The 72,089-nt window shown below is 30.4% G+C and overlaps 6 protein-coding genes, 2 long non-coding RNA genes and 1 pseudogene across 13 annotated transcripts in view; 5 read left to right on the plus strand and 4 right to left on the minus strand.

Annotated features, from left to right (window-relative positions):
* Positions 1-19,776: 19,776 nt before the first annotated feature.
* On the minus strand, positions 19,777-20,256 carry LOC114393201. Its single transcript, XR_003662485.1, has 2 exons — positions 20,120-20,256; positions 19,777-20,043 (listed from the first exon to the last, which is right to left on the minus strand). It is a non-coding gene; the product is annotated as an uncharacterized LOC114393201 (long non-coding RNA).
* A 1,259-nt stretch (positions 20,257-21,515) lies between these two features.
* LOC114393202 lies at positions 21,516-22,751 on the minus strand. The gene is made up of 3 exons (XR_003662486.1): positions 22,438-22,751; positions 22,302-22,365; positions 21,516-21,627 (listed from the first exon to the last, which is right to left on the minus strand). It is a non-coding gene; the product is annotated as an uncharacterized LOC114393202 (long non-coding RNA).
* Positions 22,752-27,352: 4,601 nt separating this feature from the next.
* Positions 27,353-33,257, plus strand: LOC114391817 (MADS-box protein EJ2-like). The gene is made up of 8 exons (XM_028352794.1): positions 27,353-27,735; positions 30,901-30,979; positions 31,056-31,114; positions 31,250-31,349; positions 31,605-31,646; positions 31,732-31,773; positions 32,555-32,694; positions 32,829-33,257. The coding sequence occupies exons 1-8, from the start codon at positions 27,551-27,553 to the stop codon at positions 32,911-32,913; spliced, it is 732 nt and encodes a 243-aa protein (XP_028208595.1). The 5' UTR covers positions 27,353-27,550; the 3' UTR covers positions 32,914-33,257.
* A 1,706-nt stretch (positions 33,258-34,963) lies between these two features.
* On the plus strand, positions 34,964-39,140 carry LOC114393063 (protein GAMETE EXPRESSED 1-like). Of its 2 annotated transcripts, none has more exons than XR_003662462.1 (7): positions 34,964-35,244; positions 36,662-37,177; positions 37,290-37,872; positions 37,951-38,077; positions 38,200-38,339; positions 38,417-38,565; positions 38,646-39,140. XR_003662462.1 is itself a non-coding variant. In XM_028354323.1 (7 exons), the coding sequence occupies exons 3-6, from the start codon at positions 37,724-37,726 to the stop codon at positions 38,467-38,469; spliced, it is 516 nt and encodes a 171-aa protein (XP_028210124.1). In that variant the 5' UTR covers positions 34,970-35,244; positions 36,662-37,177; positions 37,290-37,723; the 3' UTR covers positions 38,470-38,565; positions 38,646-39,140. The 2 variants fall into 2 exon arrangements, 1 of the variants encoding a protein (XP_028210124.1); XM_028354323.1 differs by having other exon boundaries at positions 34,970-35,244; positions 38,153-38,339.
* Positions 39,141-40,277: 1,137 nt separating this feature from the next.
* LOC114391835 lies at positions 40,278-41,848 on the minus strand (annotated as a pseudogene).
* A 3,325-nt stretch (positions 41,849-45,173) lies between these two features.
* Positions 45,174-54,230, plus strand: LOC114392437 (truncated transcription factor CAULIFLOWER A-like). Of its 4 annotated transcripts, none has more exons than XM_028353577.1 (8): positions 45,174-45,532; positions 49,013-49,091; positions 49,834-49,898; positions 49,984-50,083; positions 52,485-52,526; positions 52,882-52,938; positions 53,038-53,147; positions 53,816-53,951. In XM_028353577.1, exons 1-8 carry the CDS (start codon positions 45,348-45,350, stop codon positions 53,859-53,861), a joined length of 684 nt encoding a protein of 227 aa, XP_028209378.1. In that variant the 5' UTR covers positions 45,174-45,347; the 3' UTR covers positions 53,862-53,951. The 4 variants fall into 4 exon arrangements, with proteins under 4 accessions (XP_028209378.1, XP_028209375.1, XP_028209379.1 ...); XM_028353574.1 differs by having other exon boundaries at positions 45,178-45,532; positions 53,909-54,230; XM_028353576.1 differs by having other exon boundaries at positions 45,180-45,532; positions 52,897-52,938; positions 53,909-54,230.
* A 3,516-nt stretch (positions 54,231-57,746) lies between these two features.
* Positions 57,747-59,420, plus strand: LOC114392326. Its single transcript, XM_028353406.1, has 3 exons — positions 57,747-58,216; positions 58,737-58,822; positions 58,922-59,420. The coding sequence occupies exons 1-3, from the start codon at positions 57,904-57,906 to the stop codon at positions 59,207-59,209; spliced, it is 687 nt and encodes a 228-aa protein (XP_028209207.1). The 5' UTR covers positions 57,747-57,903; the 3' UTR covers positions 59,210-59,420.
* Positions 59,421-60,633: 1,213 nt separating this feature from the next.
* On the plus strand, positions 60,634-64,238 carry LOC114392324 (probable galacturonosyltransferase 11). Its single transcript, XM_028353403.1, has 2 exons — positions 60,634-61,041; positions 62,407-64,238. The coding sequence occupies exons 1-2, from the start codon at positions 60,886-60,888 to the stop codon at positions 63,859-63,861; spliced, it is 1,611 nt and encodes a 536-aa protein (XP_028209204.1). The 5' UTR covers positions 60,634-60,885; the 3' UTR covers positions 63,862-64,238.
* A 5,603-nt stretch (positions 64,239-69,841) lies between these two features.
* Positions 69,842-72,089, minus strand: part of LOC114392325 (protein MICROTUBULE BINDING PROTEIN 2C-like) — a 4,287-nt gene continuing 2,039 nt past the window's right edge. Inside the window, exons 3-5 of one of the 2 annotated variants that reach the window (XM_028353404.1) lie at positions 71,635-71,985; positions 70,886-71,104; positions 69,842-70,526 (exon numbers count right to left, since the gene is read on the minus strand). In XM_028353404.1, coding sequence (XP_028209205.1) covers positions 70,356-70,526; positions 70,886-71,104; positions 71,635-71,985 — 741 coding nt within the window. In that variant the 3' untranslated portion in view covers positions 69,842-70,355. Of the gene's footprint in view, positions 70,546-70,885; positions 71,105-71,634; positions 71,986-72,089 lie in introns of both variants that reach the window. The other variant, XM_028353405.1, reaches the window with a different exon arrangement.

A 72,089-nucleotide genomic window follows, 5' to 3' on the forward strand; every position in this document is an offset into this window, starting at 1 on the left:
AAATACAAACAACTCAAAATTTAAACAATAACAATTAGTAACTGTTTTATAAATGTTTCTATTATTCAGACGTTAGTTAAAATATTTTTGGTAAATTAAAAACTTTTAAAATGTTCAAAAATAAGAAACAACAGTCTAAACCGCTTCTCCAGAAGTTTTCACCAGTTTTTTGAATTTGTTCAATAATCAACCTCCCATTTATTTCATACTGAATATAATGAATGCTTGAACAATTCACTGTTTTACAAATGAATGTATCTATCACAGTCAAAGATCACAATGGCAACTTAGCCATTCGGGCGTTGAAGTTTACCTAACTTCGGTGTAAAGTAAAACAGTGGAAAGAAACAACGATAAGTTGTTGCTCCTTTAAGAAAGATTACACCGCAAAATATCCTTAATAATAATAAATAACAGATTTATTTAATTTATCTAAAAAGTCAGTTTGAGCCTTCAAAAATATAGAATGTTTGGAGTTCGCAAAAAAATAAAATACAAATAATAAATGTCATGATGTAATTAACTTAATTATTTGTTTAGTTCAATTCGTTGAGGATAATGTGAGAATTATTTTAAATTTGTTAAATTTTTATTAATAAAAAAATTATTCACTAAACTTAGAGGTAACATGTAATTTTACTGTAATTTATTCATGTGACTCCTTAATCCTTACTCGAGGAGAGCATGAGAGTCTCCTTACCCTTTTAACGTAATATTTGTATATAAAGGAAACAAAACGTACCTAACAGTTCATTCGAACAGATGACTTATTCATAAATCATTTCAATTTAATTCACTAAATATTCAATTAAACTTGCTTATTTGATTTCTTCAAAAAATATTTAATTTAATAACTAAATTTAAATCTAAAGTTAGATTTAATTATTAAAACTTTATAAGTTCAACATTAATAATTTATAATAACTGATGTGTTTGTGTATTACTTAAAGTTATAAGTTTGTTTATTATATTCATACTTAAATATTTGTAATTTTATTCATGATTATTTCGTATTTTGTGGGCTTATTGGAGTGTAAATCCACTTATTTGCCTCCTACACGCGTGATTATAGGTTGTACAATCATTTGGAAAATATTAATTTTATCTATAAGTCGTTGGTTTGATATTGATTTTATAAATAAATATAAAATAATATGTAACTCAATTATTTACGTCCTAATCATAACAACGTCCTATATTAGTATTATGTTTGGTAAGAATTTTCGAAAGTTTATAAGCTTATTTGATTAAAGTAAGTTTGTTTGGTATAAAGACTTATGTTAGTAATTTATTTTCATAAATTATTTAAGTAATTTATTTTGATAATTTATTTAAAGTATCTCATAAAAAATAAGCTAATTTATAAGTTATTATTTTTTTTCTCACTATTATATTTTATCTTTTTATTTAATTTAAAAATTCTCTTATCTTTTTACTCATTGTCTAAAAAAATTAACAATAGTCAATTCGTCAATTATCATCCATATAAGTTGTTTGAATTATATAAACTTTTATCATTATTTTGTAATCATATAAGTGAGAAACGTACACATTTTATTATACAAATGAAAAATGAATGTTTAAGAAAAATTATAAAGAAAAAAAGATTTTTTATTTTAAAAAATAATATTATTAATAAAGTATTTAAATGTTAAAAATAATTTTAAACAATACAATTTTAATATATTTTATTTTTATTTTTCAAAAAATAAAAAAATACTTTTACCATTTTTTATAATATAATTTTTATAAAATTATTATCAGATGATGAGTTATTAAAAATAAAATTCAAATATTAAATATATCATTTTATGTCATTTAATATTTATTAATTAATTGATCAGTTAATCTTATTAAATGTTTTTAATTAAATTATAATTTATAACCTAGTTTATGAGTTAGTTTTATTAGTGATAATAATGTAGAGGATTGTTGAAGATGGAGGTGATGAGGTCCAATAGGTTTTGATGCACAGTCAATGCCAACTCACCATGGAATTAATATGTTGGGATCTAATAGACAGGACCCATATTTCTGTTTTACCCCTTTTCTAACACGTGTTGATTTCATTAATTATTTTTAGCGTCTTATGCGCGTGCTACCACGCTCTTCGGACAGAGAGTGACAGCTAATCAGGCTCCACCACGCAACCCCCCTTTCTTTACTTCCTCTTCCTTGTTAAAAGATAAAACGCACAACCACTCCCGTTGCTTCTCCTCAAATGGAAATTATATGTCTTATTCCAAATTTCAACTTTCTCTTATAAATAAATAATGCATCATGTAAAAAAGTTCATTACTACTATCATTTAGTAATACTATTTAACTATGATTTTTTATTAGTTGAGCTTTACCTCTATGTCCACAAGACTAGCCAATTGATAAATCTTTTCAAGATGAATATTTTAAAGTAATTTTATTTCTTGCGTCTAACGACAAGATAAATAGACTTGTGACAAACATATGGTAGTACTGTACAAGACAGGCTTACACTAACAAAAACATTTCTTGTGCACTAAAATTGAGTTAGTTATGCAGTTTTTTCCACTAGTTAATTAATATACAACTAGTTGTTCGATAACAATGTCAGTGGTGATCGAGGATGTGCGTAAGCTATGAATTACTGATTGCACTGTGTTCTGTTTTTATTTCATTTAACTTAAAAAAATCTATAATTGAGATAAGTTTCCATACGTAATGATTTCCTTTTTATTTTGCTAAAGATGTAATTTTAATTATTATATTGGATTATTGCGGTATAAATAGTAAATGATTTACTAATTGTGTGAATGTATAAAAAATTCAACCACAATATTAAGAAAAACAAAAGAACTTGTCTTGGCTTGTCCTGCTTATTAAAAAGCCCCCCAGTGGCTTCAAGTGTAAAAAAAAAAAAAATACTAACGTAGCTTGATAAGTTGGTTTTTAAGATGGGGTAAACTTTTAAATAAATTAGACCCAACATTAAAAATGAACTTTTACCTCACGTGTAAACATACTACAGTCAGACTTATAATTATGAACCAAGCCAAGCTCAAACTTCAAGGTGTTCACACTGTGATTTTGATTAATTTTGAGCAAAAAGTCATGTGAACTAAATATACAAAATAAGTAATTCGGTTTGTTTCGATTTGAATGTAATATTACATCTAAACCAAATTAAAATGATACTTTATAGTTTAGTTTGAATCAATTTTGTGATTTTTATATTTTTAATCTATTTTATATATTTTTAAAATTATTTTAAACAAAACAAATAAAAAATGGAACAATGTAAAGTCTAATAACTATGAGTTACAGTCAAGCCTTGGAATTGACGTTTACATAATGATGATTGATAAGTAACAGAACAACAACAAAAATATACTTTTACATCATTATATTTTTCTACAAGTCATGTTAGAACTTAATTAAAAATGTGTCAATATTATAGTATAGACTCTTTTATTCAAGTGAGTAGAAACATTAGACTCTAACTTTCTGTTTGTAACACGATAAATCATAACAGATGGCTTATACTACAAATACAAAGTTAGATACATTGGACTATAACTTTGTTTATGTAATATAAGTTTATTACTTCAATCAAGACATTTAACATAGATTAAAAGTGATATTTTACATCGTTGCAATTTGCGATGAAGTAGATCCTACGATTGTTAAATTTTTTTTTTCTACATCAATTCAAAATAGAATTAATGGAATATGCTACAAGTTTCCGGAAGTGCACGTTACTGCAAGTCGCCAAACACAAACCCTATCTTGAAACCCTCTCGGCATTGAACCATTACTCTCACCCAATCAAAACCACTAGCGAGTCGCATCGTTGTAGCTAAGCCTTTTGAATCTATGACATCGTTTACTCCCTACACCAACCAACGAGTCAATCTCAAACCTTCCCCCCTTGTATAATTGGTTGTTTACTCACATGCAACAATCACAAATTCTCAATCACCGTTGCAAAAAAAAAAAAACTCAAATTTAAAGCAAAAATAGAATTAAAAACAAATCAAGAGTAGATCTTGTGCTTGTAAATCGAAAATCTTGCTTTTGGTTTCGGCAGACGCAAAAGAGTTCGAACCAGGCGAAAAATTGACCAAGGATCGATTTTTCCAATGAGAAGGTTGTGAATGAGATTGAGGAGTGAAGATAACGGACAAGTGGAGACTGAGTTTGTAGAGTTGGAAAAGATTGAAGAGAGAAGGAATGGAAAAAAGATTGTATTTGCACAAATATTCTTGGTTGTTTGGATAATCAATGTAAAACAAACTATTTTGCTTCGGTTATTCAATCACCAACATAAAAATCGTTGAAAATTACAACTATGCCATCGGATTTTTTTTTCATGGATTATTAATGAACTCATGTAAAACAAGGATGCAAAAAGCCCTTTGTCCACCTGTGGCTGAGTATTCTAGTTTTTTTTTTTTTTTTTTACCTTATAATTTTATTTTTCAAACTTAATTATATGAGGAACGTACAAACTCACCGTACACCCCAAAGAAGTACAAACTTAATTACCTTATTTGTGGATATACTTTTTATCCAAGAGATTTAGGCATAATAAGAATTCAATTCATGGAGATGCTTTGATTAAAGATACACTTGGTAGAGCATTATTATGAATATGAATAAGCATCCCAAGTAGCTGAGTCGTTAGATGAACATGCATAAATGTTTCACACGACATCTCTATCAAGTAGCTAGTGGCCATGTTGGGGACACAGACACTGTCTAGGTAGCCTACAAATTGAAACCCAACGAGTCGAAGAAGTTGATTGTGGGGGTGAAATGGAGCCTAAATTTGGCACCCAAACACGACACTTTTTACTGACATGTGGAGCATTATCATATATCAATATGCCCGAGTTTTCTACGTGGTCTAATATCTAACAATACTATGGTGGGGGCATGGTGTGGGGGAAGCTACTGCACCAACTCTGGAATTAATCGATGTTGATGGTGATGAGAGCATGAAAGCTCTGTCATACCCAAATCATGGCCATCCCAATCCCATGGCTTTCTGCGTAGAAAGTTGTTCTCAATCCTACCACTCATTATGTGGTCCCAAAATTTTTCTTTTGTAGGTTTTGATGCATACATACAACTGTCATTTTATTTTCTTCCTTTGTATCCACAAGTCAATTACTGGTCTCCCAACATTTTTGTTCAATGCTTATTACTTAGTGTTTTCAAGGTATTATTTACTTGTTGCTTTTGTAAGTTAAATTGGTCAAAGATCCAGCGACCAGAATAATCCAATATTGTTATTAACAGAGTTAATAAACTGCTACTTTTGTCAAAAATTGCTTATGCTCTATTTCAAGGATATGATATTCATTCCATTTCTAGATTAATTGATTCACTAAAATAAAGTTTAACAATTAAGTGCATGTTTAATTTATAATTGACACACATTTTTATATAAATTCAACTGATAAAAATAAAATTAATGTAAAAATAAGGTCATAATTCATTGACATAATTATTTTCAAAAATAATTTTGCAACTAATAGATAACATGTTTCAATAATGCAAAAGTAAGTTTGTCTGCCAAAATTAAATTGTTCAACTTTATCTTCAATTCCTTGAGTTTTAAGTACTTGACTTTAAAATGTGGAATTCCATCCACAAAATCCACCACCTCCAGTGATCTTAATCCTCCATAAAGTTATAGCATCATTACTTGACTGTGTTAGAAAAGAAAGCAGAGCAAAGCCACCACAAATAAGGCATCTTCCTTTCCTCGCCTCCAACTCCAACTTGCTTTACCTTCCAATAAGTTTAAAACCCTGATTGCATGGTTGCTATTTTTTTATTTATTAGGAAAAATAATAGCATAAAAAATTGTCAAGTAAACTGCTGATTCAAGCTTAGTCAGTAAAGCCTTTGATTTTGGAATTTTTATTATTGTTGTTTTTACTTATAAGTTTTAAACTAAAAACTGTTCTTAAAAAAAACTAAAAACTGTTATTTTAAACGATAGAAGTATAGTTTGTATATGCATCAAATTATTTATAAATAAAACGTTAACATAATCAATAAGTCATATATTTTCTTACTTTTCTAATTTAATGCTTAATTGATTCTTTTATTATCTCATTTTGTCTGATAATATCACCAGCTTTTTTTTGGGTGAATAATAATATCACCAGCTAATAACACTAGTTACCTCACATTTCATGTTTTCATCTCTCATTATCTATCTCTAGATTTTCTCTTCCCCCACATTTAGTTTCTAAGAACATTTTTAATAAGATTTTTTTTACAACAAATTTATTATTATTCTTGTTTAAGAGTTTTTCATAATAGATATTAGGGTGTAGGGAAAGAACTCCCAAAAATTCATCTTTTTTCAAAAATTAATATTTTTTAAATGTTTTTCTTTAATTATTTTTATATGCAAGTAAAATTCAAAAACACGAGTTCTACCACTAAAGTAAAAATAATAAAAATTATTTTATCTTATATGATATCATGAGATCCAAAAAAATAATCCTAGAATCTAAATTGAATTTTTTTCACTAAAGATGTTATCATATTTTTCCAACGTTTCACCCACTTTTCATTTTGTTATTTGATTTACCTCCCCCTTTATCAACAACTCTCATCACTTACACAGAAATATATACTATGCAATCAACTAATTAAGTTCTACTGATTTTAAATATTGAATCTCAAAAAATTAAGAAAAAACTATATTTTCAATAAGTAAAAAAATGTAGGTATTATTCAACCGATTGCATGACACGTGAATTAGGCTTTAGTGTATTAGTTAAGTGATTCAAGATTATATAAGACATATACTAAAGGTTTAATTATTCATTTTGTTTTTTTGTTTTTTATTGTATAAACTTTACCTTTTAATCGCTATACGCATTATTTTTAATCTCTTTTAGTTTCTATGAGTTTAATCCGTAAAAATTAAAAATGATTAAAAATGTTATGTATATGTATAGGAACTAAAATGGATTAATAAAATGTTATATATAAGAATTAAAATGGATGATTTTCAAGTGTAGAAACTAATAATTAAAATTTGTGTAACTATAAAAATTTCATGAGTAATTAAACCTATACTAAAGACTTAAGAATTTAAGGATTTTTTTAGAATGATATTGGTATAAAGTTGTCTTCGCCCAAAGTAATAAAATCTTTTGTCGAGAACTATAAACACACACAAAATAAATATTCATGTTTCAGTAATAGATTTGGAACTCTTGTTTTCCTACTAGGCAACAACCAAAGTCTTTCTCCACAGCCTTCCCCAGGAAATTCATTAGAACTTCAAAACAATAAATTTAATTGTTGTAACTTCCCAACTAGTTTCAAATAAATTGTAATTAATTAATTAGTAACCCAACTCTGACCTGGAAAAGGAAACCCATACCCATAGCCCTTTCAAAGCAGAGAAATTGAATATTTGTCAGCAGCACCACAAATTTTCCAACGTAAAGGGAGGAGGGGGTAGTTGTTTGGCCCAAGCACCTGCACCACATATAAAACATGGCAAGGTTTTAATTAATGTTGAGCCCATCGGTTTGGTGGACTGGTTGGAACATTGTTACAAAGTTCAAAATTTTGAAGTTGAACTTGTGCAATGTAACTGTAGACGTCAATAGTCATCGACCCCTCCAAAAACTTTGGGCATATTATTTGTTGAACTTGAAAAAATATGGTTGTTGCAAGGATAATACTCTGTTGTACTGTCAGTGGTCCTATACCCTAAACACTGATGAATTCGTATATGGTTCAAATGTGGCTTACAGGGTCACAACCACAGGTGTGGTGTAAAAGATCAATTAAATTGTGCCATGCAATATAAAAAAAAAACTGCTTGAGAGTTTTGCTGACAAAGTATACGAATTGGCGTTGAGGCCAAGCAGAATTTATCATAGCAGAGGATTATATATCTCTCCAACATCAAGAGAATTTAACTCTGATTGATCGAGTAGACTACGCAAATTATATTTTAATTCTCACAGATTAAAAAAAATCTCTTTAACGAAGACAACTTCATTTATATTATCATATGCTAAATCATGAAAGTACCTGCAGCAGTTACTAGATTCGACATCCTATAGTCCTATATAGTATATACACTAAAAAGATGGGGCAAATGAGTTGAGGCACTGCAATTCATCAAAATATTAAATTAGTTTAAAACTATAGTCACCAATTATTTTAATTCGTTTGATTTTGCCACAAGGCTGGCCTGGAACCAATAATTAAAATAAGGACTCGCAATTAATTTTATTTTTGAAAAATCATAAAGAAGCACAATATCCTTTATATGCATACTTCAATAACATTAAAAATATTTGTATTATCTCCTTTCTGAAATAAAAATAAATGAAAAGAAATAAAAATTTGTAAAATTTTACTTTTGATTTGATAAGATAATTATTTCAAACAGTGGCCAATGCAAAAAAAAAAAAAACAAAAAATCTCAGCCCAAACAAGAAATAGTTTTAATTTGATCGATAATTTTTTCTTAATTTATTTACTAGGTTCAATTTAACCAATTTATTTTTAAATATTCTAATTAAGTCCTTTATTTTTTAAAATAGTTTTAACTTCGTCATATTTAAAATTAAACTTGGTGTCATTTTTCTTTCCTTATCTCCAATAAATGAGACAAAATTTAATTTTAGATTAGGCCAAATTAAACCAATTTTAAAAAAATAAAGGCCCTAACTGAATCTTTTAAGAAATAAAGAAATAAAATTGAACCCAATATATAAAAATTAAGGGATGAAATTGAACTTAAAAAAATAAATTAAATGAGTAAAATAGTAATTAAACCTAAAAATTAAAAGAATAAAGTAGTCAATTTAGTATAAATTTATTATCTTTTTAATTTTTTACATTCATTTTAAAATAAATTATTTTATGGAGGTAATACCTATTTTTTCATGGGATAATTTTATTTTTTTATTACATATATAAATAAAAACAAAAAAAATGTGGAGGAAATTGCCCTCACATCGGAACACGTGCATATGCCATTGATTTCATAAATTTTTAGTACAATAAAAAGCTCAAATAAAAAAATTATTTGAGGACAAATTAATTAAAAAGAAACTTACCAACAAAGTGTGACATGATTAATAAATAATTTATCACTTAAACATATGATTATGAGTTCGATTTTTTATCCGTGTGATTGAAAAAATATTACTTAAAAAAAATCAATCCCTTAAATAAATTTCATAAAAGATTAATACTTAACTTTGAAAAAATATTACTTAAAAAAAATCAATCTCTTAAATGAATTTCATACTCTAAAAGATTAATACTTAACTTTGAAAAAATATTACTTAAAAAAAATCAATCTCTTAAATGAATTTCATACTCTAAAAGATTAATACTTACTTTCGCGGAGGAATACCTAATTTACCCGAAATTAAAAAGAAACTTCAATGAAGCTGACCAAAGGAAAAACTAAAGCCTTGCATCTTAAGGTAGTGTAATTTCTCAACATCATACTAAACATATAAACGTTTATCTAAAATCATGTTAGATAGTGTAATTTTAGATGATTCAATATTCTACCAAGCTATAAATTGAGTCCGTAATTTTTAAGAGCAAACTTTAAGTAAACTAGAGGCCCAACCCAACAAGCAAACACAAAAGAATTTATTGATGAAACTTGGCCTAACAAAAATGTCTTAGACTAAGAGACAACAAAGATCGCTGGAGATCTTCCTCAGGAGATCACAACTCATATCATAAGTCATAAGTCATACCTTCTTCCAATAGGAGTTGCCTAGAGAGAAAAAAAAAAAACTTTTTGTTAGGCATGACACTTTGTGGTCGCAATTGCGGTTGCAAACTGTTTTTGACAACTATATATGTTTGTGAAGATCTATAGTTGCAGTTAAATAGTATTGCAGGAAAAGCAGAACTTAACATGATTTCTTGGATGCATAGGTTCAGAGAATCTTGTTGATAAAGGAAATTCAAGTTCATCTCAATGGTACTACACTACTACCATTAATGCATATTTAGTGTGTAAACTAAGGAGTATGTTCTGTAAAAGAATGAAAAAGAAAATAAAGCATTCACAGATGTATCAGTAAGCACCAAGCCAAAATCACGAATATGCTTTGAATCCACAGCCAACATATATTCTTTGTTTTTACGAATAAGTCAAATCTTAATTAACTGAGTTACATGCATCAAATCCTACATAGATGACTACAAAACCGAGAAACCACAGTGTCCTTACATTAGGGGAAATGAAGATAGCCTTGAAGAAATATCATCCCCATATATCTATATCAAAGCAGTGTAATTTTACAAGAACGCGTTGCAAAATCTGACTAGAGTACACTCCAAACGAGTAATATGGATTGTAACTTGGCCTTTATATTTAAAAACTCTAGTGGCTAGATTCACCTTCCACTGTCCTTCATGATGCATCTAATGTGTACACAATTTCAACATATCTTTCACCACCTGTTCATATTAGAAATTTATTTTCTCTTTTTTATATTAAGATGTTAGACATATATATAGAAGTTCTTCAGAAGAGAAAAATCAGTTATCTTAAAGAGATTATCATCTTAAGTGAAAGAGGATTAATTGGAGGGAATATTTGTTGGTTTATTCAACTTGTCCTAAAAATATATTTTGAATATATAGATGAGAGCTTGAATTATATTAAACAAATTCGAAGTCGTAAATGTAGGAATGAAAAATTGGACTACCTAATGTGGATATATGGATGAGGATGAATCACGCTAAAATAAATTTGTTATCATTCCTATTTTTCTTATGGTGTTGACCTTTTGTTTTGTGGTATATTTTTTTCATTAATATAAATAAAAAAGATAACAAATTTATTTAACTTGATTTGGACCATCATCCATGCATCCCTACCTTAAACCCAAATCTCAGTGGCCCCATTTGAAAAACACACATCTTTTATGCATGTGGTTTCTCATCTTTTAAAAAAAATATAAAAACACACATCCGGATCTTCTTCATGTTAACCAAATTGGTAAATGAGTTTTTTTAAATAACTTCTAACATTTTTTAGATCTTACTTGAAGAAATATTTTTTAAACCATTAGTTTTTAACTTTCTATATTTATTTTCTTTTTATCCTTAAACATTTATTATATTTTCTTTTTTAATCTTTTCTATTTAAGGTAAGAATTTATTATTTTTATCCTTTATGTAATTTTATATTTTTTAATTACTTTAACATATAATTTTATCAAATACTTATGATTCAACTAACTAAAAAAACTAACTAGTTTTCAACATTTAACTACCTTTCAGCTACTAGTTAGTTTTTCAATTTTACATTAACCTTTCAAGTAATTTTTCCAAACATAATTATTTACTACTTAAAAAAACTTGTTTGTGAAACCTTACTAATAAATCAAACAACTAGTTGAAAATGTTTGCTAAACATACTCTAAGACAATATAATTAAAGAATTGTATTTTGTGAATTTAATTCTTCGTTCTTTGCTTTCAATTAATTTTCTTTCAATCATCCCTTTTTAATTAATGCTTGCATAAAGTATAGTACTATAAAAGATTTTAAAGTATTCAGTAATCATTAATTAATCCCTTGATACTTAAAAACTTAACTTCCTTTATTACTTTTTTTACTAGATACCCTTACTCTTAAGTTTTAATTACATGCAACAAATTATCCTTCCTTTCTTTTCAATCCAGACAACCTTACAAGTTATAACCATACATTTTTCCCTTTCCTAAATACCAAAAGATGAAGCTGAAAAGAAAGCCCAAATAGTAGAGGAACCGTGGACTAATGTCGTAATCGCAGTAGCGGTAATGGTGTATATTGAACTTGGTAGAGACACACATGAAACAACACACTTGAAATAAAAGTGGTTTAATGTTCAATTGCGTTGTCATGTGATGAAGGTGACGTTACGAAAGTGTGGGTCTTCCACATCAGTTTCCATCACAGCCTAATAGGGAATGAATTATTCAAGAAAGTTTAGGATTGTAAATTTGAGTATACTAAAACAAGAATATATATATATATATATATATATATATATATATATATATATATATATATATATATATATATATATATATATATATATATATAAATGCTACATAGTTTTATTGGTCTCTTTCAAATTTGAGACCACTTATGAATGAAAATGCGGTTAAGCTATCACGAGTGTTACGTAAATACTTAAAACACGTCTCTTTAACACTAGCTTTGATATTCCATGGTTGCTGAACTGGTACGAAAGTTGTTATTGTGAATGCGATTTCTTTTATGTTGTCAGAATCGTGTTATTTTCTTGTCTATCGTCGAACATCCGATCCATCTTATGCGTCCACATCGAAATGATCATAGTCACTGTGTGACAATGTGGCCAAACCCCCCACAAACTATATATCATCTTCACACCACAAATTTGCTGACCAATTAAAGATTACAACCACGGTGCGTTTTAGCTTTTAAGATGGAGAAGTTGTTAATTAGACAATCAACTTATTCTTCGATGTAGATATTTGTGTTAAGTGTTAGAGACAGCTTATGAGAATAATTTATAATGTCATTAACATTGACATTTTTCAATTATCTCGAAAAATAATTTTCCACTAAATATTGATAAATAGTCTTTTAATAGACTATTTTAACTAAGTGTCAAAATATAATTTTTTAACTAATTATACAATGATAGAAGAAATAAAGATTTATAAAAATATCAAGACGTGGAAAACATCAAAACCCTGAAAAATATTAAAGGTATAAATTGAAGATATACATTATAAAGGGTCAAGATCAAAGAAAAAAATCATCGTGAAAATGAAGACTTGAAGTTATTTGAGAAGTTATGAATTATTGTTTATAAATATTAGTTTGTACCATTGTAATTAGTATTGAAACATGTAACACCCTCATATCCTCTTAGTCTAAACCACTCTCATAAGTTCACACGATGATGTTTATGGATTAACAGGTTAAGACAATGTTTTCAACCAATATTTTAATTTCAATTTTTATTTTTCTCTAAATCCTTTTACATTTTTTAATATTCATTTTTTCTTGAAACCTTAGTTTTTCAAATCTTCATTTTTTCTCAAAACTTTTACTAGTTTAGTCCCTATTTTTTATTATTATCGAAATTTTTATTAGAACTATTATCTAAATACTATTGGAATTATCATTGGAGTCAATATTATCAAAATTCATTATAAACCCACAATGAAGGACCTACCAAAATGATAAAAGGCTTTCAAAGAAAGAATTATCCATTTCCTTAAATATATGTGTAAGATTATTTCAACCAAAACAAACACAAATTTTATAATTAATAAATGTGTACCCACTTACATAAGTTATTTATGTTTATTTCAACCGATTATCTAACATATCTCATGAAAACATCTTATAATTTACACAGAATAAATTAATTCAATCTTATTTGCACCTTAATTTTAAAAATAACTTATATATCAAAGTACTTACACTTACGTGATAAGTAATTAAGTATTGAATAAGATCTTATTCAGAAAGATCTTAATTAAATTGTTGATCCAAACCAATCCCTTGACATGTAATCATGACAGTTTGTGTACATGCCGAGGTAATGACCAACTTTGAGTCTTTCCTTGAGCTAACTGTCTAGACGATGCCAGCCATATTGGTCAGAGTCTTGGTATTGCTAAGTCGAGATGAGGCAAGTTGAGAAATCAATCTAAAATTGTTGTATAGTTTATTTTATTAGTCAATATTAGTTATTAATGTTTTTAGAATAAATAATATTTGTATAGTGATTGTTTAGACAATTCTTTTTATAACGCTTATAATAGGAAGATAAAATAATTTGAATTTTTTCAATAAGCTAAAATCAACTTATATATTTCACTTCTATAGAATTTTTCTTAACTACTCCAAAAACTAAAATGAATAAGTTGATTTTAACTTATACAAATAAACTTATACAGGATAAAATCAATTCATTTTACTTTCTTATTTTCTTAAAAATATTTATGGAGTAATTTATCCCAACATAGTCCAAAAAATAAATAATTAACGTTGGGTCCTTGCCAAAATTTTAAAGGTTGTTGTTATGTATTGTATCTTATTTTTAATTCGATATAATATAAAAAAGTTACTTTAGTCATTGCGCTGTAATTAAATTAATATGGAGTTTTTTTTATCAAATATAAAAAATGAATTGAACGTAGATATTTTCTGTTGAGACAAAATTATAAGTGATACTTATTTAATTTGATTTTATATTTTATTGTATTTAAATTCAAGCATATGGTATTATAATAAAAATGGTAATAATAACAATTAAAACAATTATATCTAAGATAAACAAAAAAACACAATTATATAAAAATTGATTTAAAAGTTGAAAACAAATGTCAGCCAAAAAATATATTTCAACCTTCTATAATAAAGAATAAGATCCTCGATGTGACATATTGTGTGTGAAACATTCAATCCTTAAAAGTCTAACAATAATATATTGTGCACGTAACATGTTTTTTTAGGTTGGTTTGATCTCATAAATAAAGTAGATACTAACATTCACAATCAAAATGGTGGGGAACTCTCCAAGGGCGGTAATGTGGGTCTTGACTTGGTGGGTTGGCCTTAAAAAAATGGTGAGACGAACTAAGTAACTTGTTAATTCATATTATTATGTCCTACTTAATCCGTTGGTCTATCATACATATTTTTTTTTAAAAAAATATTGTAAATATTAATAAGTATTATCTAGTCTTTACTTATGAATATGTTTTAAGACACTAATCTTTAAGTTTTGGGTTATTATTTTATATTTTTTTATATTATTAAAAAATCAAAAAATATATTTATTATTATTTTTATATTATTTTATAAATTTAATTCATCTACTACTAATAAATAAATTTGGATAAACAATTAATATATTTTACGTTCTGACTAAGTTTGTTCATTATAGTTAATTTTATGAAATAAAATATTATTATTTTTTTTTTCATTTTTGACAGTTTGATCCACCAATTCACCAAGGGCTGAGTCAAAAGTTTCAATTTTAACGGACTAGTGGGCTAAAATAGGCTCGATTGGCCCGCTCTGCTAATGGTCAGCACTTAGCATGGATATGAATTCAGAATGCTCATAAGTTATGGCATTGCAGAGGCCATGCTAATTAGGATTTCCTCGTCTGCCTAGCAATATTGAAGCTACACGTTTATCTCGATTTTTTTTTCCCATGGTCTGGTGATCCTACAATTCAAACAAGTACAATTTGTTCATAAACATCAACCGTCAAAATTAATACCTACTTTCCAAATTATATATTTTTCAAGATTTCCAATATCTGATATGGGATACCTACTTTCAAATAATTAGCCCTCCAGTACCCAAAATTACAATAAGATGAACTATCTCATTCCTTACAATAAAATGAAGATTCATAATTAGTGGCGAATTCAAGACCCTAAATCAATGAAAACAAATTATAAAAAATAAAATCAGTAACTTCAATTATATAAATATAGATAAAATAAAATATAAAAATATAAGATTTTATTTATAAATTTAATAAATTTTAAAAAATAAAGGGATGCAAGTACACTCCATTTGAATATAGGTCTGCCATTGTCCATAATGAATTTCTAATGAAGCAATGAAGTAATCTTCCCTTGCAATGCTTTGCTTAATACAATTGCTGATTTCATTGGGAGTGAATCCAAATCATTCTGATGCAAACAATACTCAGAGATGTTAATTAAATCTCTCCACTTCGAGTAGTGAATGAATTGAGGAGGAACATGTTGCACTCACAGTCTATGTAATCTACTAAGTTTGCCAATAGTGGGTGATGTAATTCTAAATCAGATGCATGTAAGATCTCTTTTAAATACATAAAATGAAGCGAGATAAACTCGGATCTCTTCAAATACACATTATCAGTATATCTTGAAATCTGCAACACCAAGTGTTTGGATCAGCTACCCTGACCTTATGTTTCTGAAAAATTGAAGTGAGATAAACCAGAGTAACCTCCCTCTACGTTTCTCTCACAGGCAGGACATCATGGACTCTTGAGTCCTTAGTTTTAACCAATTACAAGAAACCTATAATCAAATGTCAAAATCTAAAGGGAATAACTCAATTACACGTCATGCAACACTTTACAAGTCGTATTTAAATCAAAATTATAGCAACGAAATATTGTTGAAATAACAAGTGAGTAAAGAAGTCACACGGAATAAGAATAAAAAAATTAAGCAACATATAAATGTAAAGAATCCAAATTTCCTATTAAAATCTAAAGATTTTGGGTTTGATGTGATTTCAAATTAACTTATGTGCTTTACTGTTAATTGAGATCTCTTGAAACTCTCCATTATGAGACAAAGTTATCTCAACCGTGACAAACCCAACATGTATATGCGTTTCTTTTTGGTAGTTCCTTAAATAACCTATTAGAATAAGAGTTTAAGTTGCGTGAGTTTGCCCAAACAATTGAAATTTTTTGTCAAAAAATTTTGCATTTCCAGGCTATAGTTGAGTAACCTCTTTTCTACGGAGAAAGAATAATTTATCCGTACTGCTATTTTGGAGAATGAATTCCCAATCGAAGTACCTGAAAAAAAAAAGTTTTATTTGTCGAGTGTAATCAAACATGTCCGATAAAACTAATGGAGATGGTGACTCTAGTCCCTTGCATATTATATGCAATTCAAATAAGCAAAATTCAGTTAGAGAAATAAATCAGAGAAGTGAGAATTAAAATTAATTACCGCAAAATAACGAAAATAACAAATTAAGGAAGGTATTTAAGACCACCAAAAGAAATAAAGCAAAAGGAAAACACTATTTTGGTGAATACTTTATGTTTCCAGGTTTATATTACACGTAGAATCAATGTTAGATTATTGCATTGGTGCATTAAAATAGAAAGACTTTAGACAAAAGGGTCTTTTAGTGTGAAGAAAAGGAAAGGAAAACAAAATTACTTAAACAAGACAAAATGCGCTCTTTGTTGGATAACATGTCTGACTAGCTAGCCAAATAATTAAACATACCATTACCTGTGCTTCTTGTCCTATCGATTCCATCTAAGATGTCCTTAACCGTTGTTTCTCCTTTTTAAAACAGATGACAAAAGTATAGCTCCTAAATAGCACTTTTAAGTAGGAAACTAGGTTGCATGTGTTGGTTATAAGTTAGTTTAAAACAGGCATAGTATATATGGTATATATACAAATACAAAGTGAATGATGCTGGATAGACATTCTTGTACTAGTCATATATACAAAAATAAATGTATATGAATGTAAAAATCACTTTACACATGCAAAATATCCCTTTGATCCGGTTTCAAAGGCAAACGATACTAACTATATTTGAATTGCATCATAGAAAAAATAAACTATATTTGAATAGCTTGGGCATAAATAGTACACGTCCTACTTGCAAAAACCTATTGCCTTGGCAACTGGATCGATATCATAATTATCTGCGAGAATTGGGTGCACGTGGACGTGGTGGTATTAAGTATAACTAGTGCCCCATATGTATAAAAATTAAGTGGGTCATTTAATATAGCAATAGCATTTTGTATGTTGAAGATGATCATGAATTGGAAAGAGCTTCACATGGCCGACCCAGATGACGATAATGACAGTAAGTGTAGCCGTATATATCTCTGTCGTCAGTAAGACTGATGAAACTGATAAAAAGCAGTAGCACTATTTTTCTTCATATTGGAGAGAGAGAGATACGGTGTTGTTAATTAGCTGTCGGGGGGACCCCAGTTCTGAAGGTTGTAGATGAAAGGTCTATTCCAAATAGGGACATCCATATGGGGCCCTTCTTTATACGCATGCTCAGACTGAGAGTGCAGATCATTGTTTCAAATTATATGAAATTAAGGATGGAGATGGAGCATTTAGATTTTAGACTCTAGCGCTGAAATATAAAATATCTCACTTCGAAGCATTGGATTAGTTCAAATATTAAAGTCTTAATCATCATGATCAACACTCCTCTCAATATATATATATATATATATATATATATATATATATATACATATTGACCTGAAATAAAGTTACTATGCCACTATGTTATAACATGATAACATTATTTCTACAGATATAACTAATGTCAGTATAACAAGTAAACATTATTTACCCATTGTCTTAAAGTGATTTTTTTATTATGCATGTTTTGCAATTTAATCCTTAAATAAAAATAAGATTTTTATTAAGTTTTAAAATTTAATCGTAAGATCAATATGTTTCCCAGATACTTTGTAAGACTGATAACCTCCTAGGGTTCTAGGATCAATATCCCGTGAGATTGATATTTCTTATGATCGATAACTCCCATGACTAATATAAAAAATGAACTCCTCAACCCAAAGGAGCATCAGTCTTTAGGAACATCAATCTTAGGAAGTATCAGTCTTAAGAATTGTTTTGCAAATTTTTCAACAAGGTGAACTGTTTTTTAATTTTAAGAACTTTTTTAGACACTGTACTTAGCCCAACAGTAAGTCGCATTTACTTTTTATTTTCTTTTAGGATAAGTTTATATATATATATATATATATATATATATATATATATATATATATATATAATATGATTTATATATGTGAGAGCACTTTTAGGTGAGAAGAACAAATAACATTCATTAAATTATGATTAAAAATAATAAATAGTTGTGATTAAAATATTTAAAATAAAATTTAATATAATCTTTAAATCTCTAAAAAATGTATCAAATAAATAACATTTTAAAATATCTTAATTATAATTAACCTATGCAAACATTGTCGTGATTATTATCAGTATCTCTCTTATCATCACCGTGGTCTCTCTCTATATAAAAGTAGGAATTCTACACTGTACAAGTTGTCCAGCAAAATAATTACATCAAAACAGAACCAGTGTACCTTAAAACAGAACTTGAGTTCCTTGTGTATGATCTATCCATATTTCTACTACTATGGTTCATCCAAAAATCAACTAGCAAATAACTCCGATTTAGGTATGTATGCACCGAATCAAATTCATATACTAGTCATATTTACTTCTTATAACTAATATTTTTGCTGATATAAGTGGATTAATATTTTTGCTGATATAAATGGATCATATATGTAATTGTGGTCCACCTAGAAGCAATTATTCTAATAGATCTCACTTGAAATATTTTCACTACAAGAATTTTAGAAATTAGCTATAAAAAATTAGTAGCTCATTTGTAGTTAACCTCTAGTAAAAAGAATTAACTACAATTTAGCTACAAAATTGCTATAATATTATTGGTAGCATGAAACAAGTAGCTAATTAACTATGAAAAAAGATTCTACTTAATTTGTAGCTAATTTTAAAAAATTATAGTTATTTTCTAGTTAATTTGTAGTAATATATTGTTTAATTTTCTTTGTTCCAACTATGTTACTAGGTTATTTTCATAGTAATTTTGTAGCTAATTTATAGCTAAAATTTTCTATATCTATAGCAATTTAAAAATTATTTCCTAATTAATTTCTAGCTAATTCATAGTTAAATTGAATATACATATATATATATATATATATATATATATGTATATTTCCTAGTTAATTCCTGACTAATTCATAGTTAAATTATATATATATATATATATATATATATATATATTTATTTAAAAGAAAAATTTATAACATTAACAATAAAAAAGAGAAAATTTTGTAATACTTGAAATGTATCCGTTGAGGCAGAGCCAACAAACTTAAATTTCACTCCCCGGTAACAAAACACCTCCGTTAGAGATATTTAAACACATATTAACATATTCAGAAAAAACCATACAAATAGTTCTTTTACTTGAGTAATTTGTATCGTTTTTTTTGTCATAACATGACCGGTAAGCATGCTCTGATATCATTTCTTCCAACGGTTCCGCGACTTGAATGTCTCCAACTTCTGAAGAGTGAAAGACCCTTCTGCCTCAATCAATTGTTTAGCTTCCTTGGCAATAGGATCATATCTTGGCATATTAACAACTCCAACTTTGCCTCTTCAATCAAACTCTGCATTACATTGCATTATATATATGTAACACTAACTGTCCATAAAATTTGGAGATGCAATTTTGGAGACTTTTACCTCATCAAAATTTGGGAACTCAATCTAAGCAAGATGAGAACATGGTCTTGGTGTCTCCATAAATAATGGAGGTCCTGATGGATATGAATCATCGGGGAATAACCCTGTAGAAGTTGATTCTTTATGCTAGACAATTCATCCTGGTAAATACGAAAAAAAAAATGTTATCTCCACATACTTATACACCAGTACACAGCCTACATATTGAGCCCACAACCCCATACTTTCACTAGTATTATTTTCTAAATGGTCCACATGTTGTGCATACTTCACAAGTATTATTTTCTAAAAGGAAAAATAATATATACTTCAATAATTTCCAAAACAAATGTGTGCGCATGTGTCACTGGAATACATACAGAGAACAAAAATGTAAAAAATTGAACCAAAAGCAACCATTTAACTTCATATGTTCAATCATTATTAAAGACCGGATCAGGCATTCAATTTATTATCTCATAAAGTTCCACATCCTTGCTAATCAGAAGTTCATTGGTGATACTGTAGAAATTATTAGTAAATACCATGTTCATGTATCACACGATAAAATGCATTTAGCACTCGTGGACATTGACTTGATTAATAGCAGCCTGGGAAATAATCTCCAGTCTCCATTAAATCTATCAAGAGACTATATATATGGATGATATATATGCAGAACCTATGTGATATTGATATATTTTTTCTTCGTTTATGAAAAGATGAAAACTTCTGTCAAATTTTTTACTACTGCCACTAATGGAAAGAAGATATAGACTTTCACCAGCATCTATTTGATTTTTCTGCCCAATCCAGTCAACCTAATGTGTAAAAATCATTAAAATATGATAAATAAATGGGGATAAAGTTATATAAAAAAAAAAAACTACTTAAGCATAATGCAGAAACTGTAATAGTACATGTTCAGGATATGCATCATCACCATCAAAATAGAACTCTGGTCTTAGACCTTTGGTTGGATCAAACCCAGGTTTTATCTGTGACACAGTACTTGTGAGTATTATGAGAGCATCTATATCTAAAATTAAGATTTGTTGATACTCCAACATATGTACATAAATCCTGATTCTACTGCCATGGTTACAAAGCAACCAAGGTAAGTAACAAGTTGTAAAAGGAAAGAACTAAGGTAAATACACTCAAGGCAGTTTCACACTTAAGCCAACAACATTCTTCAAATTATAACGAGTTTTCCATTGACAAAACTAAAAAGAAACTAAAAATTATGTATCGGAATCAAATTATAATGCATCTTTGTATCTGAAATATTTGTAACGCATCATCACGTCAGTTTATAGAAATTTGATTGCATGTGGAACTTAGTGAGCAACTTATGCCAATGGTAATCAGTTTTTTTCGTTAAAAAATTGTATCCAATCAAAACTACTTGCCTGCAATTCAAGGGGCAAACAACCATGTAGGGGAAGGATTGTAGCATCAATGCAAGAACCTTCCTCCGGAGCACAAACCTTGTCTACTAACTTAGATACCAACTTCTCTATGTCATCCTTCATGAAGATCATTTGAAACTTATTCAATCATCACATCATATCAGAAACTAAGGAATTTCGGATACAGGTTAATTCTTGAAAACAAATGCGTACGGACACCAAAAAAGGGAAAGAAATCTCAGGAAACTTCAAATAAAAAAAAAGGATTGTTTCCCCTAAATAAGTTATAATCAAAACATGCACTAAGATTTACATTTTGGAGTAGAAAAGTATAGGGTAAATATAACAACAAAATCATGCACCAGATATTAATTGTATAGTTTCAAATGATAAGACTAACTTATTAAACTATCTTCAACCATAAAAAATGACCTGCAACTGGAATTGCCGGCAAGATACAATTGGAGTAAACACTAACCAGCAATCAAATAATCACCACCAAGCAATCATTAAACTAGAAGGAACTTTACCGAGAATTCCGATAAGCTATGCAAACAAAAAACGAAAGATAACCGCATAGTTACGTTGTTATATAGTGTCACCTTACGCCACCAGGGCAACAAACCCAACCTACCAAGATGAAAAGTTAGGCACCAACTGCTTTCACCAGAGTTTAAGTCCTCATACAATTTTTACATCACACTTGGAACAGAGTCTGAATTTGATATTTAAGGATATACTTCCTCTCTAAGGTTGAAAAACATAAAGCAACTCATACTTTAGATATCAACCTCATAAAGTTTCTTTAGACAGCCTGTGGATTCAATGGGGAAGCGCCTCGACAAGAAAAACAACCTACATCATTCTGAGCATGTTAGTGTTCAATGACATAGCAAGGATTGTGCCATTTGAAAGACAACAACTTACCTTCCACCATACAACAAAAATCCAAGAGCAGCAAAGAATGATATAACTGCAAAAGAACATTAAAGCAAAGTTCACAATACTAATTAAACAACGTAATATTGTGGAAATTTAGCCGTTCTTTCCTTCTGGTCAATTTTCAAGACTTAGTCACTTTGGCACTAGACAAGCCACATAATATTGTGGTAATTAACACTTCATGAATAAGTCCCTGTTTATTGAATTGAGAATGAAACACATCAGCTACTGCATCATGATGTTTAAATATGTAAAATGCTCTTTTCCTTTTTCTCAAGCAGTCCTTGATGAGCAGGATCTCAGAGGTTATATATTGACATATGAATAAATTATTAACAGTTTAAGCGATACCTTATAAGATAGCTCCAACTTGTCCTCGTACTTTGTGTTAGCTAATGTATAGTTAATTAGCTACAAATTACCTATGAATTTTATTCCTAGTTAAAATTTCATGTGATATAGCATTTCTTGTGCCTCATTGTACACATGCTTATTTCTTCATATCAATTTTTTTTTAAAAGCTAATAGGAAACTTTCATTAAAGTTCTTCATTATCAGATTGAGTTTAGATCACTCTAACACCATCAAAATCAATAGTCAAAATCGATCTCTCTTTAAAATTAATTAAGTATATACAATTTTTTAATCCCAATTCTCTTATTAATAAATGAATATAGCTGTTATAATTTGTAATTAGTAATTAAATTTATTGAGATTAAAATAAATTTCCTTCATTTGCATAGTTTGGTTTCCCGGCCGGTTCAAATATTTCTCTCCTTCTCCCGTGTTAACATTTTGATAGCCCACCCTAACATCCTAAGGCTAGAAATAGTCTGGTTGAAATTCTTGCTCTTCACTTGTCTACTACACACACGCAAAACCGCTAACATGAAAATGTCAAAAGTAAGTGTAACGTGAATCTTGCTTTGCAATTACGTGGATCAGATTTGTAATACACGTGATGTGAGCTGCTTTGCTCCTACATACACACTTTCAAAATCTTTTGCCTCTTACACTCACAAGTCACAAGCCCTATTTTTTTTTTTTTCATGAATCGAACATAAATACTAGAAAAGTTATTATAACTCACACATTCTAAAATATAAAAAGAACTTACGTGTGAATTATTTTGTTTGATAGGTTTCAAATGTTTTGATGAGGGGCAGTTGGGTGTTAGGATATCCTATCCTTGACATATGTATATTTTGTGATTGTGTAAGGGTGGGTATCATATCCTCTCTCTTAATATTTTTACTATGAAAATTATAAAAATGACCGATATTTGAATAAAAAAAAGATGATAAACATAATGGAAATTGAATCCAAGAGCAATTAAAATATTAAAAAATATAATATTAAATCGTTTTTTAGTTATTTATGAGACTCAATTTTCTTCATATTTGATCTTATTTTTTATTCATATATTTATTGAATTTCATAATTTTTATGTAAGTAAATCTATTGAAATGATTTTTAGGTTTTGAATTAGTAAAAAGAATTCATTTAAAGATACATTCCAAAATTAAAAATAATCATTTTGACTCACTCTAAAAATGTAAAAAATTAAATTAGAGCTTCCAAAACATAAAAAATCAAACATCTAATTTTGCCTAAAAAAAAGGGGTCAATAAAGAAAATTAAAATTAATAATTATTAATTATGTAATTAATAATCTATTTTATTTTATTTTTTGCTTACAGCTTAATAATCGAATATAAAATATTGGTTTCCTCTTGTAAGAAAGCATATCTTTGACATCGCAAAAAGCTAAATCGAAGAGACGAAAGGTAAATAATGAATGGAGTTGGATATTTGATGATGGAGAAGAGAAGACGTTTCCTCGGAGTACAATACAGTGTTCTGTTCCTTAAAAAAGTTATGTGACTGTGAAGCAGTGAAACGATGAGGAATCTATCAATAACCTTCGGTTTATAATCTGTCTTGTTGTTGACACGTGTCGGGTAGCGCTAACTTGTGTCTTGTCGACACAGCCGTTAATAACGTACGGTGCTGTTTTCTCTGTATGACTGTAAGTGTAAGTTATTGGAGCTTTGCCCACTCAAAAGTAGACACGTCGCATCCACTGTGACTTTTGCGATGACAGTTTTAAGATGCCATCCGTCCTTCTGTTTCATTTTTACATATTTTAAGGCAGTTTTTTTTATTTTTAATCTTTGAAAAAAAAACATGTTTTATGTTGTGTAACATTGGTTGGACAGAGATAAGCTACTGAAGACCAAAGTGCAGCTTGCTTGTGACGATTTTAAAGAGAATTATGTTCGTGTTTACAAGGCACCATCACCCCTAAGCCTAATCCATTAATCATTACCAAGGCACCATGGGGGGACATATGAACCAAACCCACAGGAGAAATAAAAAACCTCTCTACCTAAATCTGTAAGAGGGTAAACCTTCTCTATCATTTGAAAAAATAATTACTAATGAAGTCCATGGAGGGTAAACCTCGCCACCAGCACAAGTGTTTTTCTCCCCATAAATATGACTAGCTAAAAAAGGCATAAACCTAGTTAACTGAAAAGACATTTGGTCTAACTGATCACAACTTCTTTCCTCTTGCAATTCGTTCAGCAATTTGTAATCAAAATACCAAACTATCACTCTCACCGCAAAAGTTACAATGTACAAAGGAATTGAATTTTATGTATGTTTAAAAAAGGAAGCGAGATACCTTTCATGATTATCCCATTTCATGTACACATTTATTATTCATAATTTATCATTTACTTACTTTTGAAAATCATTCACAATCACAAGTAATAACTATCTAATTAATATCTAATTTTTTGAGATGATAATTATTACATCTAACTAAAATAAAGACAATTAAGACAAATGGTGCAAAATGTCTTTTTTTCAACTATTATATGTTAACACTAAAACAAATACATGTGTAGAATTATTTTGAATTTCATTTACAATTTTTTATATTCAGTTTTTTACGCCCACTTATATATATTTTTTTCATTTTATCCCATTTAATTATTATTATATTTATAATTTCTTTCTTTTTTTTCTTTCCATTTCTCTTTTCACTTCATACGTATACACCTAAGTTGCCTTAAATTACTATTATATGATAAAATACATTTTTAATCCTTGAATTATTAAAAAAACGAGATTATTCTCTGTATTTTTACTTTGATCAATTTGATCATTGAACTTATGAAAAATAGTGGTTTTCAATTTGCCCCTTCTCACAAACGGTTTTCACCCCAAAGAAGGATGAAAAATCATTATTTTTGTAAAGTTTAGAGATCAAATTAATCAAAGTTAAAGTTTGGGGACTAAAATCAAATTTCACCCAAATTACAAGACTAAAAATCTATTTTATTGATTGAAATTTGTATTCATTTAGTAGAATTTTATTTAAAAATAGTTTACGTACATAAATTTACTAGCCAAAAGTAATAAAAAAAATCACACATAAATTACACCTACTAAATTATTCTATAGAAAATTTACTACTTTAACAATTCATTTATTTATTAGTATGGAATTTGAGTCTTATGAATGAAAAAAAAGTAATTGATTAGACATAAGATTCTACTAAAGTTAAAGCTAATTAGATTTTTTGAGAGAGATTAATGATCAACAAAGTCAATAGATATATTCTATAACAATAACATGATAATAAATAAAAATGAGTGATTGCAAAATTGATTGTAAATGAAATTTGTTTTAAAAATGTTATTTTATTAAAATTAATTTGAAGTAAAGTAATTTATATTCAAATATGTTTGTTCTAAAAGTTACACTTTTTTCACTTTCAACACAAAAGTTACATTTTTTCCACTTCTATTAGAAATTTTGTAATAGAATAAAATTCTCATTCACAATATAAAAAGTTACCTCATGTTTACTTTTATTTAAATTAATTTTGGTTAAAATTAAATTTGAGGTAAAATGATTTATGTTTAAATATTTTATTTTAAAATTAAATTAGTATTATAAATTCAGTATAAAATTTTATATCTAACACAAAAAATTGTTTCAACTCCAAAAAGATCTTTAGGCATATAATCAATACCTCAATATATAACCAAACATACGAACATCCATAATTAAATAAGATGATATTTCAATATGATTTTAAATAATTCAAATCTAAACATACCCTTCCAGTTGCTTTTAGGAGCAAAAGCTAATTTAGTTTGAGACAACGAGACATCATTTTTTTTTGTTGTTGTTGATAAATTGCACGTACGTTTGATTGCCTCCATACTTGAGTTTGTCTGCCTTCAATGCCTATAAAAAAATAGGCTACTTAATGCAATTATGCAACAAATAGCTCAATTAAGCCTCCATACTCTAAAACTTCTTTATTGTCCTGCACCTAAGAAGTAAGAATGCTCCTTTTTTCCCCTTAAAAGAAAATAAAAAAAGAAAGCAAACAATCAAGCTAGAAAAATTGATGTTCTTTCTTTTTGCTAATAAAAAAAGAATGATGTTCTTAACCTGACACCTGTATCTCATGTGTGCCAATGTTAAATCTGGTTGGTGATGAAAGTGAACACAACCCTACTTACTAAATATTTCCTATTCAAGCATAACCAAAGTCCAATGAAATAGTAAATATATGTCATGCAGTTAGACTAATAAAGTTTTGGATGTGGCCAATGTGATGCATCATAATATACTGTGGAATTGTGGGAAGTTAATGACCTAGCTAGATATTTTTTTGGCAACCTATGGACCCCTATATAGTTAGTAGCCTAATAACAATGGCCAAACAAGGATTAAGTTCAACTTTTTGGGGTACTAAGATAAGGTACAAACGAGATATTTGAGAAAGTATGTCAAATTAGTATGCAAGCACAAAAAGTTTCCAATTTTATTGTTTAGCTGATTAAACATATATATTATAGTGGCTATACGGCAGAGAGATGAAAACCAAACATCACAAGGCAACCTTTTTCAGGTTTCATCTTTTATTTCCTCTCTTGCACTATTGTTTTATCCCTTTTGGTACCCTAAGCAAAGAGACCATTTAAAAAAGCACTCTCATCTCTTAACCAATACAGGAAAGGGAGTTTCCAGAGAGTGTGTGTTAAGAGAGGTAGAGAGAGAAACAAAAAAGATGGGAAGAGGGAGAGTTGAACTGAAGAGGATAGAGAACAAAATTAACAGGCAAGTCACATTTGCCAAAAGGAGAAATGGGTTGCTCAAGAAGGCTTATGAGCTCTCAGTACTTTGCGATGCTGAGGTTGCCCTCATCATCTTCTCCAACCGTGGCAAGCTTTATGAGTTCAGCAGCACCTCAAGGTATTTATACATACATATATAAACTCTATTGGATGTGCTTATGTGCGTGTCATGTTTTTTTCGAATGAGTGCATAAGTGCAAACATGTTGGCAATGATTTTTCTTTTACGCACAAGTGTTTTTGTTAATTAATTTGGAGCATTTTTTGTTCAAGATCTGTGCTTCAGTGCTTCTTCTTCTCAACCTCTAACTATTTGCTGATTGATTCAAACTACATATAATTAAGTTTTCATCAGCTTACACCCAAAATTAAAAAGATCTTTTTTTGCCTTCCAATATATTATTCCATCTTTGTTTTTTTTCCTTTTTCCTGACTTGTGGGAAATGTAAAGTTCCCATCTTTCCTCTCTGCTTTCTTTCTACAATTTTATAGGCAACAAACGAAGTTGTTTTATTTAATTCCTATACTTCATGTGAAGATCTGAAACTCTATCTTTTTACCCCTCTATATGAGGAATGAAGGAGTGTCAAAAGTGGGAAAATTTTCGTTTTTGTATCTTTCAGATGTTGTTTTGAAAAAGCTTTGCTGCTTCTTCTATTTCAGATGGGACACACATACCCTCCCGGACTAGGGCAAGATCATTTCTGGAATAGAAGAGTGTAAAAATCATTAATCCTTTGTTTTAAAAAAAATTGTATGAGCTAATGTGAATTTGGCTTCCTAACTGACCTCTTAATTTTTTTTGCCAAAGTTTGTTAAATTTATTTAACTAGGTTCGTTTTGATCATTACATAAAAGAAAAACATGAACTGGCCTAATAATAACCAATTGATTCAATTTTTTTTATTTTTTATTTCTGATTAGAGACAGTGCATTAACCGTCCAGGTCAGGATTTACTGTTGTGATTTGGTGTCAGAGATGGGATGTTTGATACGAAAACCTGTTTTACTTTGCATTACAATTTAAGGATTGCTCAGACCCAGAGAGAAAGAGAGAGAGTGTGTCCTTTAGCTTCTAAGGCTGTAAATCAACGTCTATCCTCAAAACCGTTGTGGAATAGCTGGTTTGATATGCAAAACTAAAAGACAAAAACACTTTTTTTTTTCTTTCAGAAATTAAATATAGTGGTTAGTGACTTAACATGGTTCAAATGAAAGAATAGAAGATTATATATAATTAATTGAAGCAAATAACGAGTAATCAAACTAAAACTCCTACATTTAATTTATACTGTCTTGATCCCTTTGACTTATCCATTAATCTATACATTTTCTTCCTTCCGCTTCATGTTTTCTTCAAAAAATGACCTTGTAAATCAAGCTTTGTTCTTCTTTTCTTCTAATAGAAATCTCTCTCATACACTTCAAAGGTTTTGATGGTGTTGTACAAAGTTTTTCTTGATCGTTAGAAATTAGCTTTGTCTTAGGCTTCACGACTTTGTGGATACATATGAATGCAAATTGTCGTGTTCTATCTAGATGCGTCATGGTTTTCAACTTTTCAATAGTTATTAATTAATGTCTCCAAAACTTTAGTGTATAATGGTTATTGTCATTGTTTTTATGACCATTGGGTCATTGTATGGTCTCTCAAAAAACGTAAACTAAGAAGATATTTGAATTTGACGGTTACCTGCTGCGAGAAATTTAAAAATTGTCTAATTAATTAACTGTTCGGCCGTAGATAGGGAGAATTTACATGCATAAAGTTGCATTGGTTTACATTCTTGACATATTGAATACATGTTCTTGTTCATAATATTTCCAGTTAAGAATATTTTTGCTTTAAATTTACTTGGTAAAAGGTTTTGCATTCCTTTTTATCTCTTCCCAGCAATAACTTTAGTTAACTTTGTGCACAAAATCCTGCGATCACTTTTTCAAGAGACGATATACTATACCTTAATTTTGACCTTAAGATCATTAAATTAATTATAATGTTTAGTTTATTTTTCACTGTCGATTATTTTTATATTATAATCAAATTATCACAAGCGTTTGAAAAATTAGACTTATTTAATTATGTGATTAATAACACGGGATTGAGTGAAAGTATTTTTTTTACCCTAATTAACAATAGATAAAACAAAAATCATTTTACAATATGCCTACATGTTGAATAATTTGGATTTTAGCATTTTAGGCTCTTTAGAATATGGTCAGCAGGAGACGTTAAAGGTAGAAAAAAAATTAAAAAGACTGAAGCAGTATATAATGTAATATGTTTATAATGTGATCCATAATCTCTAGCTATTTAACTAAATGTACACATACAAATCAAGCAATCATTTAGATAAATAATATAAAAATGTCGGCTAAAATGATGGCTTGTCTTCCAGTCAATATGTCATTATTATTGTTAAAAGAAAAATCCTATACGACAACAATACCAGAAATAAATCAAGAAAACATGGAAAGTATAATGCAAGAATAAGAATACTAATTAGTTAATTAAAGCATATCAAGAAGTTTTATCGATCTTGAAATGCAAGTATAGGAAATGTATCGATAGTGATGTTTTTAGCTGCTAAAAGGGACAGCATACTTTTCCTTTCAAATAATTTGATTTGATTAAAAGGAATATTAAAGTTTAAACCGTTGGATATTCTAATAATACTCACAACCTTTTGTTTGCTTGCTCTGTGTATATATTTGTGCCAATTGATTTGTAGGCAATGCCATATCATAATTGTTGTGATTTGTGTTGCTTACTTTTGATCAACTCACGCGTGTTTACATTTTCCGAAAAATTGAAAGAAAAGAGAGAAAATTTGCTATGATTCTATTATTTGATAAGACCCTTTGGAATAGCTAATCCCTAGTAAAGCTAGACATTAGCAGGTCACAAGGTTTCAAATTCTTCATGAGTGTGTGTAGTGTATCTGTTGACTTATTATAAGGGCCTACAGATCATAATAAAATGTTTTGTTCGCATATGTATGAAAACTTTTGTAGGAATTTATAGATGGTTTGCAGTTATGGTTCCACTTCCATAGTCATTGAGTGGCTACCAATTAAATTAACAATGTTGCATACACACACATGCATTTTTCTCTGCTTAATTAGGGTTTAGGGTGTAGACTGTACAGTATTTTCTCACTCCAAATATGCAGTTTTCAAACTTAATTATTATCTTGCAATTTTTCGTTCAAAAAATTATCAAAACTTCTCATTTACAAAGCAATGATCCCATATGCTGATTGAGTTGTTTCTTAATGACACAGTATGATGAAAACACTGGAGAAGTACCAGAAGTACAGCTACAGTGCACTGGAGACCACCCGTCCAATTAATGACTCTCAGGTAATTAAGTCTTCTTTTATATCAGCTATTAATTACAAGAAATAATTTTCTTATACAAATATGCTACTATTGACAGAACTATCAGGAATATTTGAGATTAAAAGCAAGGGTAGAAGTTTTGCAATGTTCTCAAAGGTAATTAACTTACCTGCTATGTTTTCAGATTTAAAGTTGATATTCTATATATTGTGTCTTTACTATATATATATATATTGAACATTAAGATTCTATTGTAAAAAAAAAAATATTAAGATTCTAAATAATATGTAGGAACCTACTTGGGGAAGATCTTGCCCAAATGAATACAAATGAGCTAGAGCAGCTTGAGAATCAACTGGAGGCAGCACTGAAGAATATTAGGTCAACAAAGGTAAGCTTCAATTTCAATAATCAGCATTCTACGTTATTTGCACTTCTCAAATATCAGTTTTAGTACAAAAGAAAAGGAGGTTTTGGGGATGTTTAATTATTTCTAAAGTATATTACACTTGTTAAATTTCTTGATTAGCTAGCTCGGATTAATTAGTGTTCTTTCTCTTTACAAATGCTTTCACATCTCTTTTCTGTTTTCTCTTTTATTAATTTCTTAGATAGATTTTAACATATATTTTACAATATTTTTCAGACTCAATTCATGCTTGACCAACTTTCTGATCTTCATCACCGGGTAGGTTCATGTTTTTTATTCCTTAGAACATTCTGATACCGTCCTATTCTTTGGTGTAACCTTGGCTTTTACAAATTCAATGCAGGAAACATTGCTTATTGAAACCAATAATGTGTTAAGGAGTAAGGTAATAATTATTTCCAAATCAAGTGCAAATTTTTATTTAAAGTTTTGATTAGATTATTAGTTGTACCTTGTACATACTCATTCGTATAGGTGATCTGATCAAACTTCAATTTTTATTTGGTGAAGCATTCTCGATATTGGCTAGTAGCTAACTAGCCTTGCAAGGATATGAAGAAATGAGCTTTTTTTTTTTTTTATATCAATATTAGTGTATTACCTAATTTGGAAGGTTCAACATAATATTAGTTTCATTAATTTCAGGTTTTTATTTTATTATGACCTTTTTCCCCTGGTAATAGGACCATAGTTACCTTGACAATAACTTACAATCCATGAATACTGATTCTTATTAGCTTGAAATATTAGTTCTTATCATTATGAAATCACTTCAGGGTATGGTAAGCTAACCGGAGGGTAAATTTATGTTATAAAATCTTTATGATAAATGAATGAGGATTGTATCTAGTAGAAGGGATTGCACCCTTATAATGTGGTGAATCACGACTTCTATTGTAACAAGGAGGCGCCTTCATATTTCACATTTAGTGTTTAATGCCTCAATCAAATTAATTGTTTCTCATAAAAGATACGTGTAGAAAAAAAAATAAAAATATTTGATATTTACTGATTTACAATTTAGTTTTAGCTGTTAAGTTTTTTTTCATATCCGTAAAAATTAAAAAAATATTAGAAAATTTATAATAACTCGTGTATTTGTTCAACCAACTGATTTAAAATCTTGTTAGGTTGCTTTTTGATAAAAATAATCTCTGTTGAAACAGTTGGAAGAAACTAATAATTCACAAGTTCAAGTAAGTCTAGCTTTGGAAGCTGGAGGGCCTAGCATTCAATACACCAACTTTCCACCTCAATCAGAGGGGTTCTTCCAGCCAATGGGAGTGAATCCCACCTTGCAAATTGGGTAAAGTCATTACACAAAAATTAATTCCCAAAAATATATACTTTTCTGCATAAACTTCTCAATTTTTTTTACTTTAATATGCTTTATTCCTTTTTGTAGTACTCTATCTACAAAGTGTGTTTTATTGATTGCAGGTACAACCAGACTAATCCACATGATGCAAACGTTGGAGCTTCATCCTTAAGTATGCATGGATTCGCCTCTGAGTGGATGCTTTGATGATATTGAATTTACATATGTGCCATAAAGAACAGAAAAGAAAACTAGTGATGGATGTGTTGAACACTTCCATATATAATATATATATATATATATATATATATATATATATATATATATATATATATATATATATATATGTTTCCGTTTCGTTTTGTTATGCATCATTTATCAATGTTTGAATAAATAAAAATTGCGAGTAGTATTGTCATAAAAAAATTTATGAACCTAAAACGCTGTATATTTGTATTGAAGTTAAAACATGAAGCCATCCAATGGGTCACTGAACTTGGTTCATAAAATGTTGTGTTTGAGCTTGATTGTAAAACCGTCATTGATGGCATTTTGGCAAACTCTATCTAATGATTTTTCTTATTTTTATGTTATCAAAATGTAGATTTGCTTTTTTTCCTTTTTAAAATTTTATGGTGAATTTTATTAGGAATCAAACCAATCATGTCCCTCACAGTTTAACTAGGACATCAAGATTATTAGCTAGGAAACATGTTTTTGAGCATATTTCCAGTTGTACTCACTTTCTTTTTCTGAATGAAATTTAAGCTTTTATGCTTGGGATGAGTACCACTATCCTTTGATATAATTAAGTTTGAATCTATATTATTTTTCATATTATCTGAGATAAAAAATACATTTACTTCCTTAAATGTTTCACTTTCTTACCTTAATTCTTTCTCTATAATTTTTAATACCACTAAACTATGTCTTATATCTCATTTTTGCTTTATTTAATTACAATGGTAAGCTCATTATAAATAGTTTTAACAATAATAATAGGGAATAAGTTAAGAATGTATAAATAAATATAATTTATCCTTGCATCTACTTATTTTTTGACTTTTTCTTTCATATACATACTCAACCTGAGACAAATAAAGCATTGACTTTATATAGAGAGAGAGCATGACTCTTGTAAGAACAAATATTTATTTGAAAATATAAAAACAACAAATAATAACATTTTCTTTTCTTTTCTTTTTCTTATGTGGATCGCACACTCCATTTTTCCTCAATTGATTTTAACACTCGATCCTCTTCCTCAATCACTTTCGACTTACTCTCATGACCCTAGCTCCATCCAATTCGTTTCCTGAGAAGAAGCTCAATGGGTTAGACAATTTCAAATACTAAGATGTTGTCCGTATGACTTTATGATCAAGCCGTCAATTCCTTAATGCCTAGGATCAATTCTTAACATGAATTTTTATTGAAATTCTGACATTTTAATAAATAAAAAAAGAAAAAACCTGTACTCGTTTAAAAATAATATGAAAAATGAGTAATTATTTTTATATAATATACTATTATGACTACAGCCCTACCATTAGGTGGTTTCATTGTTGTTAAAATAAGATTCTACTTAGGATCGGAAAAGATATGAAAACTTGTAACTCGAGGATCATTAATTATGCAAGTGACCTATCAAATCTTTTTATAGAAATTTGTAACATCAATAATTAGACCATGCAGATTAAAAATGTTTTTTCATATATAAAAGAAGAGATTATTTGATTTATTTCCATATCCATCACAATATATATATAATAATTCAAGTATCTATTTTAAATGCATATCCAATTTTTGCACAAGGATTCTATTTACCTCTACTTAAAACACTTCTATATATACATATTTCTATTACTATTATTCTTTAATTTATTATATCATATTTATGATGTGTTTGTTTAAACTAAAAAAAAACTTTAAACGTTTTTATACAAGTGTTTTTTTAATAAGAAGATATGATTTGTTTCTTTAAAAAAATATAAAAAAAACTATTTATTTTAAGTAAAAATAGTTTAAGAAAATACATTAGAAAATCATAAAATTGTTTATTTTATTTTTAAAAAAATATTTTAAAAAATAAGCTTAAATAAACTAGTCCTTAATGTTTTTTTATTATTATTTAGTGTATTATGTTTGAAATAATTTATTATATTTTAATTTTTTATTACTGTTATTCAATTATTCTTTAATTTATTAAATTAAACGTCATGTTTGTACACAGAAAAAAAAAATAAGAGGAAGCAGATTGGGTGGTTGAACAAAATAAACCAGCAAAGGAAGTTGGTCGTGGTTGTTCTCGAACGTCAATTGGGGATGCGAGGTACAAAGGGTGGCTCGAAAAGAGTATCGATTCTGAAACGATGGAGAAAAAAGGGGTTGTAACGGTTACGCGCCTTTTCGGACCGAACGCACCGTTTTATTGGTTTGTCTTTTGAACCGTCAAAAGTTGTGTCCCATTGTTTCCTTCCTCCAATATAACGTTGACAACTTCAATTTACAGTGAAACGCGCTCTTTCCTTTCTACAGGTTAGTTTCTCTCCCTCTCTCTGTGTCTGAGAATAACAGCGTATCTAGTGTGCCATTCACTCATTCAACATTTATCTTTTAGAATTTCAATTTGAGTAAAACTTAATCTTACAAAATCGATTTTATAAAATGAAAATTATTGTCTGCTTATATATATTATTTTAACTTGGAATTTTTGCTGCTTGACTTGAAATTTCGTTCATTTGTGTTTTGTCTCAAACTTTAAGGGCCCTTTCCTTCTTTTTGGTTTTCATTCGGGCTATCATTTTTTGGTATTGCAGCGGCAAAACGGTGCCACAGTTGAGCGATATTAATTTACTAGTTATTTAGCCATCAAATTCAAAATCCAGATTCTAAATTCATGTTAATGCATGATAGCATAAAAAGATACGAAATATTTATTTTTAACAGTTTCTTTTCTTTTTTTATTTGGAAATCCTTGATACTACTTTATGTAATTCAATAGTTGTCGCTGTATAGCAGTCACTTTATTTTAATTGAAAAGAATTATGTAACGGGTGTTTGATGTTGGATGCTTTCACAGTTTTTTTTTTAATATTCCTTTCTATTGCTTTATTATTATTGTTTAGAAATACTAAATTCGGTCCTATATTTTCGTAGAGAATGATAATTGATTGATACGATCCCTTTCATGATGTGAAGTTGTAAAATATTTTTTAATGGATTATTTGAAATCTAAAACTGTAACTTGCGATTCGTAATAACAACTTCGGTGTGTTACTTTGTTTTGTGCCGACTTTATATTTCTTGGTTCCCAAGTTTCTCTTTCCTTATATATCTCTTTCAAGCATTCCGCGTTATCAATAATGTTTATAGTTTTGCTTATGCTAGAATTAGAAAACCACGATAAGATTTAATTAGCCATCTTCACTCTCTTCCACTTGCCCCAGTTGATTACTACTTTAGGTTCGAGACATCCAACCAAAGGGTCTAAGGGGTTTGGCATAGAAAACCAAACCAGTAATGTAAATTAAGAGTTTCGATAGTCTCCAAGCTCTTCAATGAAACATTAGACTGGGTGTTGTCCAGAACAAAAAAAGAACAAATAATTATCTGCAATTAAAACAAAACTGAATGTTAGTATTTAGGAGTAAATTATATTAAAAACCAACCATCATAATTCCTATTGTACCTTTACACCCTCTAGAAATTATTTCATATTCATTCTTGTCCCAAACAAACATTTTGATTTTGTGGTCCTTTGTTGGTCAAATTTATATCTTAATTTCGACATGCCAAGCTTATATGGCATGTTTTAGCTTCTCAATTTATTTCATATTTTGGGTTTCATCCTTTATTTTTTTAGTGATTGTGGAACATGATCTCTATAAGTTATGAAACATATTGTTTTTGGTAGCAAAAGTTGATTAATTTTATGGTGTGTTTGATGATGCAGGCTTGATCATTGCAGAACTTGGACATAAAATTCTGATAAATTTCTCAAATGGATCACGGGAATCATCTTCTTGTTTTTACTTTGCTCTCTTTCTTATTAAGAGGTGAGTCATGGGGTTGGTTTTCATCATCTAAGGAGACTCCCTCTAGTGACTCATGCCGCCAATGATGGCAATTTTAGTGCTGAGTTCTCTATCGAGTCCTTCAACGACCACAAGGGAGTGAAGTTAATAGAAAATGCTAAGAAGAAAATGATTAGCTCAAACTCATGTTGGCAAAATGCTTACCAACATCTTTTTGCTGGATGTTCTGAAATCTTGGCTGTTGATGAGAAGAGGTCTAGATTGGCTTGGCACCTAAGTGATTGCTTTCAGAGGGATTCTGGTAGGTCTCCTTTTCCCCATTGTGACCCCAAGTCTTCCATTGTTGTATGCTCAAGATCCTTAGATGACCTTGCCCATAAGGTTTACCTTGAATTCTACCTTGAAACCAACAACCCCATTTGTTATCAGTTGCAGTTAAGTGCAATTTCTTTTCCCAATTCATATTTCTTTTCTTATTTGTGTTTTTTTTCTTTTTATTTTGATTTTTTTGTTTCAACTTGACTAATGTTTTATATACTTTTATAGGGCACATGCATTCAAATATGAAACTGAGAGACTTGTGACTGAATTAAAAACTTCAGCCCAGTATGTTGAGCACAAGCTAGATAGCATTGAAGAGAAATCAGAGAATATCTATTACAATGCTCAAGACAGATTCATGATTCTCTTGATTCAATTGGTAGCCACACAAAACAAGTAAACTGCTAATTATCTGGAAGGTCACATTGATTCTGTATTAACACATTCGAGGAGTGCTTACGAGCAAACTACAAAAATTGCACTATCACAAACACAATTAAAAGAAGGGCAAGAGAATATGAAGAGAAACTTGGAGGATGGGTTAGCGATGCTCAAAGACTCTTACAATTATTTGGGCAAAGAAATTGAAAAGTTAAGAAATGAAGCCCATTGACATTGAGAATGAGGTAATTAAAGTAGGAGATGCTATGTGATCAAGGATGGACAACCTGAAAAGCAAAGCTGAAGATATTGGGAATATGGCTGGGATTTCCATAGATAAGCAACAACTCTTAGAAGGACAATCCACAGCGCTTGAGGAACTAAACTCATTGACTGAGTTTCAATCCAAAGCACTAGAAGAGAGCAGGTAGCTAAGTTAACTCTCATAATATTTGAATTCAGAAATTATATTTGAAAATATGTTGAGCTCCTTGGTGTATTGCAGGAAAACCCGACAATATTTTGCTGAATATGGGCATAGACAACATGAAGAACTTATTCAGCGTCAACAACAAATTCAAGGATTTCATGATCGTTTAATGGAAAACTCAAGGGAAATATTGTCTTCTCAGGTTTGCAATTTCTGGTAGACTATTGGTTTTATATAAATGAATTTTTAACAAGGAACTACTATTTCTACTTTACAGGAATCTTTTGAATCAAAGCAGGCTTCCATGTTTGTTGTTTTTGACAGGATTTTTGCTTTGCAAAATACCTTGTTACTTGAATCAAGAATGATCAAAGCTTTCTTCGTTTATTCCATTTTAATCTTTGTCATCTTCATGTTGACAAGTACAAAGCAAACATACAATATCAGGCCATTCCTATATATTGGTATGTATACCAATTAGTGTTTTTAGTTTATAAACCTCTAATTAATTGTTTGACTAAATATCATTGGCTTTTTACAGATCTATATGTTATTCTCTTTGTGGAAGTACTCATTATCCGTTTAACCAAGTGATAACATTGAGCACCAAACCTCGATAATAAACATTGCCAGATTATTTTTCATGGTAGCAGCTTTAATTCAACTTCTACATGCCATTTTCACTTACAAGTAAGTGTACAAATATTAGAAGTTGGCTATTCAAATGTAAATTTTATATCTTATAGAATTGCTTGTTGTTAATCATGCAGGAATTATGAGACCTTTGAACCATCAAATGCTGCTAACTCTGATAAACAAGGTTAACAGCATGCAAAAAGAAAAGGAGTTGCCATGGGACTTGTATACTGATTATGAGGGTTGGTCGGAATGGATAGATGTCGATTTACCCAATGATGTGAATTGCCTTGATGATCCTGACCATATACAAGAAGTTGCAGAGAATCCAATCACAGTTACAAAAAATTACAATCTACGCAATCGCAATCTTTTCATTGATTGTCTTACCACCCCAATACTAATTTAGTAATTAGAATTTTGATGTCGTCAGTGCATGTTGCAACATCCTGAAATTTTAACCTTTAGAAGAGAAACATGTCAGGTATCTTGTGTCCTGCTAAGGGATGAATGCTTGCTCACTATTGGAACTTGTACCCTTATAAGCTCAAATAGGTTTATGGATCTGTATATTTTAATTTTAAATATTCCTATGAACATAATTATTTATACTTTCAAGGATTATCAAATAATTTTCTAAGGTATTATGCTTATAATTTCCAAATATCATATGAATACTTCCTTGCCATATAAATACTGTATAAATTGTAAGGCTTAGGACATTGCTTTCTGCAATCTTCTGCAGTAAGGCTTATCAAATACTTTCAAGGATTATCAAATAAGTTTCAAAGGTATTAGGTTTATGAACTCTGCAGTAAGGCTTAAGACATTGATTTCTGCAATCTTCCTTGCCATATAAATACTGTATAAAATGTACAAATTCTGAATAAATGAACCCACTCTGTTACATTTCTCAGCTTTTATAGTAAAAGTTGTGCACTATAAATGGGGCGAAACTCAAATTCAAGTTCCTAATGCTAGCAACAACAGCCCCAACAGAGGTGAAGATGCTTCACAAAATTCTTTCAGCCAATACTACGTTAATCAAAGTGACGACCCTCTTCGGTCGTGGTTAACAATTACAAGATAAAATATGAATTACATTGAGTGGATGAATTGGGTCAAGTTTGGCAAAAACGGAAATGATAAACTTTCTCTCTATATATTTATTTCAGTTTAACTAATAATTTGTATATGCTACTGAGCACTGAGATTAATAATACATAGTTATTTTAGTTTAACTAGTGGTCTCTAATATTATTGAGATTGTCTACAAATTTCTGACAGTTATTCAATTGTAAGACGTCTTTTACCAAGAAAGAAAATTTTTACAGTATAAGAACTACAGCAATTATGGACAGTAAATTTCTATCTAGAGACTACTAATTAAACTAAAATAATTATACAATAGTTAATCTACAAGCTTAATAATATTTTTTATGGTTTTAAATTAAAATCTTTTAAAACAAGTGACAAAATCTGGTGGACCATCAAATTAATCTAATGATGTAAAATTTGAGAAAGTCACGGCGACTTTATCTCCACAAAGTCACAATCCACCCCTAATAGAAAAGGAGCAAGACATTTCAGACAAGCTGATAAAAGAATGCTAACACAAAAGCTATCTATTTATAAGTATTGTTACTACTGCCTGCAAAACTACCATCTTATCATTCTTTCAATAAACAAACCATCAGAGATTGCAAATTAACACAACAAAAATGGGAGAGGGTCAAAAAACCTTTGACATGAACAAAAAACCAAAATTGGATAAAATACTATTCAAGATAGAAGAAGATTTTGTTCATTCCGTCATGTTATCCTCTTCATCTTCATGCTCACTCAGATCAAGATCAGCCAACAACTCCTCCAATGGAACAGAAGATTCATCACCATCAGATTGCTTGTACTCTTTATTTCAGTACAATGATATGTTGAACCTCATTTCAGGGTTTTCTTCCAGATCTTGAATGAATTGTTCATATTCTGAGACCATTTTATCTTGATCAACTCTACCCTTATCATCAACCTCCATCTCAAGTGATTTAAGCTTCCATGAACGAGGCTTCCCACGTTTCTTTTGGTGCTTCTCTTCATAACTCTTCTTTATTAAAATTGCTTCAGGAATGTGTCCTTTGTACTTGTCCAATTCCATGTCATTACTATTAGCCCCACACAGATCATAACCAAGTGCATAATCACCAGGATTCAAAAGATGGCCAAGATGAGTCTTGATGTTAAATATCGTGTCGTTCTTTCCAAAATCTGAAATACGAGCCACTTGAGCATCTGCTAAACGATATTTCGTGTCACCAATAGTAACCTCAGATGAAACAGTCTCCACATCCAGCACAATATATTCCACCAATTGTCTGCTAGTAAGTAATGACTTGAAGGATGCTCTCCAGTACTGATCAGCATCTATGAAACAGTGCCTCAAGGTAAATGGATCAAGCAAAGCAATGCTGTTGGTAACCTTAGTGCAAATCACAAGTGGACCAATATTTCCCAAACCAGCAGCAACTCTAGGAGGCACACAGATTAGATCCTCACGGCAAATAGGACTGATTTCAACAGAAAATGTATATTTGTAGTTGTAGTTATTACTCTTTGGATCATGAGAAACTAGCTGCTTATCGTGATGGCTCCTTAATGGAGCAACTTTCCCTATAAACTAAACAAATTTGACTCCATGACTTCGATTAGAGAAAAAGAAGTCAATACCTTGTTCCATCTGCTTGATTCTTATAGCAGTGGCAGCCGCACCATGCTTCAGAATCAGCTGCTCCAAATAAAAGAAAGTATGCCGGTGAGAAACATGTTGCCTGAGTTGCACAGCAGCAACCCACTGGTCAGGATTAGCCTGGACCCTAGAACAAGATTCACACATATGCTCTTGTTGAACATACTCCACAGGATAAGATTGTTCAAGTATTGCTCCATTAAGAACCTCCTTCTGAACCTTGACCTTGACTTTTACTCTCCTGGAATGGGGCTCAGTCCAAATAAACTCAGCATGAACCAACCTCACTTTATTCAAATTCAAATTCTTCTGCAATTTCTTTAAGCAAAATGTCAGCTGCTCCTTTGACTCCAGCTGCAGCTTGACCCAACTTCTTGGTGGTTGCAAGTAACTCTCACACTCAGGGCAATGCACCAGTACTAGACGCTTCAGCAGTCCTTCTGTAATATCGACTTCCGATCGCAGACACTTCACACACATATTAGCAGCATTTGGTTGCATTGGAATTCCACATTTGCAGCACAAAACACTGCCAATTGTTTCGTTAACCATGAACATACCAGATTCCTGTGCCATGCCTGATGAACCAAACATACTTCACTGTTCCAATTTTTTTATAAGAAAAAGAGCATGAGCACACGTAAAAGGATTAAAGGAAAGCTTTCAATTGGAAAATTAAAAATAAACAAAAGAAAAGGACCAAAGCTAAGCATCGAGAGAGGGGGGAAAAACTAATAAAAGAGGTATTCAAAACACCCGAAGATGAAATCATCATAGTAGAAGTAGAACAGTAAGAATGAAAGTAACAGTGAAGTCATTGAACATAACATGCACATTAGAAGTAGAGGTGAGTTCAATATTGAACATAGGAATCAATAGAGTAAGAAACCATAATTCTGTGCAGCAAAAGAAATCATAATCACTGGGAGAGAGAGATGCTTACGGTGAGGGAAGACATAGGGTGAGCAAAGGCGCAAAGGTTTACTTTAGTTTAGACGTGTGTAATTTGAACCGCGTCAAATATGAAATTTGTTTGTTTTATGACATGACTTAGCCCGAACTCATCGGGTTAGTTAATGGATTTAATTCTATTTTGACAACTCTAATATGGATCGGGTTAACTAATGAGATTTAAATTCATCTTGATAACTCTAATAATATTCTTTGGAGTATATTACATGAAAAAATAATAAATAAATAAAAGATCACTAAAAGGATTGAGTTGACAAGTGAAAAATTCAGTAATTTTGAAGAAAAATAAAATGAGAAAAAATAATTATGTATAAAATATTTTACATAATTATTCAATTATAATTTATTATATATGTAAGTTTGTTAACTTTTAAAATATATTAAAATAATTTCAACAATAACTTATGATTAAATAACAGTATAAATCTATTTTACAACTGTACTATATAATTTATAGGCATTAAACTCAAATACAATACACCCACAAGCATAAAACTCATTAAAAAAAGTACAAAAAAAAAAAAGACGGAATCTGGATACAAATTGGCATGGAAAAATTAAGAGCATGAAACCAAAAGAAAACACAAGAAAAGGATTTCTAGGTACTCATTCAATCACAAAAATATGATAAGAAAAAACAATGAAATGAAAGACTTGATGTGCTGGAGAGCTAGAATCTCACTTTGCAGATTGGGTATATAAAGTCATTGCACAAAAATTAATTCCCCAAAATATATACTTTTCTATATAAACTTCTCAATATTTTTACTTTAATATGTTTTATTACTTTTTGTCCCTTTTTGTAGTACTCTATCTACAAAGTGCATGTTTTATTGATTACAGGTACAACCAGACTGGTCCAAATGCTGCAAACGATGGGGCTTCATCCTTAAGTATGACATTTTGGCAAACTCTACTAGTTTTTCTGATTTTTATGTTATTCTATCAAAATGCAGAGTTGCTTTCTTGACTTTTTCTAACTTTTTGGTGAGTCATCGTAAAGATTGGTGAGTTCTATTAGGACTTAGGAGTCAAGTGAATCGTGTCGCTGATAATTTAGTTAGGACTTTAAGATCATTAGCTAGCAATCATGTTTCTTAACATATTCCTATTTGTATCACTTTCTTATTTTGAATAAAATAAGTATCTTTATCTAAAAAAAAAAATTGAAACTTTAAGCTTTTATGCATGAGATGAGTACCACTATCCTTTGATATATTCAGGTTCAAATCTATGGTTTTTTTCATATCATTTAAGATAAAATACATTTTACCTCCTTTAATTTTTCACTTTCTTAACTTAATTCTTTCTCTATATTTTTTTAATATCACTAACCTGTCTTATATCTCATTTTTGCTTGATTTAATTACATTGGTAAACTCATTATAAATAGTTTTAACAACAATAATAATAGGGAATAAGTTAAGAAAGTATAAATAAAATATAAATCATCATAACATCAATTTGTTTTTTGATTTTTTTTCTTTTCAAATGCATAGTCAACCTAAGACAATAAAGCATTTTTTTTTATGAACCTGGGATATTTTTCAAATGAGAGTCGATAACTATTTTTTTAGATATTAAAATCTATTCAAGATATTAACCTCTCATAAGTCTTAAGAAATATATTTTTATTCGCACAAGTCGTAAATCCATATAAGGAATGTACTATGATTCTCTCTTAATAGCAATTGAAGCTTATTGGAAGGGATTGTGTATACGGGTTGAAGACGACAAAGTTAAATTATAGGCATCCGTGTTTAGCAATCCAGGAGGGAGAAGCATGGACCCTTTTGTCCATTAGTTATGAAAATTGGACTCACCGATCGGATCGGGAACCAATACCCTGCCCAGTCCAGTTGAGGAACATGACTCAAAATGTACTTGGATTTGGTTTAAACCTCTCCAAACAAAACCTTCATTTCAAGCCTTTTCATGACCAAATTAACAACCAATAGCCTTAGCGCAAAAAAACCACAACCATCAAAGCAACCAATCAAAGTCTTCTAGATAGTAATTATCTAGATTTCGTTATGTGGTGTTTTTAGTTCATTATTTTTTATTGGACAACAAGGTTGGCTCTTGATAGTTTTTTTTTTTTTTTCATTTTGGTGTAAAGCAATCATCTAGAAGCAATAAAAAGCAATGTAATAAAGAAGTATAATTTTCTTTAATATCAAAATTACATTGATTAAATTGGTGATTTACCCATTACAAAAACTAATCTATAAATATGTTGTTTAAAGCATAAACAATGTAAGAAAAAAATGTACAAATTAATATATACATTTGATATAACTTTAATGTGTATGTATTGTTAGTGTAAAAAAACATTTACACCACTAATTCGAAATTGTAGTTTATATGATTTTTAAAAGTTATTTAAAACTCATATAAAATTATCATATAATACAAATTATAATTAGGTAACCATGTAAGAAATATGATACATATAATTTTCTTTTACAAAATAACGATTAAATCAAATAAATTTTCCCTTTCAAAATCATTTAAATTCAAGCGAATGTGCAAACAACTAAACTTAGTAGTATATTAGTACAACGTTCCCAAGATCATTTTAGCCCTCTTGCTGGTTGTAACTCACAATATATATATATATTACTAGAATGTTTATAAAAGTTAAAAGAAGAAAAAAGGGAAGAATGGCTATACTATTATTTTATCCGTATAATGTTTATATGAGATGTAAGAAACTGAGTGGGGGCGAGGCGCGCGGAAGAAACGGTGGGGACCAGTCTAAGTCTACTAGGACAGAACAGTGTCTCTGGCCAATCACAACTCGACAACGTATTTGACGAAACCAAGCAGGTTTTCCAAAACCACGTTTTTGACCGATCAGCGGTTTCTATATCTTTTATCCACGAATATTTATTTATACAGTAAGTTGTAAATATACTAAATACTGACCAATGATATTTCCCTTTTTCAATACAAAAAAAAAATGGTATGTATGCTAAAAAAGCCTTGACTAATAGTCCATACCATAATTTTCCTCTTTCCTCTGTGCCTCGCTTCTTCTTGAATCCATGCGCATGAGTTTGAAGAATTGTGTTAGCGGTGAGGTGAGATATTTCAATATTTGGTAATTGATAGTACATATATGGGGAGGGGAAGAGTGGATTTGAAGAGGATCGAGAACAAGATCAATAGGCAAGTGACTTTCTCCAAGAGAAGGTCTGGTTTGCTTAAGAAAGCGCGCGAGATTTCTGTGCTGTGCGATGCTGATGTGGCTCTCATCGTCTTCTCCACTAAAGGCAAGCTTTTCGACTACTCCAACGAACCTTGGTACGTCCCTAGCTCTTTCTTTCTTCTTTGCACTCATGTATCTCTATATCTATTCTTCTGGGTTGCCTTCAACTATGCAATTAGTATACATATATGTTTTCCTTGTTTCTGAATGCACTAATATTATTGCTCTAGTGTTTTCTCTTTTCCTCGACCATGTAAATGTGTACAGTGCTCAATTTCTCATTAGGATTTCGCCTTCTATTCTTCCCAAGATTGTCAACATGCAGTAGGTTTAGATTTCTTGTTTAGTTAGACTTAATTTTTCAAGGGGGAAAAAAAATACCGGAACTTTTTCATGTCCGTCGAGTGTGTACGACTGTAGTGTTTGTTTGGGGGGACAAATTATTAGATAATTTTGCATCATTATGTATTGCTCTAACCAAATTTCAATTTACTGTAAAGAATTAATAATATATGACAAAACTTATGGGCAATATCATATGTATTGTTCGTGTTTTTTCTCTAATTAAGAGTCTTACTAATTAACTTCTACTTTTATAATATTGATTAAGAAATTAAAATAATAAAATCTTTATTGTGTATAGGAGATAATTTTGAATATTTCAATAAAAATATTTTTCTGTTTAGTTCGTTAATAACGTTTTAAAGACACAAAATTATCATTTATCATTTTTTAATATAAAATTATGGAGATGAAAATTTTCAAATCTAATTAAAGAACAATATCAACAACACAACAATACCTATAGTAATGCTTCTAAATTTTGTTATTAATAATACTTACACGTGATATGAAGATTAGTTAAGATACATAATTTTCCACCACCTAATCAAGAGGAATATTAGTAATACACTATCTCTAATACATATTTTGTTATTGATTGAAATTTTTTGAAAATTATAAAATTATGAGAGAATCAATAAATATAATGTAGGATCCATCTTTTTTGTAATTTTCAGAAAATTTTAGACTCTCTTTCAACTCAACGGGATAAGTTCACTTATTTCACACAATTTTTCTGGTCCTGCCTAAACCAATAAGAAAGATTATTGCTAACATTTCTCCCTAATCAAAGTAAATTTACTAGAAATAAAAGTAGTTTTTTTCTTATAACAGGTTCAACCTCATTTACCAAGGAAAAAAACCCTTAATTATAACTTCTCCATATCAACAAATAATAAAAAGTAATATAAATACTAATATTAAATAGTTTTTTTTTTCTAAGACTTAAAACAAGGACTTGAAATGCCTTATATTTCAGCCGGCCCTGCCTAATCATTTTTATTTTTGGGACTGTTAATTTGAGTATATATATGGTGTTGGTAAAGTCACTTAACATGTTATTAAAAGAATCGGGTCCGCAATAATTCAACTCTAACCACTTGGTTAAAAAAAATCTGATATAATGTAACTTGTTTAAAAAAACTTAAACAAAGGACAGGTAATAATGTAATATAATTTTGTTATCTAATTTTGAAAAGTAGAATGGATCATGCACTAGTAATATTTTTTTAATTGGTATCAAGTATTTACTAATTTTATTGAAAAATTATTTTTTGTTAAAAAACATAACTGATTATTTTTTTAATAAGATTTTAATTTTATTTAAACAGATAAAATTTAGTATCACTTGTATCAATGAGTTATTGATTTATACCGTATTAATTTTTTAATGGAGGTGGAGGCATCTTCATCTGGCATACATAAGCACACCATCTCTGAGTAAATAGACCAATCACTGAAAACTGAAATGCGCCGTATTGCATTCAACATAGAAAAGGCAGAAACAATACAAAACGCTGGTGTTAGTGCTGCCAATCAAATTAATATTCGAAAATTAATATCACGGTCGAGAATACAACATACACTGTATCAGGGAATGCAGGGATTCACTTCCTTTTATTTATTCATGTGGTATCATCTTATAACAATTTTTTGACGGTGAGGGAAAGAAATCACAAGTTCCTTTCTGTTTTTCAATTAAGATAAAATTTCTTTAAAATGCTCCTCCTTTTTAAGCTGGTGTTTTAAACTTAACTTTACCCTTTATATTCCAAGTTACTTTATATGTATTCAGATGGTTTTCTATGGGAGAAAGGGATAAAAACTTATTCATCATTAGATTTTATTATAAATGTTTAAGATATTAAAACACATGTAATATGAATTTTTTAAACTCATGTGATTTTTTTAAATGCATGATTACAAGTCATAAAATTTTGACAATATATATAATATAAACTTGTTAACTTACGCTCACTTTTTTATATATATATAAAAAAAATTAACAAGTTACACCTTACATATATTTTAATAAATTTGTATTTGTAGTTTGATAACTTATTTATTTTAAAAAATAAGTGGGTATAAATTGAAGTTAGAAAATTTCATACACATCTATTAACATACACTTACTTATTTTTTAGAAGTTAGTTAATAATTTACTTCTTGAATTTTAAGATTTAAAATTTATAATTATAATTTAATTTAATAACTTATTCATTATAAAAAATAAATAGGTATAAGTTAGCATATATTTTATATATGCCAAGTAATTTGTGGGCTTGTGGCTGCTTAATGAGTAGAGAACTATAAAGCTGACAACAGATAGATGAAAAGCACAAAAGGACATGCATGGACAAATTAGCATAAAATTACACCATTCTATTCTATGTAATCTAATTATTCAAATGTTATTAACAAAAAAATCTAATGTAAATTGTTATTGAGTTTCTAGTATAAAACTAACTCATTATAATTTTAATCTATTCCAACATTTCTTTTTTATATTAACTCTGATAATCTCTTAACAAATTAATAACGGAAATGATTTTGTTAACATTTTTTTCATGAAACAGTAAAAATCTGGACAGCTGTTTGAAATTCGTTTCAAACATACCTTCACGCTCCAGGTTGGATATGGGTAAAGATTGAATCAAAATAAGTAAAAAAAAACCCAGCGTGATTCAGTTCTATACAGTAGGTGATGCATGATAAATAAGAAAAGAAAATCACTTAAAATTCGTTTTATTTTGGTTCAACTTCAATTAATTCTCCCATATATAGTTTTCGTTGATTGATTTGTGAATTTGATGCATTTATTTACCTGAATTTGATCTTGCCGGGGAAGTTTAAAAAAGAAGACATTAAGCAATTCGATCTTTTGCTTGAATGCAAAATGCTACTACTACCTTATGAGTAATTTGAAAGCCTTTAGCTTGCTAGCTATTAGGAGTAACACAGAGATAGCAAATGCTAAACAACTAAGTTTTTTTTAAAAAAAATATTTTTTTGGAATGCTAAAAAATACACTTCTAATGTTTTTTAAATGCGTTCTCATACATTCTAAATAGATTCCTTCCTTCATCGCCCGCTAATTCAATTATCAATTAAAGCTATATATATATATATATATATATATATATGTTTGCCTTCCAATGTAGTTTTTGTTTAAGGTGATGCAATTAATATATGAAATCTTTGCTCACTGCTACTTTAATTTCCCGAGTCAACAGTATGAAAAGAATTCTTGAACGGTATGAGAGGTATTCGTATGCGGAGAGACAACTTGCTGGAGATGATCAAGCACCAAATGTAAGCCTTCTATTTCTTCTGGATGAACTTTTAACTTCCTTTTTTATGTTTTATTATTGATGTAAATCGGTCCTTTACTTTCTCTAAACCCTCCCAGTGGAGGGTTATTTGACCATTTGTCCCTACTTAATTATATATTTTACTTGTTAAAACAAATTATATACATTCATTTATTACTTATTTATTTTATGAAAAAATTCTTAATTTGGTTCTTCAAAGTTTCATTACATTAATGGTTTTCTAAAATTAGTTCTCACAAACTAATCCGTTGAGTTAAGTCATAACTTCCTAAGATTTTATAACCAAATTAGTTTATCTAAGATGTGATCTGTCACCAAAATAGTCCCTAGAAAAATCTTTATATTACAGCTTAATTTAGTCTTGGATAAAAATGAATGATAGTTTAGATTTTTGGTTAACTAATTTAGTAGCAAATTAAATCTGCTTGATGAAAAAATCTTTGAAGAGTCAATGTGATAAAATCTTTTTTTTTTTACTGGATGTGATAAAATCTTCGAAATATTAGTTTAACGACCAAAATTTTATAAAAAATAATACGAATGGGTTTAACTTTAGAAGATCAAATTAGATATTTTCTAAAGTTGATTTAACTATCCGTAACTTAGAAAATATCTGCATGCACTGTTAGGAAAATTGATTTAATTACAGTTTAATTATCATAATTTTGTATCCATAACTTTAGAAGATCAAAACTGATGTAATTATCTGCATGCACTGTTAGGAAAACTGGGTTATAGAACACGAAAAGCTCAAGGCTAGGGTGGAGGTACTACAGCGAAATCAAAGGTATTGATATATTATGGGCAAGAGCTACTTGTGTTTGTTGTGTAATAAAACATGCAATGACGACAGGTTTACTGCTTTGTTTCAGGAATTTTATGGGAGAAGATCTGGACAGCTTAAATCTTAGAGGACTTCAGAGTTTGGAACAACAACTTGATTCTGCTCTCAAACTCATTAGATCACGAAAGGTAAAACTATATATACAACCAAGATTGTTTTGGTGATGTCATTCATTCAACAAATATAGCGTTATTATAATTAAGTTTGATTTAATTACATTTTTTATCCTTATCGTTACAACAATATCTTTTTTTATTCCTATAGTTTAAAATATTTTATTTTAATTATTATAATTGTAATTTTTATTTTTATTTTTTGTCCTCATCGTCTAGACTAATGTTGTTTTAGATGAACCTAGATTAAGGTCTTGCTGTTAATTGTTGAATAACATTCATTTAAAATGAACGTGATATGATGATGTTCCTCTTTTAATCCATGTTTACCTCAAACGGTATTAGGTGACTTTATTAGATGGCGAGGACTGGAAGATAAAAAAAGTTGCGACTATAGCAATAAAAATGAAATGTTATAAACTATAGTTAAAAACTAAGAGTGAAGGTTACTGCAACTATAGGTATCAAATAGGTTTTTAAACCTGTAAGATTTTATTACATTTCAATTATAGAGGTGTAGAATATATCCAAATTATTAATAAGGGCAACTAATTATAATTAAATCCTAAACTACAGCAAGATATCCTCCTAATAGTCTATGAATCTCTCCTGATACGACTTGATCATGGTTTTCTTAAATGTGTACAAAATTTCTAAATACTGCATGCATGAATATGGCTTGATCGTGATTTTTCTAAATACTTGCAAATATATAATTACATGATTATATGAGATTCTCTTGTAGTTAGTGAATGAAGATTTCGAATGTCTAACTTATTCAATTGATAATTAAATTGTTATTCGACGAGCTTTGGTCAAAGAGATATAGAATTTTTTTCAGCTAGCTCACAAAAACATTTCTAGTCTTGTATCTAAAGTCTAACTAAACAATATTTCATAGGGACTTTTACCTTTATTTATAGTGGATGGGTGCGATTTATCAAGTATCTTGCAATAAGTACACATTCACGGTTCACCCCATAATTGAATTAAAACGTAGATTAGCTTGAAAATGAAAAGTTCGAGCAACATTTAAAATATACTTATGTTTTCTTTCGAACAACCATTCTGTTGCAGCTGGGTGTCAATCATGAAGGTTTGATGAAACATTCTATTTTAACAAAATAGATCTTCACGACCTTGAATTCAGTACCATTAATTGTCACTTCTCTCAATTTTAACTTTTCCATTTACTTACCATAACAAAATTCGAGAGTTTTCTTAACTTGAATCTTTACTGCAATTAAATATAATGATATGATGAGGAAATCAACCACAATGGTGTGTGTGTGTGTTCACTGCGTGAGAATAATATAGACCACAATAATATAGACCACATTTTTTTACTCAACCACATCAATCACTCCTCGAATCATGGTCCTATTTCCCTCATAATTTGTAGAAAAGGACAAAAGGTGATTGCCCAATGTGAGTCATTTATCAATTGGGAGACAAATATAAGATACAAGTTAAAATAGGCACATAGATAACATTTTTAAGACCAGGCCTTCCCCAAAAGTTATTGTTCCATTCTTATTTACAACTGCATTTCTTCCCTTAGATAGCCTAATAGGACAAGACAAGATTTTTTAACTATTGCTTAAATATATTTTTATACATGTAATACATCACTTTTAAATTTTATTATCTAAAAAATATTTTTTATTTTAACTTATTATCTTATCTTTTTAACTTTTGTTTTATCTCTATCGTTAGACTTAATCTTTTAAACGTGATAAGTTAATGTAATATCATCACAATATTGATTAAATGATGATGTAATAAACTAATAAAATATCATGTTACAAACTTCAACCAACATGTATCAAAAATAAAAATTTAAAAATATTAAATAATAAAATAAATATATTATAAATATGAAAAATATATTTAACTCTTAAATATTATTTAAGTTGCTTAGTAGTACTAAAGTTCTTGTAGCTGTTGGTCTATTACTCAACTCAAGAAAGGACCAACACTTGTCTGTGACTCCCTTTGTATCGTGTGCTTGATGCATTTGTACAGCATTGACAGTGTAATGGAATTTCTCTTTCTCCCATTTTTGTGCTAATTCTTGTGTGGTGCCGCGTGTATAGTCAAAGGTGTCTCCACTTCCCTTCTTACCCTTCTCAACCATGATCACGCAAGGTCAAGTTGTCGTGTTGGTTTCATACCAAAACAAGTAGTATAGTTGTTGTGAACGCACCTTTCAATAATATTGGTGAAAATATATACAAATCATAAAGATAACAAACTCCTTAAATTACTAGAAATCTCCAAATTGTTTAAGCCTAAAATCTCCTAATGACTTGATTGTGATTTCCTAAATATCTATAAATATATAATTACATGAAATTCTCCTAATATAATTTGAAATGAATTGAATGTCATTGTAATTCTTGGTGTTTACGTGCAGAACCAAGCCATGAATGAATCTATTTCTGCGCTTCAGAAAAAGGTGGGGTCTTTCTTGCCCTTTCATAAATGGTAGTGAACAATGTTTCTTTTTCTATTTTTTCCCTTAAAAAGAGGGGTGAACGATTGGCTTGAAAGTAGTACAAACATCATATCCAAAAATAAAGTATGAATTAATTCTCTACATTTTCAAAGAGTTTCTTGAGAATGTACTATTTTCTAAACTTCCTGGGGATGAACACTGGCTAATCATTGTTTTTGTGAGGATTGTAAATTGCTGAATATCAATTGATACATGTATTTCTAACCTTAATTTTCAGTAACAATATGCATGAACACATTGTTTTCATTGACCAAAAGTTTTGGATCAGCTGCCTCCGGTATAAATGATGATTTAGTATTCCATCATGCAGGATAAGTCACTCCGGGAACACAACAACTTGCTCTCCAAGAAGGTAATGACGTTTTTATTTTATAATAGCTCATTCAGTTTGTGCAATTTGGTTTTCAAAAATCTCACAGTACATAACAACAACGGTTTGAGTGAAAAACAGATAAAGGATAAAGAGAAGGAGCTGGCCCCACAAGAGCAAGATGGACTGCAAAATAACATGGATGTGACCTCTGTCCTTGTAACTCAACCACCGGAGTCCCTGACAATTGGGTTAGTATCTTTTCGTTTATGCATAACTGAAATGCTCCAAACTCTATTCATAGAGTGTGTGTGAGTATATGCATGAATTCATTTTTGTCTTTCATTTTGTGCTACTTTGTGTACATACCAATTACCATCTCAGATGCATGAAACCAATTAAATAGGATGAATGGTGAATCTTTCACTCTTTTTTTGACCATTCAATTATACTTGTATTTCTTTTTTTTTTCTTCATCATATATCATTTTGATTTTACAGTTTTAGTGTTTAACCCATTTATATAAGGGTATAATGAAATATGAAGCACAAATGAGTGTGTATGACTCATTATCTTTAATTTATTTGTTCTGTTTTGTAATACACCACTTCTTCTATACATTTATTATGAAACAATTTTTTTCCTTTTAATAATTTCTATGGAAAATGATAAATTTACACACCATTTATAAAGTGCATGGATGAAAAGAAAAAAGAGATAGAGAGAAAAAGAAAAGAAAAAAAAGTGATGAGAAATAGAGATGTGAAGAAAAAAAGAGAGAGGTAAAAATAAGATAAAAGAGTGAGTGAATGTTAATAATAAATAATAACTCTTTTCTATTGTGAAGTGTCAAGTGATATTTGATACTTACAAGGGGTGTAAAGAAAAATGAGGTTTATTTTAGTTACTGTTTAACTAGGAACTGGATGAAAAAGGTAAAGCCAGTCAGCAGTTACATGCAATAATGCATTCAAAACTCATTTTAAGTGATCACCTAAATGACTTGATGCAGAGGCTTCCCAGAAGCCAAATGTAATGAAGAAACTCCAACGTCGAGTCGACCTAAAACCATTCTTCCCCCTTGGATGCCTCTTCCTACAAATGAATAGAAAGCCTGTTAACTCTTGTTAAATACGAATACCACTTGTACAAAGACTAGCTATATACATCATCAGGGGCATTTGATGGTGACTATACCACCTGGATTGTAATCTCTGTGTGACGTTTCTGACTGCATTTTAATGCAGCTGCAAGGTATATTAAATGTACTACATATAAATATAAATGATACTGATATAAAATTGAGTTTGAATAAGGGTTCAGGTTTTGACTTATATCCAAATGTATAATTCATGATTTGTGCTCTCTTTCATTTCTGCATAAATTCTAAATAACACTCGTATTATGTAGTATAGCAGCTGAAATATGCTTTTGCCATATTTGTATTAACAAATATAAGGACTAAACAGAAAAAACTCGAGCAAAATATTCTTTTCAACACATATATATTAAACTTTAAATTATGATTTAAATAAAATTGAAAATTTTGAGAGTGACTAGCCTCGCTAGCTAAGTCACCTCCTTCCTTTGTCTCTGTTAAATATTTCAAATGCCAAGTTAGATTTTTTTTTCTTTCTCTTTTAACGTTTTTATAATGAAACTATTTTTTCTCTTAAATATATTTACATTACAAGAAAATCTCTAGTTAGCACAAGTCAAAACTAACTAATAAAATTGATGCTAAATGTGATTTTAGCATTGGATTGCTTTGGTATTGGAGTCAATACAAGTTTACTCTAAGCAAGTTTACTTAAAATCTTAGGGATCAATTTCCAGTCGCATAGCCTCATAATAATTCTGTAAAGCTTCCGCATAATTTCCTTCAGATTGAGCTGACATCCGTTACGGTCGTCATTCGGTTCAAAGAATCTCCGCTCCAGAACCGTACGTGAGATTTTCATCTCATACGGCTCCTCCCTTATGTGTGTAATGATAAAAATACATAGAATCAAAAAAGATTGCAGTATTCTCATTATTAACTGAACAGGGCTAGTGTTTTTACAAAAAAATATCTAGCCAATCTCTCAATAAAGATTTCTACTTTGATTTATCATATTATAGAAAATTAATCTTTCTGCTAAACCTAACTCTTATCAGTAATAACTTACTAACATTTTTCCTAAAGTAATTATCATTTTAATTTGTTTTAAAATTACTTACTATTTAAGAACACGAAGAAAACATTATTTTTTAAAAATTTATTTCTTATCTATCGGTAAAAAGATAATATAGGGAGGTAAGTTCATTTTTTTTTAAAACTTTACAATGGCGATAATAAAATTTTAACTCAAGACTTACATAAACTCCTATCATTAATTTGTACCCCAAAAAACTCATATCATTAATTTAATCCTAACAAATTTATATTCTTTTAATATTAGTAGATGATTAAAATTCTGTTTTACCGACATGGTATCTCTTCAGCACATAATCAAGGATTTTATCATAAATTTGTGTATATAAAAAATACTCTATTAAAATAGTTCAAATTCTTAAATAAAGGGAGTTGCTTGGGTACAGCAAAAATGCTCTATTAAAATCAATGTTTTTTTTTTCTACTATCCGTATTGGGCCGACAATTTGTATGGATCCGTAGGTGCCCATATGATTTTTTTTTCAAAAACATAATTTAATTTAAAATTAATAAGAAGAATCAAACTTGTGTCTCTCAATATATTAATAAAACATTCAAACCAAGCTAATAGACACATTATGATATTAATAAATAGTATCGCTATATATAATACTAAAATTTCTAATTTATATTTAATACATAATAAATTTTGTGATGATTATTTTTTATCTAATAATTAATTTGTTTATATATATAAATTATAAATAAAAATAATAGGTTTAATAAGTATTTACATATGTAAAAAAATATCAAATTTATTTAATTATTAATTGCTATAAAAAATATCTAAATACATCATTCAATTAAATATTATATTTATTTAATTTTTAATCATTATAATAAACATCTAAATACATCATTCAATTAAATATCCATTTTTTTTTATTTTTCAAAATTTGTAAATAAATTAAATAAATAAATAATTTGTAAAAAAATATTTTTTAAAAAAATTAAAAGATACGGATTGATAATTTTTAAATAATTTTCAATCTGTATGTTCTCATACTAATCATCCATCTATGTATTCTCATGTTTTCACTGTGTTGTTAGATGTCCCAACCAACAAAAATGCTAGATATCTCAACCAACTCCCTTAAATAAATTTCGTACAATATCTCAAAGACATTGCATTTTAACTCTTTTTTGAGCCCACAAAATCCATAGTCCATACTCCATACCCATTGAGTCAAGCGGCCACGGGTTGGAAAAGATTCACATAAGGTTAAGGCTAGTTTAAGGGTAAAATAATTAAAATTTAAGCCTTAGACTCACCAACAAAAAAAAAGTTATTATTATATTTTATAAAACAAAAAAGTTACATATATTAACATAAATGTCACACTTTTTACTCAAAATATTTACCATATAATTCTCTCATTTAAAAAATTCTCTTAAAATATATTTATGTCTCAATCATGGTGCATAAAGTTGGTTTGCAGGCAAGCCTAGTAAAAGAGGACCGTGGTGTAGGCCAACGTCTCTGCCGCCGCCACAACAATATTAGACGAAAAGAAGTTCACACAATGATGTGGTGGCAACTGTCAACTACATTTGGAATCTCCCCATACAAAACAAGTAGAACTGTAAGCTCTGGTCAGTGTTGATGACAAGTTCAATTCGATGAAATGAAATTAAAATAATATACAAATTAAATAAAATTATTTAAATATTTTATCATTCAATTTATACTAACAATAAAAAAATATTTTTATTTGGTGTCCACATTTCATTAAACAATTTTATCCTTAAATCACTTCTTATTTTTAAATTTTTCTTTTAACTATATTAACTTTTCACTATTCTTATATTGTTAGCTTTTTTAATTATGCCATTTTTTTATTAACTGTTATTTTGTTTTATTGTATTTTATTATTTTTCATCAATTTAAATATAAATTAAGAGTAACGTCACGTTTTCTTTTAAAATAAATTTTACAGAATGCGGCTCGATATAATTGTTAAAATTAAACTAGAAAGAAAGTAATTTGTTAATTAATTAAAGAACAAAACAGACTCAAACTAATTCTATCTAAAATTTATGTTCACAAAATTAATGAGGATTAGATTTAACACAATCATTTTGTTCTTCACATAATTATTGCAAGGAAAACTGGGTTTAGTGTTTAATCATGTCTTAAGTATAATTATCTTGTATGAAAGATATTCACGGAAATAATAATGAAAAAAAATCCTGTCTACCAATTTTTGGGAGCATAATTATCACTTACTACCACAGTCAACTAAGTTTAACAACTTCCTCATCATTTCCTTACATAGTACTATATCTTCACATCCAATAATGTAGAAGGATATTTAATGTTTTGTGACTTTTGGGACAAAGGAATCACTGGACTCTTGAGATTACGTGGTTCCATGTTTCAATCTTCCTCTAAAATTCTAAATGAACGTGATCTCCATTACTCCTCAAATTCAAACATCATTTACTTTAATTTAATGATTAGTGCGTCCAAGTCTAGTTTATTTAATTTTTCTTTTAGTGGCTAATGACTAGAGAATTATTCTTCCACGCGTGTGGAAACCATTAAAGAAATTGTTGTCAACATTGTCAACTCCCGTCCATCATCCAAACTCTTGATGCATGGCTGGCACGTTCCAGAATTTGCCCCACCGAAGACATCACACAGAAAAAGCCAAAGAAACCATTAATTTTCATTTGAAAGAGAAGAATCACAAGTTCAAAGTCAAGGGTGTATGAGTGTGAGACAAAGAAACTGGCCTTCATTGAAGTTTTTGTTCCTCAATAATGCGTGTATATAAGGACACAGTTTAAGTCCTTTGGAACTAACACAAAACATGGGAAGGCCACGCATTCGGTTGTGTTTTGGTCGCGCCACGCCTCGTGTTCGAGCCTTTTCTGCATCTTCTTTTCGATCCAAGTCCCCTTCCTCCTCCTCTGCCTCAATCAAATGTGAAAACAGGACTGAGTTTTCAAGCAACGGAGGCCACGAAGCTGGCAGAGACAACAGGGGTGAAACGGGAAATAAGATACTGGTGGTTGTTGATTCTAGCTTTGAAGCTAAAGGGGCTCTTGAATGGGCACTCTCTCACACTGTTCAGACCCAGGACACTGTTGTTCTTGTTCATGTAGCCAGACCCACAAGGGAAGGTGAGAACTAATAGTACTATTCTTTTCTGTTTGCACCTTATTCTAAATTAGGATGCACTTGGACAGAAAATTTAATCATGGATAAAATACTTTTTGGTTTCAGTTTAGTCTTCTAAGTTAACTTTTTTTTTTTACTTTGATCACTTGAAGTCTTTATTGGATCAAATTGATTCTTTCATCAGTTTATTAAACTAATTTGATAGTATGTAACTTACCACGAAAGATGTCACATCAGTGATCCTTTATTATGTCAAGTTTAAAATTAACACTATAAGTACCAAATCTAGCGAAAGCATCAGACTAGTCTAAAAAAATACAAAGATAAAAGTAGAACTTTTTAAACTTAGAAACCAAATTAATTACAAATAAAAGTGTATTTTAGTCTTTAATTAAATACGTATGAGACTTTTATGACATGAGAGCTTATTAGTTTGATTATAAGCTAACAAGAGAGTGTACACCCAAAATAATTATGTACAAGGGAAAAAAGCTAAATTGTGTTTTTGATTGCTATTCCCAGGAACTGAATCTGGTTCGAAGTTTAATGTGAAGACTTATCAACTTCTCCTTGACATGAAAAGCATGTGCGAGATGAAGAAACCCGGGGTAAGTTTGGAGGAATGTTATTGTTTTTATGGTGAATTGGACATATATGCATCTATGCAGGGCACGAAGTAACACTTGGTGAGTTGATGGGTTTTTCAGGTGGTAGTGAATGTGGTGATGCTTGAAGGAGAGGAAAAGGGTGTTGCAATAGTGCAAGAGGCAAAGAAACAGAGGGTGTCATTATTGGTAGTGGGACAAAGAAAACAATCCATCTTGGGGTGCATCATGCGGAGGTGGGTACGAAGAAGGGGAACAAGACCTGGGATTGTTGAGTATTGTATACAGAACTCCCCTTGCATGACCATTGCGGTGAGGAGGAAGAATAAGAAACATGGAGGCTACTTGATTACCACCAAACGCCATAAAAACTTTTGGCTTTTGGCTTAATATGAAATGAAATGGGATAAGGACCATAAAGTATTAAGGTTGTTGAAATTGGTTACTAAAAATTCAATGTACTTGTGCATTTTGGAAATGGTCATTTTTAAGTTGCAAGTCATTGTGCAGCTACAACACTGTACTATGGGAAGTGACTAAGACATTGTACAATGGGAAAATGCAGTTTAATTACAATTTACAAGGTACTGCTAGTGTCGTATTTTTGGTTCGTGAACAGATTAAAAGGTTTAGGTTACTATTTCGACGGTGTCAGATACAGGGCATTGTCACAAAGTAACATGCAACATTATGTGCAGTAGTACGATGGAAAATAAGCTACTCTCATTTGTCCAGAGATTAGTCTTTGAGAACAAATGGAGTATTTGTGTTAAGAAGGTTTCGGTTTGAATTGGACTCTTAACATAATCATAGCTATAAAAGAGTGGATTCCATCCCACCTAAAAGATATAATTGAATATTTGGATTAAAATTTTATGATCGAAGGAAGTTAAAATCAAGAAATGGTGGGTTATTGGAAACTTGAGAATATAAAGTTAGAAACTCAGATGCAAAAAAAAAAAAAAAGAAGCAATCAAACATTATTTGGTTGTTGAGCAATGGCAATGAAGATAGTGCCGAATGAAATTAATAAAATGGAGACAAATTAATTTGTTATAGGCTGGGTGCCCAGGGTAAAAGGGGCCTAACCCAACAGAGCAGGGTTATGACTTAACTTTTTCAGTTGAGTGAGGTCCTATGCCAACAAATTGGACCAACATTAGGGCAAGGATGGACTTAAGATTTTGGACAAGACAACTCAACTCCCTTTAAATTGTTGGGAGGCTTCGCTGAATGGCTAAGCTTAGGGTTTTTTTTCTCCACTTTTACATATATTCATGTTTTCCCAATCCATAGTTAAGATTAAAAATGAACAACTACTGAGCTTCTGTTAAGATGCCATGCCATCTCAAAAGACAGCACATTCGATCATGTGAGGGCATGCCTTCCTGGTGGCTCATAAAGGTTCATGAACTAACATTTTAATAATGCCAATTAAATCTTTTCCATATCACAATTAAGCAATTTTAGATTCTTGTAAATATTTTTTTATGTGACATTGACTAATATTTTAGACTCTTTACATGAACTCTTCAAAAAGAAAAGACTCTTTACATAAAAATGTTTGTATGTGAAATTAACATGGTGACTAATTTGACATACTTACATAATCTCTTATTTGTTATTTTAATTCATAATTTTATAATTATTATGTGTAGTTTTAAAATATACTTATATATTAAATATATAAAATAATTATAATAAATAGTTATTTGATGTTTATATTAAATATAAGTTTATAATTATTATGTGTAGTTTTAGAATGATTTATTTTTATTGTAAGAAATAACAGTGTAGAGTAGAGCGATGCTAATAATGTTTGGTATGTATGTATGTATGAGGCTGGCTAACAGGTGAGAGTCAGACACGCACACGCGTAGGTTTAATTTCATCTCTCAAAGAAATGAATCCATTGAATATTTGTATCCTTGCTTCGCTTTGCTTGCATGCTTCCTTCCCCATTCAAATCTCTCTCAGTTGTTTGTTATTTAATTGAATTTAATTTTGTGATCGGAATCGGAATCGGAATCTGAGTGGATGTGGATTGGGTGGTGAACCGGTGAAAGATGCGACGACGGGCTGCCGAGTATCGGCGCCCGGCACGACGGAGGTTTTCATATTGGATCTGGCTTCTCCTTGCTTTCTCCTCCATCCTCGGATTGCTCCTCTTCCTTCTGCAGCACAATCACCACCACCAAGATCCGCTTCATCATCCTTTGCCCGTGAGTTTCAACTTTTCTCTTTTCTTTATTTCCATTCCCAATCACTCCTTTACTCTGCCAATAAGCACACACAACCCCACCAGTTACTCATTAGATCCTAATTTTATTCTTATTCACTACCTTCGCTTCAATCCTTATCATTTTTCAAAGCGAGTTTATAAGAGTGTATTCGTTCTTCAATTTTAGTAGGATAAGTTTCACAATGCACATCAAATCAAACCAAAGGTGGATTCGTATTTGTTGCTCATTTTAGAGGACCTGTATCGACAAGTAGCAGTAGGAACGTAATATCTATGGCTGGATGAATTTTTTGGGGGGAACCTCTTGGACTCTGGCTTTTATTTAGCATGTTTAAACAATTTTTCATTTGTATTTTTGGGTTTGGGTATACTGGAATTTGTGTTCAATCCTATTGGAAATGGGAGGTAAAGATAAATGGTTGTGGTTAAATCAGCCAAGAAACCGATATTCAAGGGACAAGGGTAAAAAGAGCGTTTTTTTTTTTTAAAAAAAATTTTGATAGGGAAGAGACTGAAGAACTGCTACTCTAGGTAGAAATTGTTTAGTTAAACAGGCACTAATTACTAGGTTTGTAAACTGTTCAGTATTTACTTGCACATCATTCCCCTTGCAACTGTTCACTCACATGCATGTCACCCAATCTTCAGAAATTGCTATATTATGGAGTCAATTTCACATGCAGCCATAGTTTCTCATTTCACCGAAACCTGTGACTTGTTTCTATCATTCTACTTTGCAACATCAACCTATTTCCCATTTTACTGCCTTTTGTATGACGTTTATTATTATGTATCTCCTGTTCAATTGACCTGTTTCCAGATATCTAGTTATACCATCTGATCATCGTTTCATCACCTCTAGCTATTTTAGAGTTATTATGTTTGGTTTTATATCATCATCCATTATTATGCTAGTTATCTCTAGGTCTTTCAAGCCATCCAGCAATCAGGAAAATGTCTAAAACCAGGACATGCTATTCAGGGAATTTCTTATTGAATATGTGTTAAGTCTGGATAAACTTATCAATAAGCACTTATAGGAGAAGGAAATGCAAAGGCAAAATAAATCAAACTTCTCTCATAAGTAATAAATTGAAATCAACTTATGTACCTCACTTTTTTTATAGTTGAGGTGCATAACTTGCTTTTAACTTATGAGAGATGTTTGATTCATTTTACCTTCATTTTTCTTCTATAATTCTTCACACTACTGTGACAGCTATTTTAAGGTTCATATTCTCAGTTACTGTTGCTACTCTTTAGTTATTATCACTTTCTGTTGTTACAAGTATTCTCTTATCTCCCCCTTTTGGATACTGATGGAGCATGTGACTTCCCATTGCAGGAGAGAAATGCAAGAGTTGAACATTTTGCTAAGGAGGGCTTGAATTTTACTGAAGAGATTTTAAGTGTAGCATCATTTTCGCGGCAGTTAGCGGAACAAATGATCCTGGCCAAGGCTTATGTGGTTATTGCCAAAGAACACAACAATCTTCACCTTGCCTGGCAGCTTAGCTCAAAGATCAGAAGTTGCCAGCGTTTGCTTTCGAAAGCTGCCATGACTGGTGAGCCCATCACACTGGAGGAAGCAGAGCCAATTATTAAAAGCCTTTCTTTTCTAATGTTTAAGGCACAAGATATCCATTATGACATTGCAACCACAATAGTGACTATGAAATCACATATTCAAGCTCTCGAAGAGCGGGCCAATGCAGCAATAGTTCAAAGCACTGTGTTTGGTCAAATAGCAGCCGAAGCAGTACCTAAGAGTCTTCATTGTCTAAATGTGAAACTCATGTCTGATTGGCTAAAGATGCCATCCCTGCAAGAATTCTCAGACGAGAGGAAAAACTCCCCACGGCTTGTGGACAACAATCTATATCATTTCTGCATATTTTCAGATAATATACTGGCAACATCTGTAGTTGTAAACTCAACTGTCTCTAATGCAGATCATCCAAAGCAATTAGTCTTTCACATTGTCACTAATGGAGTCAATTATGGGGCAATGCAAGCATGGTTCCTAAATAATGACTTTAAAGGAGCCACCATAGAGGTACAAAACATTGAGGAGTTTCATTGGTTGAATGCATCTTATTCTCCTCTTGTCAAGCAGCTCCTCAATCCTGATTCACAAACCATCTATTTTGGAGCATATCAAGATTTAAATGTTGAACCCAAAATGCGTAATCCCAAGTATTTGTCTTTACTGAATCATCTCCGGTTTTACATCCCTGAGATTTATCCGCAACTTGAGAAGGTTGTCTTCCTGGATGATGACCTTGTTGTCCAGAAGGATCTTACCTCTCTTTTCTCTCTGGATTTGCATGGGAATGTGAATGGTGCAGTTGAAACTTGTCTTGAAGCATTTCATCGTTACTACAAGTATCTCAACTTCTCAAACTCAATTATTAGCTCGAGGTTTGATCCACAGGCATGTGCATGGGCATTTGGTATGAACATTTTTGACTTGGTTGCATGGCGGAAGGCAAACGTGACCGCAAGATATCACTATTGGCAAGAGCAGAATGCTGATGGGACTCTTTGGAAGCTGGGGACACTTCCTCCTGCTCTTCTTTGTTTTTATGGTTTGACAGAGCCACTTGACAGAAGATGGCATGTTTTAGGATTGGGTTATGACCTAAATATTGACAACCGCCTCATTGAAAGTGCAGCAGTTATTCACTTCAATGGGAACATGAAGCCATGGTTGAAGTTAGCTATAGGCAGGTATAAGCCACTATGGGACAAGTACATAAATCAAAGTCACCCTCATCTACAAGATTGTGCCACAAGTTGAAATGCACTACTTCTCAATATCTGATGGATTATGCAATCTCAGATTATTTTATACTCTTGATCTGTGGTTGCCTTAATGTAGAGTCAGAAGTAGAAAATTTTGACTTCGCTAGGAATATTTTTTCGCCCCTTCTCTTTTTCTTTTCCCCAATTTTTCTTTTGAATTAGTCTTGAAAGAGAACAGAATGATTTCTTATACACTACAAAGTTGATATGCGTTAGGTGAAGAGATGTGGGAGAATCCATTTTTGGCCGGTGCGGCTATCTTTTCCCCTTCTGCAAGTGGTAGAATGATTGTTCTTTAGTAATTCTTGTAATAATTTATCAGCTCTTTCAAATAGCAATGTAATCGAATGAAAAACATTTCTTTCCCCGTCTCCCTCGTGTTATTTGTTAGAGAAATCTTACAGTAGTAACTCCCTGTTGCCAGGTGACCAGATCTTTATTTGCTAAACCAACTATAATTGGTTGGTTGGGTGTTGTAGTCCTTTAAGAACTAAGTATCATTGTCAAGGAAAAGACAAACCAATTCAAAACTGAATCTAATATCACTGTTGATTTTAGGCAACTGCTGGAACAAGACAAGGATTGAGGAACAAACCTGGAAGAAAATTTTAATTAACACAATAGTAGGACGATGACAACACCGGTTACCATTTCAATTCCTCGGTTTTAATTTACATGATAATAACAGAACTGGCTAACATAGCATGTTTGGAACAACGTCGTGGATCACATCCGACACTCAAAAACATGTCAAATCACTCAAATGATGATGCAGACCTTATTATATAATGTCAAAACTGTGTTAACTACTTTGTTTTATTATTATTATTATTATTTATATAGGCGTGTTATATTTTTTTATGTTTAAATTGTATTTTTAAACTGTGATTCACCAATAATAACATTATAATTATTACTAAAAAAAACGTTATAATCGTTGAAAACAAAATTTTTAAACATAGCGTACTTTCAAAGAGGATGGTTTTCCTTAAATAGGTTTATTGGATTACAAGTGTGGAATGAAGTCTCATAAGTGAGAAGAAGACCCATCGATCTAAACCTTAAAATTTTGGGTTAAAATGTAATGGTAGTTCTCCTTTAATAAATTATATATTGATTGATCTTTTTCTCAAATAGGGAATCTCTTCCACCAAAGGTACTAGTTCTGTCACTCATTATTAGAAGTTTGCGTGGCAAGGAATTTTAGACAAAGGTGGTTTTTCACAACTTTTCCTGTCAACAAGTGATACATTCAAATTAATCTGATTCTATCTCATCATTCCTAAATTAACCAGTGGTTGGAGAAATAAACCATGGCAGATAAGTTTTTTTCCCTTTATCTTACCGCACCAAAGCTAACATTTTATCACATAGCAAAACTTTTCAGCAACTTCTATTTTTGAACTTAACTTATCATTTACTGCTAAATTTCAAACGTAGATTAATTTCATCACAAAATGGACAACATAATAGTGACACTTGACACGCAATGAATTCTGAAGTTACAAAGAATGAATGCTGTCATCCCCCTTCTCCCAACACAAAAAATAAAAAATAAAATAAAGGAAAACAAAAGGAAGCACGTATCACTGGTAGATACTATAGAGAACTAAAAAAATGTAAAGTGCTGTATGATATTCTTTGATTTTAACAGTGCCATATGATAAATGATTAGTGTCATATTTTAATTATTTTTGGAATTAAAATATTAACACTTATTTTTTTATTTTAATAATTTTTTTTATAAACTTTTCTTAATTCTAATTATTTTAGATATTATATATTTATAAATGTTTTTGTTTAAATATGGAAGATTCATTTATGTATTTCTTATGTTTTTATAGTTATTTGAAACCAGAAACCAAGTTAAGATGAAGAACACAAAGGATTAATTTATAGAAATTCAAGGTGTCACTTGCCTGGACTAGCAATCAACTCGTCTAGACTAGTGAGATTTCTTCAGCATGAAAGAACCAACTCGCTTGGGCGAGTAGGTCTAGCACCTCTTAGAATCATTTTGTACAAAAGTCATGCATAGCAAGGAGAAAAAGGCAAAGTGCAACAACCAAGAAGAGAAAAAAAAGTGGAGTTGGAGTTGTGAGGTGGATTGCATTCTTCATCATTTCTTAGTTTCTCCACAGGATTGGATGTAATCTTGGTATTCTTATGTATCACTTTTGACCAGTAGAGCGAGAGAGATGGCGTTGACGACCGTAATGAGGCGGGAAAACAGCTCCGCAATTCATAGTGCTGCCGCCGTCCATTATGGAAGCTTCCGTTTCCACGGTGCCTTTCCAAGTCAGCACAGATCCTCTCCCCGCGTTAAACACCGGAATGTTCTCCAACTCCCGAACCTGCATCACCATCCACATCAATCATACATACATACATGCATATCAACAAGCTCAACCACGTCGAGAGAAGGCAGTATGGCTTTGAGAGCTTTGACGCCGATTTGGAGGCAGTGGCGAAGGGCCTCCTCGCGCGGCTGGCGGCGCTCCGGTGGTACAGAGAGCGAGATGTCGTCAATCAGGTTCCCTTCTTCATCTCTGTACCTCAACTGCCTACACTAAGTCGTTATCATATTCATACGTAATATGATACCTTCATTTCATCCTGTCAATGTTTTTTATTTTTTTCTCCCCACCATGCCAAATATAATATCCATTTATAGTGGACTAATAAAAAGCCCACAATTTTTTTTTTTTAATAAAAACTATAGGGCGTCAAGTCTCAAATCTCAATATCAGAAGTTGATTATTTTTAGCTAACTCTAAAATCATCTTCTTACTAATTTTATTATTTTCAAACATTGAATCAAGTTAAGAAGTTACTAAAATAAATTTGTCCCAAACAAACTTATAAACTAATCAAATAGTTTATAAATTACTAGAATAACTTACTAAACACAATTTAAGAAGAGAAATAATGCACATACAATCCTTTAGTTATTTTTCTGTAACAATCCATAATTTATTTCAGAAAAATGAAACATTTGATAAGGAATTTAAGGCTCAAATTATGGCACGCCTACTCGTAATTTATGTTAATTTATCGTAGCAATTAAAATAACGGTATGTAATGACGTTTTTCTAGTATTGTTTTCTTTTTAATCTCTGGCCAATTGAAAATGAAATGAGTATGACAGCCCGGTTTATGTGAAAAATTTGTCACCTTTTCCAAGTTTACAAACATAACTGAGCCATTACTCATTGAGGATTGTAAATTGTAACTCCCTTGGCCTTAAATGAGTCTTTCAAAATTCAGATGCTAAAACCTAAATTCCTCTCTTTTTTATCTTGTGTCCGTGAGCCATTTTGCCATTCTCTATAACGGTATTCTGATAGGAAAAAAAAAAAAAAGAGCTAAACAAAGCACACAAAGATGAGTACAATGGCATGGCTAGCCAGATCATTTTTCTCGGTTTGCTGGTTGCCCTTAGGTAAAGTATGAAGGCTAGTATAATTTCAATTTTTTCTAGATTAATATTTTGTAGCTTTTACAATTTTCTTAAACTTTTATTTATCAACCCCATATGCCGTATTCTTACATAATTTCCTTAACTCTTGGCAGATGATCATGAACTGACTTCATCCCCTCACGGGACAATGAAAAGCTTGGCATTTGATAAGAAAAACGAAAAAAGTTTTAATAGTATTAGTAACAACGATTTGTCACGGCCAAGCAAAAAAATCCACAGCAAGGAGAGACTTTCAAACAATCCAATAATAAAGGATAAAGATGATGGTGGGGTTCCCATTGGAAACAAGTTTGATTGTTCAAGTTGGTCACTCTCCGCGGATGAAGATTACATAGTGTTTTGCTTTGGAAAGGATGTGGCACAAGGTGACAAAAGTGTTAATGAAGTGCATAAAAATTCAAGGCCAGTGAATCGCAAGGTATGCCATTTCATCAAAAGAATTAGTCGCCCAATTGGCCTTTGTTTGATAAATTGAATTATTATATTCCCTGTTACTTCGTGTGACTCAAGCAGCTGAAATATGGTGAGAATGAAGAACAAGTTAGAGACCTGAACATTCATGAGAAAATATCAAATGCTAATCAGCACCACAATGATGATGACATGAGAAGGGCTGAATCAAGTAACTCTGACCAATCTGAAGGCAGTAGAAGTTCTTTTGCATTCCCTGTGTGAGTGAATCATGTTTTCTTTTTATCAGCAAATGTTAATTTGTTAGGATATTAGTTCTATTAGTAGAAGAGATCATGTTAGCATTTAGTTTTTTGTTGGAATTTTAATTCAAGCATGAATGTATAATGATGGCGTAAACGTATTACATGTTGTCTAATGTTGTCAAGGACTTGGTTGTTTTCTTTGAAAAAAACACAGGTTAGGTTGGGAATGGATTGGAAGCCCTGTACAAATGCCCAAGTCAGAAGGTTTGCACCTAAGGAAGAACAAGGCTCGAGCTATGCGATTTCAGTGTTGTAGATTCTGATGTGATAACTGCACATGCATTCTTTTATTTCTGTTTTGTTTTTGTTTTTTTTTTACTCCTCAAGATTGAATTCTTTTGTCCAGATAGTAGTCGTTAGCAAATGTCACTTTTTGTGTGCATAGTAAATCAATAATACTGATCAATATTATTCAGAATTTCTTCCCATTTCATCTTTAATTTGCTTGAAAATTCACTAGTTACATTCCACCACTTGATCTATTTCGGAAATCTTTATCGGAAAACTTCTTCAAGTTCATAATATACCAAAAGGTTCAGACATTTAATCCTGTATTTATGACTCTAACGTGTGCTTTGCATGAAAAAGGTTTGATTCCAATTACTTTAGTAATTTCTCCAAATTTACAATTGACAATATAATGATAATGATATACACAAAAACACTAGAGTTTGTATACTCCCATAATAGAGTAATAATTTTCTTTGAAAACTTGGCCTAGTCAAAGATTTTATCAAAAGAAAACTCAACATAAACCCACTAAGCTAGAAAGGAGAACTGAATAGAGTGAATTTTAAAATTTTCTTTTTATTTCTGCTTTCCCACTTTTTTAAGTGCAGGACTGACGTTTTGTTTAAGAAAGTGGAGCTGGATTGTGCGCATGTGATCGAGATGAAATCGAAGGGCTTTTCTGCATCTTTATATGAATGGTCACAGGGGAGAAGCAAAGGGTTCATGTTGGAAGGGGACTTTTGAATTTTGCTGTACAACATAAAGAATCAATTAAATGGAGATCAAACCAAACAAATGACAGTTAAAGAAAATTATTTTGATGTTACCCCAAGCAATTAAGTGGAAGCTGAGACAATACCGTGTTAACTTTAACAAAGACTTAGTTGAGTCTATAACCTATGCTTGGGCTAAAGTATAACTAAAGGACATGAACATTGACTTTACAAGAACAAGGAATGATAAGAATAGTAATTAGTTCAATTTCCATCTCATTTTGTTATCTCTCTCCTTTCTCATTATAATACTTGTTACATCTATCATTTTCCCTTTCATTCAATTCTTTTAAAATGGGATTGATGTTTATAATTTGAGTTTAATAAGAATAGTTCAAATTAGTTATAAAATTATAAGAACTTTACGGATAGTGCATGAAAAATAAACTTATAAAATAAGAACTTATAATTCTACATTAATTATTGTGATATAAAAGTAATATAACACGTCAATGTGAACTAATTTCTGTATGTGAATACACATAATTATTCTACACGCGCCCAATTTAAAGACGGGCCAGGCTTAAATCATTGTACCGTAAATAAATACCTCTTTCGGTTATCCAGTTTTAAAAACATTAAATACAAGAGCCAATAGATAAACGTCAAATGGGTCGACTCGAAGGGGAGGGAAAAAAAAGTTTAATAGCTACTTACTATCAGTTATCACACTAGATCATACTTAAGGTTGCATTTAATTTCTTTCGTTCAAGAAAAAATAAATATTATCAAATTTCAACTTTAAAGTAGAATTTATACTAAGAAGCACAAATATATCCTGTCCACATAAGACAATATAGCTTAATAAATGGAACAAGATCCCCCACCTTGTGAGTATAATGTATGAAAGTAGGGGAACCAGAAGCCAACTTGGGTACAAGAAGTGGCATATATTACATACATACACAATTACTACTGCTTTGGAACAGTTCGCAGATGTGAAAAATAACCACTGCCAATCAGAATCAGCTTCTAGAAGGAAACTTTCTGAATGCCACTTGAAAGAGAAACTAAAACTCATCAGGTCATGAATTGATTAACTCTTCTGCTTTTGGAAAACCAGATTCACAGGTCTGTTAAAATTCTGAATGCAGTTAGACCCGCGAAAGAACACATTTTCACTTCATTGAACATGCTCGTTTAGTATTTCAGCACATAAAATGGCATAACTTTATATATTTGTTCATAACAGGCTTGTACAAATCAATCTCACACACAGGTTAAGTGCCTCACCATTTTGACTAAAGGGACCTAACGTGTAGCACATTAAATAAAACTAGTAGTGATATTACAGGTTAAAATTTTTGGATTTGAAAACAAGTGACTGAAGATGTAACCTAGCATTGGCAGCAGCAGCAATAGATTCCTCATCTCGTTTTTCCTTGGAAACAGAAACAGCAGCCATATAAGATTTTCTTGCTTCTTCCATTTTCTGCAATTCCATCTCGTCCAAATCATCCTGTTCAACCAGATGTTTACTTGAAAAGGTCAACATCCAAGGATTAGATATTTCTACAAATATACTAACAAACTCTGTTCTTGAAAACAAAGATATACATTAAATCCAACAAATATAGTCTCATACCATTCAATAATGCAGTTCTTTACCAAATACCCTCTTGTTAAGAGAAAAGAAGTTACAACCTTACGGGAAGTACGGATACAATCTACAAATGCTAAATCACTGATAAACAAGTGGAAGCCATGCACATTGATAAACAAGATATTCATGTGTCATGAACCAAGAAGGCAATCTAAATCATAGTGCTAACATGTGGAAAAATATGCTGTATATTTGAAAAATATTCATAAACTCACAATACTAGGCAGGTGACTGAAATCATAAGGCTTGACGTCATAATCATCAGTGTATTTAGCAGTGTCAGTTTTTGACAATCCTTCCAGTAATAACGTGAATGATGTAATATCTGCTTGCATGGAACCTAGCTCATCTTGGAGTTTATCTACTTTCTTGTTGGATGTCATCGCTTCCCATTGTATCTTTTCAAGAGCAGCTTGCTTGTCTGCAAGCTTAATCTGAGGAAAAGGATAACCGTTAATGCGTGAGAAGAAACATTTTACCCCCTCCCCCAAATGTTATCTATCAGAATCTAAGATTGGAGAAAGCAGTATAAGATATGAACACAACATTTTAATTTCAGTGCATTCAGATTAAGCTTTCATAAAATCCAAATAAACATATAGTAACAATTTCAGTACGGCAAAACACATCAACTTTTTAACCATACAAAACTTCTAAGAAAAACACTAATGTTAGGTAAAATCAAAAAACCGAAAACTGTAAAAAGTTAAACTCATTGCAATTGTGAAGCCTTCCAACATTCTCTAAGTATATGCCTACTAAAATACACTAAAATAGAACCCAACTTTCCACAACCGTCAAAACTCGAAAATCCATGCCCATCATGTTCCAGAGATATATGAAGTGTATGTATTAAGTGAATAGGTACCATTAACTCTAAGAGATGAACTCTGCTCACATTCTAAATGGTTTAGAAAGTCCCTGGGCCAAATTATTAATTAAAAAAAAAAAAGCAGATCAGTACCTTAGCATCGGAGAGCTGTTGTTGAGTATACTTCAGTAAAGATTCCTTTTCTGAAGCCTGGTGTTTCAGTTCATCAAGTTTTGCATTGAAAACATTCATCTGGTCTCTTGTGTTTTCTGCTGACTTTAAAAGTTCATCTTTCTCCAACAATTTCCTCTGAAGTTCCTCTACCTGCTCCTTCAACATGCCTAACTCTTCTATGTCCTTTTCTGAAGCCAAAGTTCTTGAAGAAAACATGGAATAGTTATCAGCATCATTGCTGCCATTTTTTCCTTGTTCTTTTTCTCCGTGGTCCCTTTTCTTTTTGGCAGGAATAGATTGGGCAACATTCCTACTTTTTGAATCTGTTACCTAAATGATTCAGTACAATGATCACAGCAAAGAAATGCCAGTCATAATGCATTGTGCACAGCAAATTTAACAGTTATATGAGAAATTATTCTTTTGAAAGAATA

The sequence above is a fragment of the Glycine soja genome, chromosome 17 (genome assembly GCF_004193775.1).
Source record: "Glycine soja cultivar W05 chromosome 17, ASM419377v2, whole genome shotgun sequence".
Lineage (NCBI taxonomy): Eukaryota > Viridiplantae > Streptophyta > Magnoliopsida > Fabales > Fabaceae > Glycine > Glycine soja.

Excerpts from the sequence above, each read along its gene's own strand:
- LOC114391817 (XM_028352794.1), top strand. The coding sequence starts at position 27,551 with ATGGGAAGAGGGAGAGTTGAACTGAAGAGGATAGAGAACAAAATTAAC. Across the intron at positions 31,115-31,249 it reads GTTTTGCAATGTTCTCAAAG|GAACCTACTTGGGGAAGATC; the intron begins GTAATTAACTTA and ends AATAATATGTAG. Across the intron at positions 31,647-31,731 it reads TTTCTGATCTTCATCACCGG|GAAACATTGCTTATTGAAAC; the intron begins GTAGGTTCATGT and ends AATTCAATGCAG.
- LOC114393063 (XM_028354323.1), top strand. The coding sequence starts at position 37,724 with ATGGACAACCTGAAAAGCAAAGCTGAAGATATTGGGAATATGGCTGGG. Across the intron at positions 37,873-37,950 it reads AAAGCACTAGAAGAGAGCAG|GAAAACCCGACAATATTTTG; the intron begins GTAGCTAAGTTA and ends GGTGTATTGCAG. Across the intron at positions 38,340-38,416 it reads CAGGCCATTCCTATATATTG|ATCTATATGTTATTCTCTTT; the intron begins GTATGTATACCA and ends GGCTTTTTACAG.
- LOC114392437 (XM_028353574.1), top strand. The coding sequence starts at position 45,348 with ATGGGGAGGGGAAGAGTGGATTTGAAGAGGATCGAGAACAAGATCAAT. Across the intron at positions 49,092-49,833 it reads GAGATGATCAAGCACCAAAT|GAAAACTGGGTTATAGAACA; the intron begins GTAAGCCTTCTA and ends ATGCACTGTTAG. Across the intron at positions 52,939-53,037 it reads ACAACTTGCTCTCCAAGAAG|ATAAAGGATAAAGAGAAGGA; the intron begins GTAATGACGTTT and ends AGTGAAAAACAG.
- LOC114392326 (XM_028353406.1), top strand. The coding sequence starts at position 57,904 with ATGGGAAGGCCACGCATTCGGTTGTGTTTTGGTCGCGCCACGCCTCGT. Across the intron at positions 58,217-58,736 it reads AGCCAGACCCACAAGGGAAG|GAACTGAATCTGGTTCGAAG; the intron begins GTGAGAACTAAT and ends TGCTATTCCCAG. Across the intron at positions 58,823-58,921 it reads GCGAGATGAAGAAACCCGGG|GTGGTAGTGAATGTGGTGAT; the intron begins GTAAGTTTGGAG and ends TGGGTTTTTCAG.
- LOC114392324 (XM_028353403.1), top strand. The coding sequence starts at position 60,886 with ATGCGACGACGGGCTGCCGAGTATCGGCGCCCGGCACGACGGAGGTTT. Across the intron at positions 61,042-62,406 it reads CGCTTCATCATCCTTTGCCC|GAGAGAAATGCAAGAGTTGA; the intron begins GTGAGTTTCAAC and ends TTCCCATTGCAG.